Raw genomic sequence first — 71379 nt, 5'->3', positions numbered from 1 at the left:
GCAAGCATGATGGGCCAGGTACAGAAGGTCACCCGGCTAGAAAGTCCCGGGGTGCCTAGCAAAGGACAATTGTAGGGTGGGACCTCATCCCCAGGGTGACCTTTCCTCTCCTAGCATAGTGCTGGCTGACCCCTGACCCCCTGACCTTGCCTCGCTAGAGACCTCAGTTGTATTTCAGCTCCAGGCTCAGAAAAGCAGTAAAACCACCCAAGTGACCCCACGGCTGACCTCAGCATCAGCTGCATTGAATAATAACCCCCTCCCCTGGTGCCAACCTATCAATACACCTGGAAAGCTACTGAATGGGCTATTGAGATCTTCCCCTGGGGCCTCCCCTAATCTATCCACTCTTAAAACCCTTAGGAGAGAAGACCAGTGCACGCTCTCCCTCCCAGGAGCACGCACCCCCGCCCCCCGCCCCCTCAGGTGCGTCACCTTGACTGGTCTCGCTTCTAAGCTGCAAGGGCCCTTCTTTACCTCTATAACTTGTTTCCTAAGCCCGTTTCTTCTATGAATTACTTCTTCTACCTCTGTGAATATCCAAACAAATGTTCTTTTATAGTTTGAGTCTTGGCTCTGAATTCTTTCCTAGCCAGAACTCAAGTACCAAGGCTGCTGAACCCAGGTCGCGCTGTCTAACACCCACTGTGCTCAGTTCTCACCGCCCACAACAGAATGATTTGAGGATCTGAGGATTTGCTTTTGTAAATGAGGTCTCCCCCTGCTGGTGTAGCTCATTGGATTGAGCCTCGTCCCATGAACTGAGAGGTCCTGTTTGGATTCCTGATCAGGGCATGTGCCCCAGTTGTGGGCTGGGTCCCCAGTAGGGGGTGTGCAGGAGGCAGCTGATCAACGTTTCTCTCTCTCTCTCTCTTCCTTCCTCTCTCTCTAAAAAAATCAATAAAAACATTTTTTTAAAATAAAAAAAGAAGAGGTCTGATGGTGCTGAAGAAAAACAGGACTCTTAGTAATAGGAAGCCTTTGAACAGAGTGACTTTTATCCTCTGTGTTGTGGAGAAGCCCCCAGCCTAACACCCCCCACACTCCGGGAGCAGAGAACTTGAACTAGGAAGATACATCTGGTGGGGCAAGGGCAGGGGCAAGAGGAGAAATCACCGTTGTGTTTTCTCTGAAAGCAGAGCCTAGGAGAAGGGAGTTGACCCCGAAAAGATTAGGGTTTGTTACAAACATTTCCTGGAGTTATAAATCCTGGCTCATTTATCAGAGGGATTAAGTTGACTTTGAGAGGAGCCAAAAGAGAGGAGAAAGGCCACCCCCAGGGCAGAGTGTAAGAAGAGCTGAGGTCCAGCCTGGGGTGGGCCTAGCCGCTCACTCTGAGCCCAAGTTCTTTCTCTAGCATCCTGGACACAGCCCATCCTGTCCCTGCTTGAACCCTGTCGGTAACGGGGAGCTCACTCGTGCACGGAGGAGCCTGTTTCCAGATGTTCGCGTCTGAATGTTTAGAACGGCTTCTTGCCCTCAGCAGCTTCATCCAATAACTCAGCAGGTTGTCGCATAGAAACATACTTTTAATGTATTTCTTTTGTATCTAATAGAGATGCTACATGTTCCTGTTAAGTTAAATAAAATGGTGGGCGATTATTTTGAAGTTTTCTCTGTACATAATTATATCACCTTTGCTGACATAAGAAACCTGTAGAGAATTTTTATGAGTTTATGTGAGCCAAGACTGACGACAGTTGCCAGGCAGCAAGATCTCAAACGCTCGGGAGGGTAACAGCGTTGCAGCTTGTTTTTTCCTTTGGAGTTAAGGAGGGAACGTAAGGAAATCACCTGGAGGTGGGAGCAGGCCAGGCAAGGGCCGGATTGAGTGGTTGCTTCCCAGGGGTCTGAAAACAGAGAAGTACTCTGGCGTCTAAAAGGTGTTAATCTGGATGCACAAGAACAGAGGGACAGGCCCACACACCAACCAGCACTGCTATAAATCAACATTTTACATTTGGCCAAACTTTTTGGTAAAAAAATGCTCATTATTATGAGCATTTTTATTGTTGTAATATAAATAATTTTCATTAGTATTGTAATATAAATTTGTTTAGTTGTAAATACATTCAAATTATTTTTTTAATTCATGAAAATTATTTTATCTTACTCTCCGTACAATGTCTTTTTGTGGTAGGCACACACACGCGATTATTTTGAACAATTTGAGAGTTAGTTCTATGTTACTACAAAGTGTGTGTTTCCTAAGAATAAGGACATTCTCTTACATTACCACAGTATAATTATGAAAATTAGGAACTATAATATTGATACAATATCATTATTTAACCCATTGTCCATATTCAAAATGTCCCCAATTGTCCCACTAAATATTCTTTCAAACGACTTCCCATTCCCTAACCACAGAAGCCAACCCAGAGTCACACATTACAATGAGGTGTCATTTTAAAAAATTGTATTGAACTTTTCCAAAACCTTGCAATTTTGAAAAGTACAGGTCACTTATTTTGCAGAAAGTGCCTTATCTGGCTTTTTTTTCTGGTCTTTCCTCATGATTATATTTAGGTATACATTTCTTGAAAGGACTAAGAGATAAATAAGTGATGTGTTTTGTATCAGTCAGGATTCAATCAGAAAACAGACACCACACTAGTGATTAAAAAATAATAATAATATAAAGAATCGTATTATAGTAAAAAATAATCAGTTACGTAAAGGGGTAAAAGAGAACTCAAAGTCATATACAGCAGTACAACTACAAAATACAGCTATTGTCTCTGTGGTCGGCAGTGGGACAGACAAGAGCAGAGCAAGAACAATGGACCAGGTACAGGCACCGGGGTGGAAAGCCCCTGGTGCCGAGCAGAGGATAATTACAGGGCGGGACCTTGCCCCCAGGCTGACTTTTCCTCCCCTAGCATTTCACCATGCAGTTTGGACCCCTGCCTTTTACTCCCTAGAGATAGCATCTAGGTCTCAGTTGTATTTCAGCTCCAGGCCCAGAAAGGCCGAAAATCCAGGCAAGTGATCCTCTGGCTCACCTTAGAACCAGCTGCATTGGATAATGCCCTCCTGCCCTGGAGCCAACCCATCAATCAGTAGAGACCCCAACCCTGAAAGAACACACCTGGAAAACTGCTGAAGAGTCTATTGACATCTTACCCTGGGACCGCCCCTAAAATCTCCACCCTTAAAACCTACAGAACAGAGGACCTAGTGCTTGCTCTCCCTCCCGAAACTTTTCCTCCCCCCTCCAGCTGTTACCATTACCTCCCTCACTCCCAAGCTGCAAGGGCCCTTCCTTTACCTCTATAACTTGTTTCCTAAGCCCATTTCTTCTATGAATTACTTCTCTTATCTCTGTGATTTTCCAAATAAACGTTCTTTTATAGCCCTGGCTGGTTGCTCAGTGGTTACAGCTTTGGCTGGCCCTCAGACAAGAGGGTTGAATCCCCAGTCGAGGCACGCACCTGGGTTGCACTCTGTCTTTGGCCCTGGTTGGGGTAGTGTGGGAGGCAACCGATGGATGTGTCTCTCTCACATCAGTGTGTCTCTCGTGCGCTCTCCCTCCCTTCCATTCTATCTAAAAATCAATGGGAAAATATGCTCAGGGAAAGATGAACAACAAAAAGAAATATTCTCTTATGGTTTGAGTCTTGACTCTGAATTCTTTCCTAGCCGGAACCCAAGCACCAGGCTGCTGAACCCAGGTGGCTTGAGGAGACAGAGGCAGGTTAGGCAGTGAGGGACGGGACCAGGGAAGGGAAGGCTGAGACATGTGGGGAGATCTGAGAGGACTTGGAGCTCAGCACCCAGGCAGCGCACTTTAACCCGGTACCCAGTAGATCTTTAACCCAGTACCCAGTAGATCTTTAACCCAGTACCCAGTACCCAGCGCACTTCAACCCAGTACACAGGTTTATTCAGACTACAGATCTCAAAATAAAACTAAACGCAGCATGGGAAATTGTGCTTTCGAGGCTGGAAGCTCCCAGCCCCCATCAACACTCCTGATTTACAGAAATGAAAAGCTTATTTTGATTGCAAATTAGAAACTCCTGGAAGGAGCATAGGTCAATTACGTAACAAAACAAACAACAACAACAAAAAAAAACAGAAGTCTGGTTTCAGGCAACAGGGGAACAGCAATTGTATAGTTCCTTTTTCTGGGACCCTGATGGGTTTGCAAATAAATTTTATTGACTGTTAAAGAATATAGTGCTGGTGATTCTGTCCTATTCCAATTAATATACCTACTGGTTTCTGGGAGCAAGGCAACAGGATTGCTGAATGAGTTCTGCTGTGAAACTATAGAGTGTGTTTGTATTGCAGAAAGCCAGGTTACCTTAAGGATTATAGGAGCGCTGGCTGGTTTGGCTCAGCGATTACAGCATCAGCCCCCTGACCAGAAAGTCCCAGGTTCAGTTCCTGCTAAGGGCACATACCTTGGTTGCAGTTTGTCCCCGGCTCCAGTTGGGGTTGGGGTCGTGTGGGTGGCAACCACTCGATGTGTCTCTCTCACATTGCAGTTTCTCTCTCTCTCTTCCTCCCTTTCTCCCTCCCACTCTATCTGAAGATACATTCAATAAATAAAATAAAGAGGGTTTAATTAAAAAAAAAAAAAGGGGATTCTAGGAAACCAAAACTGGATTTAGAAAAGAAACCAAAAGCAAGCATAGGATTGTTCCAAGGGTGTTTCCCTTCCTCCTCACTAATAGTCTGTGAGAAGTTGAAATTACTACAAAAAGAGAAGCCACTATTTGTTCTTAACCACAACCAGCTAAGTTGTCTCTTCTCTGGGAGTAAAGCTTCGTTACAAATGTCAGAGATAGCTAATCAATGTCTGTTTTTAAATCAAAACCTGTCCACTTCCAACTAGGGAATGTTATGGGACAATGTATATCTTTGCTAGTCAAATCTGCCCCAATTTGCCTGATAAAACGAGCTTTTTAAAAAAAATCAGTCACACCTACATGTCCGATGGCCTGGGCACTGGCGCCAGGCAAAGTGCTCGACCATTGTCACCTTGCTCAGCCTTGTCTCCCACCCTGAACGGCCTGCCTCGAGCTTGTGGATTAACTCCCATCTTGCTCTTACCGATCCACATTCCAGAGGCTCCAAGCATAACCACCCCACCCCCCCCCCGGGCCAAACCCTAAGGGACAAATTCCAGCTACAACAGGCAGATATAAAAGACACGAGCCCCTACATTGAGCGCGGCTTCTAGGACTCGACCCCCGGAGTCTGTGAACCCGCCCGGAGTGCACCCAATAAAGCCTGATCCCGGTTTATTCGGCTGATTGGCTCTCCAGTCTCTTCTCTGTTTTATTCGGCGGCACCCCACCCCCGATTCCTTACACTACAAATGCTTTTTCCAGAAGGATAATATGAATTTAGAGCTAGATGACTTAGGGCTAAACCCAGTCAGGTGGGAAACGCAAGTTTTAAAATATATAGATGTTGCCAAGGCAGAATTCCTTGAAAGGACCTATCGGAGGCTAGCAAGGCATCTCTCTACCCCTAGACAAAGGAGCCTCACCAGCAACCCCTTGGGTCCCCTCCCCACTGCGGGTAGTCTGTCTGTTTTTCAGATAAAACTTTCCTTTCGCTTGCCCCTTTGTCTGTGAACTTATTCTTCAATTCTGTGAGACAATGAACCCAGACCCGAACACCTCCGCTTGGTTTCACGGTCTGACCCTACAGGTCTAACACCTTGTGCCGTCCGGGCCGCCCACCACATTTTCATATCCTTATGTCAAGGAATATGTATGATTATAAATATAAAGCTGTCATTAACCCTCTGTAAGGCATATGTGTTGAAAACTTCTACATTCCTGTTTTATCATCTTTGTGTTTATTGCCGTGTATTTAAATAACAATGTAGTCATCTTTCACTTTCTCACTTTGTTATGCCTTCTGAGTTCTTAACGCATTTTCTTGTAGTATTTTCATAAATCTTTGTGTATAAGAAGTAAGGTAAATTCGCTTTCATTTTTCTCCAGTTTTTGTGCCTCAGTTTGTTGATGCATTTCTTTCATTCATTTGAATTACAAGTCTCACTTTATGTTGGTTCCATCTTTACTGAAGTCTGTTTCTGGGCTTCCCATTTTGTTTTAAATAATGTATTCCTGAAATGTATTCCTGAAATGTTAATAGATTATTTTAACTGCAATTTTTTTACCTGGTGGAAGAGACCATGCTCTTGAATATTTCCACGTATTCTGTTTTTTGTATTTAACTTGTCATCAGTTTTAATAGTTAAAAATCAAATTTATCAATTAATTTATTAAGTGCTACTTTAAAAATATGAATATCTTATAGCTACGAATTAGATATTTTATACCATTCATTCAAATATTCTTTATCTGCATTAAGAGAATCTTAAAATAGGTTTCATATAAATTATAAATGTTTTTGGTTATTTGTATCTTTTTTCTTTTTATCCTCACCTGAGGACATTTTTCCATTTTTTGTTCAGATAGAGTGGGAGGGGGAGAGAGAGAGAGAGAGAAACATCGATGTGAAAGGGACACATCGAGTGGTTGCCACCCGCCTGACCCAACCAGGGCCGGGGACAAACTGCAACCGAGGTACGTGCCCCTAGCCGGAACCAAACCCGGGTCTCTCTGGACCGCAGGCCGATGCTCTAACCACTGAGCAAAACTGGCCAGGGCTTATTTGTATCTTTGTAACCAGCCAATATATTGATTTCTCCTCTTATAGCTCATTGCCTTTTCTCTGGACCGTAGGCCTAACCTCATGGCCTTTTAATTGTTTCTCTGGGGTATTTAAATAAATGATCGTAGTAATTTACAAATATATATCTATTTGCAATAGATATATATAAAGAACAATGGGCCAGGCTGGTGTGCTCAGTGGCTGAGCATCAACCCATGCACCAAGAGGTCGCTAGTTCGATTCCCAGCCAGAGCACATGCCCAGGTTGCAGGCTTGATCCCCAGTAAGGGGTAGGCAGGAGGTAGCCAATCGATGTTTCTCACTCATCAATGTTTCCATCTCTCTCTCTCTCCCTTCCTCTCTCTCTAAAAATCAATAAACACATTAAAATAAATAAATAAATAAATAACGCTAGGACAAGGGCTTGCTTAAGGCAAAGATAAATCTTTTACTGAAGAAGATACGGGCCTGGGGCATAAGTACTCACCATGAACTGCCCAGTTAGGAATTTATGATCAGATCACCCTGTGAGGTCACTTTCCATAGGACTCCTTTTTTGTCCACACCTTTGAAAGATGACTGCTTTATTTCTTCTCCAAATTTTACCTCTTATTTATTTTTCTTGCCTTACTGTACTGGTAAGACCTCCAGTAAAATGTTGAAAAAAATGAGTGCGATGGACATTCTTGACTTGTCTCTGATCTCAAAAGGAGACGTTTGTAACATTTTACCATTAATTATGTTAGCTGCAGACTTAATCTTTTTCAAATTACAGACATTGCCTCCTGTTCATAATTTTCCATGCTATTGTTTTAGTTTTAAAATCATAAATAAATATCAATATTTTATCAAATGGTCTTTTGCATGTTGTTTTTTTTAATCAGTTTATGTGCTGAATTACATGAATGGAGCTGTAGCAATCTTGAGAAAGAAGGACAAATTTGAGGGATTGCAATACCAGATACAAACTATACTACAAAGCCATTTTAAGCAAAACAGCCTGATACTGGCATAAGAACAGGTATATAGATCAACAGAACAGAGCAGAGAGCCCCGCCCTGGTTGGTTTGGCTTAGGAGTTAAAGACCAAAGGGTCTTGGCTTTGATTCCTAGTCAAGGGCACATACCTGGGTTGCAGGTTTGATCCCCAGCCCTAGTGGGGGTTATGCAGAAGGCAACCAATCAATGTGTCTCTCACATCGATTTTTCTCTCTCTCCCCCTAACCATCCCTCCCTTCCATTCTATTTAAAAATCAATGGAAAAGCCCTGGCCAGTTTGTCTTAGCAGTTAGAGTGTCAGCCCGAGGACCAAAGAGTCTCGGGTTCAATTCGGTCAAGGGCACATACATTGATTGTGGTTTGGTCCTTGGCTCTGGTTGGGGTTGTGTGGGAGTTAACCAATTGATGTGTCTCTCTCACATCAATGTTTCTCTTTCTCGCTCTCTCTCTCCCTCCCACTCTATCTGAAAATCAATGGAAAAATATCCTTGGGTAAGGATTTAAAAAATAAAATAAATAAAAACCAATAGGAAAATATCCTCAGGTGCAGATTAACCAAAAACAACAACAACAACAAACAGAGAGCCCAGAAATCAACCCAAGACACTATGCTCAATTAATATTTGACAGGGGAGGCAACAGCATACAATGAAGTAAAGACAGTCTCTTCAATAAATGGTGCTGGGAAAATTGGATAGCTACATGCAAAAAACATGAAACTAGACCACCATCTTACACCATACACAAGAATAAACTCAATATGAATAAAATACTTAAATGTAAGTTTTAAAACCTAAAAATCCTAGAAGACATAGGCAGTAAAATCTCAGGTAGCTCTCATAGCAGTGTTTTTGCTGATACATCCCCTGGGCAAGGGAAACAAAGTAAAAAATAAACAAATGGGACTACATCAAACTAAAAACTTCTGCACAGCAAAAGAAATTACCAACAAAATGAAAAGAAAAACCCCTGTATGGGAGAATATACTTGCCAATGATACATCTGATAAGGGATTAATTTCCAAAATATATAAAGAACCTATATAACTCAACACCAGGAATACAAACAATCCAATTAAAAAATGGGCAAAGGGCCTGAATAAACACTTCTCCAAAGATGATATACAAATAGCCAATAGACATATGAAAAAATGCTCAATGTCACAAATCATCAGAGAGATGCAAATTCAACTACAATGAGATATCACCTCACACCTGTCAGAATGGCTACCATCAATAAATCAACAAACAGTAAGTGCTGGAGAGGATGTGGAGAAAAGGGAATCCTAGTACACTGGTGGTGGGAATGTAGACCAGTGAAGCCAGTGTGGAAAAAACTATAGAATTTTCTCAAAAAAATTAAAAAATGAAACTGCCTTTGACCCAGCAATCCCACTTCTGGGAATATATCCTAAGAATCTCAAAACACCAGTTCGAAAGAATATATGCACCCCTATGTTCCTAGCCAAGATCTGGAAACAGCCCAAGTAACAACCATGGGTAGATGAGTGGACTAAAAAGCTGTGGTACATTTACACAATGGAATACTATGCAGCTATAAAAAGGAAGGAATTCTTGCCTTTTGTAACTGCATGCATGGATCTGGAGATTATTATGCTAAGTGAAATAAGCCAATCAGAGAAAGACAAATACCATATGATCTCACTTATATGTGGAATCTAATGAATAAAATAAACTGATGAACAAAATAGAACCAGAGGCATGGATACATGGAACAGACTGACATACTTCAAAGGGCAGGCGGGTAGAGGGGAACTGGATGAAAGGAGGTGAAGAGAGTAGACAAAGAACATATATGCAAAGGCCATGGACACAGACAACCGTGTGGTGAGGGCCAGAGGGAGGGGAGAGAGGGGCTTGGGTGGAGGTGGGCAAAAGGGGAAAAATGGGGGACATCTGTAACAACTTCAACAATAAAAATAAAATATAATTTAAAAAAATCAACCTTGGGTTTGTGGGATTATCCCAGTTTTGACATATTGATGGATTTTTGTGGTTAACACTTTATTAAGAATATTTCATTTAAGTTTCCAAGAAAATTTGGCCTGCAATTTTTTTCTTTCCTTTTTTGTTCTTCTGTATCTTTGTCCTATTTTGGTATGCAAGTTATGTTAACCTTATAAAAAGAATTGAGGATTATTCCCTCGTTTTCTATTCTCTGGAAGAGATTGTCAAAGACTACATTGTGTCTCTGAATGTTGAAACTTGCCAGTGAAGCCATCTGGAGTTGAAGTTTTCTTTATAGGAAGGCTATTTCAATGTTCATTGTTAAAGGATTATTTAGTTTTGCTGTTTTTGTCTTGACTCAAAATTAGTATATTATACCTTTCTAGGATGTTGTTCATTTTATTTAAATTTTCAAATGTATCAACTCAAAATTGTTCAAATATCCTTTGTTTTCCTGCAACATTGACAGCATCTGTAGTGACATTCAGTGGTTTGTCAATTTCACTGTCTTTTTCACAGAACTGACTTTTGGCTTCGTTGGATCAGCTCTGTTTTAATTTTTGTTTTCTTATTTTATTCATTTCTGTTCTTGCTTTTATTACTTACTTTTTCTTACTTTTATCAGATTTGTTCTGACATTTTTTTCCAGTTTTTTGAGGTAGATGTTTATTTGATCAATTTCAGCTTCCTCATGCATTTAAGACTAGAAATTTCCTTCTACATACTGATTTACCTACACCTACAAATCTTGATATGAATTTTCTTTGTTATCAATTGATTAAAAATATTTTCTGGCTTCCTTTATGAGTTCTTCTTTAACCCATGGGTTATTTAAAAGTGTATTTTTAAATTCCCTAGCATATGGAAACTTTTTAATTATCTCATTATTGATGTATACTTTAGTTGGAATAGCTATTTAAGTAACATGCTCTATGTGATTTGGGTTCTTTAAAATTTCATAAGACTGGCTTTTATAGCCAGGTTATAGTCAAATTTTGTAAATTGTCTTATATACTTGAAAAGAAGGTGTTGGATGCAGACCTATCTATACGTGTCCACTAGGTCAAGTTTATTCGTTGTTTTTTGAAACCCATTGAGTAGAGGCTGCAAATACTCACGCCTAACTGGTTCTTCTCACTTTTCTGGAGACATAGGCAAACTACTCTCTCAGTTTCTCTTTGGAAATAGGAGAAACCATGTGACCAGTCCTAGCTTAAGAGACATGAATGAGCCCTGGATGAATAGCTCAGTTGGTTAGAGCGTTGTCCCCATATGCCAAGGTTGTGGGTTTGATTCCCGGTCAGGACACATTTAGGAATGAACCAATGCATGCATAAATAAGTAGAACAACAGATTTCCGGTCAAGATGGCAGGTAGGTAAACGCGGTATCGCTCCTCCCACAACCACATCAAAGTTACAACTAAACTACAGAACAACCATCCTTCGGAACCTCCTGAAATCAAGCTGCATGGAAATCCTACAACTATGGAATTAAAGCAGCAGCTGCATCAAGACTGGCAGGAGGGGCGGAGGGGACGGGCTGGGCCCACACCCACATGTGGTGGATAAAAATCAGGAGGACACCTCGGCTGGGAAGGTCCTCCCTGAGGACTGAGGGGTCCCCGTCCCACACCAGGTGCCCCGCTCAGGGTTCCAGTGCCAGGAAGAGAATCCCCATCACTTCTGGCTGGAAAAACCAGTGGGAACTGAGGCTCAGGGAGGCTGAGATGGCTGGAGCCCCAGGCAGCTCCTTAAAGGGCCCGCGCACGGACTTATCGGACTCTCTCCCTCTAAGCTCGGAGGGGAGGCAGCTCGAGGGGCACCAGAGACATACAGGGAAGAACTGAGCTGTTTGGCACTGGAGCGAGGGCTGGAGAGGGGGCTTTCTCCTGGACAAACGTGCTGTCAGAGGCCTTTGTTCCTTTGTTCATATGGTAAGCCACCATATCTGGGACTCCAGCAACCTGGCTCACACTGGTAGCCCCGCCCTGGTGATTCCCTGAGGCCCCGCCCCACCCCACCCAACTTTCAGGCCCACCCAAGCTGTTGACAGTTGCTTTACCATAGGATTGGCCTGTCTTGGATCCTGCTTCAGGTTTTCCTAAATTCTTTCAAACAAGCAGCATCTGGTCTCAGATAGCCCCATACCTTTCGTTAAGTAATACACAGAAACAAACACAGGAGGCAGCCAAAATGAGGAGACAAAGAAACAAGTCCCAAATGAAAGAATAGAACAAAACCCCAAGAAAAGAACTAAGCGAAATGGAGATAAGCAACCTAACAGATGCTGAGTTCAAAATACTGCTCATAAGGATGCTCACTGAACTTAGTGAGGGCCTCAAGAGCATAAAAAAAAACACCAGTCAGAAATGATGGCTGCACAGTCAGAAATGAAGGAGGCATTAACTGAAATAAAGAATAATTTACACAGATTCAATAGTAGAGTACATAAATCCAAGAAGCAAACCATTGATCTGGAATATAAGGAAGCAAAAAACACCCAATCAGAATAGCAAAAAGAAAAAGAATCCAAAAAAATGAGGTTAGTGTAAGGAGCCTCTGGGACAACTTCAAGCATGCCAACATTTGCATTTTTGGGGGTGCCAGAAGGAGAAGAGCGAGAACAAGAAATCGAAAACCTGTTTGAAACAATAATGGCAGAAAACTTTCCTAACTTGGTGAAGGAAACAGACGTACAAGTCCAGGAAGCACAGAGAGTCCCAAACAAGATGAACCCCAAGAGGCCCACACCAAGACACATCATCATCAAAATGCAAAAGGTTCAAGACAAAGAGAGAATCTTAAAAGCAGCAAGAGAAAAGCAGTTAGTTACCTATAAGGGAGTTCCCATAAGGCTGTCAGCTGATTTCTCAAAAGAAACTTTGCAGGCCAGAAGGGAGTGGCAAGAAATATTCAACCAAGATTACTCTATCCTGCAAAGCTGTCATTTAGAACCAGTGGCCATATAAAGACTTTCTCAGACAAGAAAAAGTTAAAGGAGTTCATCACCACAAACCATTATTATATGAAATGATGAAGGGTCTTTTTGAAGAAAAAGATAAAATATATAAACAAACAAAATGGCAATGAATACATATCCATCGACAATGGAATCTACAAACAAAATGAACAGGTAGAACAGAAACATTCTCATAGATACAGAGAACATTTTGTTGGTTACCAGATGGAAGGGGGTTTGGGGGAATGGGTGAAAAAGGTGAGGGGATTAAGAAGTACAAATTCATTGCTTGACTGACAAACCTCAAAGGGAAAGGGTTTGGGGGGTGGGAAGAAATAATCCAAAGAATTTATATGCATAACCAATGGACATAGAGAATAGTGTGGGAAAAGGCAGGAGGGGGGCGGGAGTGGGGAGGAGGGGGTCATTGGGGGAAAAATGAGGAACATCTGTAATACATTCAACAATAAAGATTAAAAAAAAAAGTAGAACAACAGGTCGATGTCTCTCTCTGTCTGTCTCTCTCTCTAGATACACACACACAAACATATACATAGCCCATGGACACAGACAACAATGTATATACATATATACAGAGAAAGAAAGGTGAATGGAAGTGAGACGTGTGACTTCTGGGCCAAGGCATGTATAGCCCACGCTTTAATTAACCAGAATATATAATTTTCATACTTTCTCTTTTTGAGAAACATCTATGCAAACCACAGGATGAATTGGCAGAAACATGTGACGAGAGAGCCTGGATCCCTGGGTCACTGCCTGGAGGAGAACAGCCCTGGCAGTTGTCTGAGTCCAGGGGACTGTGTGAGTGACATATAAATTTGTGCTGCATTAAGCCTCCAGGACTTTGGATCTTTTTGTTATTGTAGTAGAACCTATCTCTATCTGGTAAATGCACCTTCCATATCACACTGACTTTTCGGCTTCATGTTCTGTCAAACACTGAGAGAGATGTGTTGAACCTCCCATGACTATTTGGATTTGTGCATTTCTCCTTAGAGCTCTATCAATTTTTGTTTTGCACATTTTGAACCTATGGCATTAAGTTACAGAAAATTAAAATACTTATATATTCTGGTAAATTAAAACATTTATTCTAGCCCGGCCAGTGTGGCTCAGTGTGGATTTAGCGTCATCCTATGGACTGAGAGGTCCTGGTTTGATTCCTGGGTCAGGGCACATGCCCGGGTTTCAGCTTCAATCCCCAATAGGGGGCATGCAGGAGGCAGCCTATCAATGTTTCTCTCTCATGTCAATGTTTCTATCTCTCTCCCTTCCTTTCTCTCTAAAAAATCAATAAAAACATAAAAAATAAAACATTTACTTTATACAGTGCCCTTTTTATTTCTAGCAATACTTTCAATGGTGTCCTTTGAAACACTCAAGTTTTCAATGTTTACGAAGTCCATTTATCAGTCTTCTCTTTCATCACTTGTGCTTTGGGTGTTGTATCAATTGTTGTGTTTTTTTACCTGGTACCATTCCCATAGGTGGGTTCAGTTTGTGGAAACACATCAGGCTGTTATACTCTGTGCACTTTTCTGCAAGTGCATGTAAGACTTCACAAAGCTTTTTAAGGGGATGATAGTAATTGAAGCTTCTTCCCCTGGGTCATTGTGAGGACTGAATGGGCGGCTGAATGCACGCACCGTGCTTAACACAGCGTCTGGCACCCCTTTGTGCTAATACCTGGCAGTTGCTATTGTGACTAGTGTTAAGATCTAGCTCTGCCCCTTATTGGGTGGGCGGTCTTGGTGCCAAGTCACTTCACCTCATCAGAGCTCACTCTCCTCATCTGTACAATGGGTTAGTACCATCCACTTCACTAGGGCCACCAGGCTTTCAATGACACAAGATACAACATCATCAAACTTAAAGTTGGCTCCAAGGAGGCCCTCCCAAAGGCTTGGGTCAATAAAATAGGAAAGAAAAAAAAACCAGAATCATGACTGAGAGAGACAAAATGTCAATGTTGTAAAGGTCTGGATGGCTGCCAAGATCTGGCTTTGATCTCCTTAGCGTTTCCGTGAGCAGGGCTGGCCAGCCCCGGGAAGGAATGAAGAGGGAGTCAGCCGAGAGAGAGCTGGCTTCCAGGTGGCGCCGGGCTTGGTGGTGCCAGGGTACCTGGATCACGGTGCTCATTGTGGAGTAATCGGAGACCTCACCTCCCTCCACCCTCCAGCTCCCCGACACTGGTTACCCCTACTCTATTCCAGCTCCCCATCTTTGCCCAAACAATCCTCTCCACCCTCCTCTACCTCCCCTGAGCCTGTCTTGTCCTTGAGAACCCACCAAGGAAAACTTCTCTGCACTTCCTCCTCACTGGGCCACACTGTAGCCACACCCAAGTCCGCACTTTCATCCTGGGGCTATCATTCCCTCCCTGGGGTGGCTCCTAAAGCATCAGGAGATCTTGTCACCTGCCACTGACAACCCTCCAGCAGAAGCCACTTCACAGGAATGAAATCAAATCCTGCTCTGATCCCAAGGGCAGGTCAGAGAGCACATAAGGATCTTGCTGCTCAGTGTATGTCCAGTCCAGCTCTTACACAATCTTCAAAAGGTGGGGGAAGGGGGCAGGTCAAGGTTTTCAGGGGTTTGACGCTTATACCGTTGGGGAGATTTTTATTAAAGTATAACAAGCATAAAGAAAAGGCACCCATCGTAAGTGTATCCTCTATAAGTTCTCCTAAACGGAACCTGCCCGAGTAAACCAGCACCCAACTCAAGAATCAGACCATTACCAGCCCCCCAAATGCTCCCCTACTTCCCCTTCCAGTTGCTGCCCAACCCCTAGAGGTGACCACTGCCTGACTTCTAATATCATAGATGAGTTTTGCCTGGCGTTGAACTTCACATGAATAAAGCCGATCGGTGTGTACCTGTGCATGGCATCTTTTGCTTAACGTGTTTGTGAGATTCAAGTAATTGTTGCACGTAGCTGTGGTTTGTCCTTTCTCCTTCTTATACTATTACTTTAAAGGGCTCTTCTGCAGTGTATGTATCCACCCTACCGGTGCTGGACTTTCAGGCTGTTTTCAACTTTGGGATATTATGGAAAAAAAAAAAGCTGCCATGAACATCCTTACAAGTGTCTTCTGAGGACACACGGACTCAGCACTTCTGTTGGGCGGACGTCCGAGAGAGGAACCGCTGCCTCACAGGGATTCCCCAACGTTCCCGCCACTTCAGAAGATGCCGCGGATCGTTTTCCAAGGTGGTCCCACAATTTTCACTCCTCTCCCCGCCGCATACAAACGTGCTCTTGCTCCATCCTCACGAAAACTTTGTATAGGGGTGCGGGACGGGCGGATGCTGTGTATTTTATCCATTCTGGTGAGTAGGCTGTGATAAAACACCATGGTTTTCATTGTCATTTGGGGGCACCATCTTGAAGAAAAAGAATATAAAATGATGACTATAAAATTGGGCACAAAAGTGAATGTTTATTAAGAAGGTGAAAAGACATCACAGCAGATTGCTGGAGATTGTCAAGCTTCAGACTCCTTTCTTCTGAGTCTTCCCGGAAATGCCTCCAAGGAAATGCTCCCTGATAGTAACCTGGTCCCCGTCCTGCCTGGAACACACATCAGCCGCCTTCCATCTTCCTGCTGGAGCAAGGCCCGTGCGAGGAGGCTCCCAGAGCTCCATGTCATCAGCCTCCCGGGACATGGCCTCTGCCTGGCCCTCACCACCTCTGCCCCCCGCCGCCCCACCTTTCCTGGTCTGACTCTTCCTTAGGGGATCAGCTTCCACATTAGCCTCTCAGAGAGGCCTTCTCTGACTTCCTTGTTGAAGAGGACCTGTAATTTCATGCATCCCCGTCATGGGACAGATGACAACAGAGCTGGAGGTTAGGAGCACACGCTGTGGGCCCAGCCTGCCTGGTTGGTGTGTCCTGGCTCCGCTATTTTCTCACTGTGTGACCTTGGATGTGTCATGTAACCTCGCTGGGCCTCAGTTTCTTTTTCTTTTTATTCCTCGCCTGAGGATATTTTTCTACTTATTATCAGATACAGTGGGAGGGAGGGAGAGAGAGAGACAGAGAGAAACATCGATAGGATAGAGTCACATCGACTGGTTGCCTCCCACACGACCCGACCAAGGCCGGGGACAAACCGCAACCGAGGTATGTGCCCTTGACCGGAATCGAACCCGCGACTCATTGGTCCGCAGGCCGACGCTCTTAACCGCTGAGCCAAACCGGCCAGGGCTGGGCCTCAGTTTCTTCACCCGTGGCGGGGAGAAGGCAATGCTAGCCCCTGACTCGCGGTCTGTTTCGGGGAGCAGGATCTCAGGTTCATTTCCTCTGTCTGTAAAATGGGCTTTTCTCCTTCCTTCGTCCTTGGCTAGTGGGCTCCCAGGGGTGGAGCAGGCTTAGGGGCTGGTCCAGCTTTGGCAGACCTGCCCTTTACGGGGTGGCAGTCAGGCCGGCGACCAGAGTTGGGGTCCTGAGTCCACTTGGTGGCCCCCGCAGCGGTGTGTGCCCTGATTCTGTCCTCGGGGTGCCCCCCAGTTCAGGGCAGGCACGCACACAGCTGTCTCTAACTCAGGCTGCTGTGCGCTGAGGGGGACCAGAGCGTGAAGCAGTTGGCTGCAGTCCAGGAAGGCGACACAGAGCAGCAGGGTTTTGAAGGCTGAGTAAGAGTTCCCGAGGTGGAGAGGATGGTAAGGGCGTTCTTAGCCGAGGAAGCGGCAATGCAAATCAGCCTCCCCCACCCCCGATTGCCTAGCCGTCTGTTTTCAGGGGGCTGGACTGAAAATAAAATTTTCCAGAGCCCCCTGCCAGCTGGTTTGTGACTAGGGTCTGGCAGTGGGGAGAAGGCAGGAGGACGAGAGATGCCAGCCTGCCCGTGCCTCCTGCCACGGGCGACTTCCGCAGGCTTTGCAGATCCCAGCCGCCGTCGCTTCCAGGGCGGCAGTGACAGCACCTCCAGCAGCGTGCGGTGCCAGCAGGCTCCTGGGCCCCTGACCCTCAGGGAGGCAGCTCCTTCCCGGTTCCTGGTAACGTACCTCCCTCTGCTCTTCTCATCTTTCAGATGCCTTTGGAATCAATTTCCCTCATGGACTCGCTCTCTGCCCGAAATAGCCAGCGGTGTCTGTTTTCCAGTAGGTTACTAATTGATAAAACGTTTGGGCAATCCAGGCCAGAACCAGGGTGTGTGTTCACAGGACAGGATGCAGCACCCAGGTAATGCAATATGTTTATTTTATTTATTTATTTTTATTTTTTATATTTTTATCCTCAGCCGAGGACGATTTTCCCATTTATTCAGATAGAGTGGGAGGGAGAGAGGGAGGAAGAGAGAGAGAGGAACATCGACGTGAGAGAGACACATTGAATGGTTGCCACCCACACAACCTCAACCCGGGGCCAGGGACAAACTGCAACTGAGGTATGTGCCCTTAGCAGGAACCGAACCCAGGACTCTCTGGTCTGTGGGCCGACACTCTAACCGCTGAGCAAAACCAGCCAGGGCTTATTTTATTTTTTCGGTGCATGTCAATATGAGTTCTCTGAGGCCTGGAGACTATCTTCTATCATCCAGTCAATCAACAAATACTATCAGTGCCACGTTGGTGGGAATGAGGTGAATGACCTCCCACTCCTGGAATCACAGTCAAGACATGGCACCAGTGGGGACAGCAGCCCCCGGCAGCCTTGAAATGCAGCGAGTCCGAAAAGAGAGGGCTGTCAGTGTGAAATATACACCACATTTCAAAGACCTAGTGTGAAAATAAGAAGTTAAAGAGCCCTGGCTGGGTAGCTCAGTTGGAACATCATCCTGTACACCGAAAGGTAGCGGGTTCAATTCCTGGTCAGGGTACATAGCTAGGTTGTGGGTTTGATCCCCAGTCAGAGTGGGTATGGGAGGAAACTGATTGATGTTTCTTTCTCACATCAATGTTTCTCTCTTTCTCTAAAAATCAATGGAAAAATAGCCTTGGGTGAGGATTTTTTAAAAAGAGAAAAACTTGGTCCTCGCCCTTGAGGACTTCAGATAGGATGGCGAGGGGGACAGATATACCAACATGAAACTAAAATTCACTGTTAAATGTTTGAGTTGGTCCATGTTTCAGGGCTCTGGGCACCTGAGAAGAAATCTGGGAAGACTTCACGGAAGAGGTGACTTTACTGTTAAGCACTATAGGATGAGTACGAGTTCACAAGATGGGTGAGGGAGAGAAAGGGCACTCTAGGTTCAGGGAACTACACATGCAAAAGCTAAGAAGTTGGCAAGTGCACGAGTGTTTGGAGAGATACAGGAAATTCACTGTGGCCCAAACACGTTTCGTTTGAGAAAGAGTCTGGAGAGGAAACCAGACTGTGCAGAGCCTTGAATGCCAGTCAAGTTTAGACCTGGTTGGTCCCAATGTGAATGAGCTCACTCACCCACCCTCCTCAAAAGCATGAAAAGGACCAGACCTTGTTTGAATGTGCAAAATAAACTTTTATTTCAGTGCTCGCTCCCTGTGGCTCAAAAGCCTATCTACTGCCTGACTGGAACCCAAGAGCATTTATAAAACCATACAGAAACAGCAATGTTTACAGAGAACAGATTTGCCAGCTCACTTTGTGATTCTTCCCTGTACAAAGCAGCAAGTTCTAAGTGCATCAGCGTGACTTTCCCCAAAGCCCTCTCTGGGCTTTTGGGAGCCCTGGAGGCTCTGACTCCAATCCAGATGGAAAATGCCCCCCCTTTCCCTCGTCCAGCCTTAGGGAGGCCTGGTCAGGGGGAGAGGCGAGTAAGCCAGAGATGACAGCTCATAAGCTCTCTGGGCTGTGTTCCAGGGCCTGCAAAGAGGGGATGGCTGAGGTGCTGGCCCTGTTGGCTGGTGAGCAGCACAGGCAGCTAAGGCTGTTGTGAAGTCTAGGCATGGCGGTGTGTAGGCTCGTGGGTAGGACAGGGGCCTCCGGGGCTCTTTTCCCTTGGAACTGGGGTCTGATGGAAGGTGCCTGGGCACAGGGGTGGGGCCTGGATAGGGCTGGGGGAAGAACAGTGGTCCTGGTCATGGTTTCACGCTTCGAAATACCCTGGGCATGTGGCCTGAGGCTCTGTGGAGCCAGCCAGTAGGACTTGCTGTTGTTCACAAGGCTGGGCCAGGCAGGGCATCAGGAGTGCAGAGCCGAGAGGGCTTTGGAGACCAGCTGGTTCAGCCACGCCACTGACCAGCGAGGACACCAAGGCTCAGAGACGAGGCAGTGGCTGGCCAGACCTGGGCTCTGCCCTCTTCCAATCCTTTCCCACTTCCTCGCCGCAGCTGGGTCCTTTTTGATCAGGTCCCAGATGGCCCCTGACATTCTCAGGCCAGGCTGGTGTCATGAACAGGGCTGGACTCGGAGTCGGAAGGCCTGTGCTCTGTTTCCATGCCTTTACCTTACCCGACCTTTTGAAGAGCCACAAGCCCACCTGTGCAGAGGGGGCCACCTCCCTTCTCTGAGACTCAGTCTCCGCACTGAGAAAGCAGCTCCCACACTGCACAGTTCTTGCGGCGATGACACGGGCTGGTGGCTCTGGGACTACCGGCAAGTACGGGAGGACCTGGCACACAGTAGGTGCTTCACAAAAGTGAGGAGCGTGGGGACTGGGGCCAGAGCTTCTGGGATGTGGGAGGAGCTCAAGCCTGGCCTATACCTGGGCCCCTCCCCATCCATCCCCACCCACGCTGGCTACCCCAAGGCCCCCGGGACCTGGGCATAGTCTGGGGAAGGGGCACGGGACACATCAGGGTGCTGAGTTCCTTGATCCGGCCAATGGGCACACTGTGTCTTTTTTGTTCCAAGGGACTATGGAATAGATCAAACAATATGGTGGGTGATGAGCTGCTTTCCAGATGGCATCTGGGCTGGAGGGGGAGGTGTGGGTCCCTTCTCCCCCATCACAAGCCCAGTCAACCGAGGTCAGGACTCCCACTGTGGAGGCACAGAGCATTGCTCACAGGTAAGGGGGTGGGAAACCAGGTGCAGGGACAAGATGGGTCTGGGGCCCAAGGAGGGTCAAGGTTTCCTCACTAGCTTGGGATAAAGACGGGGGTCCAGCTGGGGGCTCTCAGCTGCTGACGTGGAGATGGGCACGGCGCCCCTTAGGGAGGGCCGATGATGACGTTCCGGTAGCCCTTCACGGCCTTTAGCTTATTGCTCTCAAAGTTGACCACCAGCTTGTGGCGGCCCACGAGGACAGGCAGCAGGTTCACTCTGACCTTGACTTCCTCCCCCGACTCCACGGGGTCTGGGCTGTGGAGAAAGGCGAGGAGGTTGAGGAGACGCCCAGCCCTGGTCCCCATGCAGGCCACCATGGCACGTGACCACTGAGACCTTAGCACAAAGCCTCTGTATCCATGGACGAACAGCTTACTGCTGACAGTAATGACAGTAATACGTGGACCCACTCACTGCTCTCCGAGGCCTGGGTGATCCGCCCAGCTATGCGTAGAGGGGCGTGTGTGTGTGCGCGTGCACTCACGCACACGTGGACATGGACAGTGTGCTTGGGGTAAGGGTGGGTGTGCTCAGGTGACCACATGCATGAAAATGCATTGAGCTGTACATGCATGATTTGTGTTCTTTACTGTATGTAAGTTTCATTACAATAATAAAGCAAAAAAGAAGTGTATATGCTCGTATGTGTGTATGTACATAGACGTGTATCTGGGGATGCCTGTGTGTTGAGGGCCGGTGCTTAGTGACAAAATGTGTCATTGTTCCACATGCGTGGAACACAGCCAGCGGGGTGTGGGTGTTGAGGGGATGAGAGGGTAGGAACTCTGCCCTGAGGGTATTTAGGAGGGGACAAGGGTGTATCCGGCAGACGTGGGGGTGGGTGTGTGGGAGATGAGAGGAGGGTTATCGCCGGAGTGTGGTGCCCCCCATCAGCAGCTGCCCTTGGCTCTCAGGTCCCCAGCTGGAGTGCCCAACACTTACAGCTCCTCGGTCTTCTGTCCCTCGATCAGACCAGCACCCTCCACAGTGAAGCTGCAGCCTTCCAGGGGGACGGTCAGTGGGTTCTGCAGCGACACCTCAGCCACCAGCTTGCGGTTCTGCTTGGGTTCTCCCAGGATCTGCGACAGGGCACAGGGCAGACGTAAGGGGCAGCATCGAGGGAGGGGGCTGGGCCATCAAGGACAGGCAGGGTCCAGGCTGGGCCATCTCTGCATTTGCTGCAGTTTGGCCCAGTGTTTGTGAACACAGCCACGCCCACTCTGTGCCTCAGTTTCCTCATCTGGAAAACAGGTGATGATACCAGCCCAGGCCTCCTTCATGGAGCTGCAGGGAGGCTCCATGCGACCCAGAGGGGGTGTAGGGCCTCCCTTGTTCTAGGGTCCGGAGTGGGAAGATCACAGGCTTTGGAGCCAGCTGACCTCTGCCCCTTCCTCACTGCGTTACCCTCCAAAAGCCACCGCCCTCTCTGAGCCTTGGTTTCTTCACGGGAGAGAAATGCCTGGCCACAGAGCTCTCATGAGGGTTACCCAGCTAACAAGGGGCAAGCTCTGATGGGGTACCTGTGCCCAGTGCTCACTCCCACACCCTCTCGCATTCACTTGTAATTGCATTCGGGGTTCTGGGCTGTGGTTCCCCGAAGTGAATCACTATGATGACGACGATGGTGGTGACAACAGTCAGCTCTTATTGAGCCCTCATAAAGCGCTGGATATGGTCCATGTAACCCCTACAACACCCGCATTACAGACGGAGATGGATGAACCGAGGCACAGAGGAGCAAAGTGACATGCAGGGCCCCCCAGCCACAAAGCCGCAGTCAGACTTCAGAGTCTATGCCCTTGATTCTTCAACCCTCCCTGCTCGACCAGGGCCCCAGGCTCTGGGATCTAGCTTTAGTAGTTTAGCTTTAAGGGTCCATGACTCTGAGATCCCTAAATTCCATGACCGCAGCACACTGAGATTCTAGGATTCATTCCTAGAAGCTATGCGAGTCCCCAGTTCTTTCGGCTTCACGATGCTTTTCTTTGATGAAGCCAGAATTGGAAGATCCCTGAGGGGTCAAAGAGCTTAAGGGTTCAGGGGTGCAGATGCATTAGGCCTGCCCATTCCCAGCGCTGGGCCTGCCCTGGGACCCTGCCCTGCTCCCACCCCTGCGCAGCCAGCCCCTTACCCGGATCTTGATTTCGGGATTCTCCAGATAGATGTCCCTCTCGGCCAGCAGGTAGCTGTTGGCAGCTGGCTCGATGAGGAGGCCTCGCACCTTGATGAGGTTTGACTCCGTCAGGTAGTCACAGTACTTCTCGTAGAGGATAGGAAGGGGAATGCTCTGCTCTGCAGGGGTGCGGGGGGACACATTTAGTGAGGAGACCTCGCCCCCGCCTCTCCTTCCGCGTTTCACAGGCACAGAGAGGACAAGGGATGTGCTTGAGCTCACACAGCAGGTGGATGGCTGGGCAGATCCCAGGCCTTCCCCCACCTGCCCTGGCTCCAGGGTGCCCAGGGAGGAGTTGGGCAGGGAAGCAAAACAGCTGGTAGGGGACGCGCTGGAGCTCCAACAGGCCTGGGTTCTAATCCTGCCTCTGCCCTTTGCTCATGTGACGCTGAGAGAGTCACTCCACCTCTTCGGACCTCGTGAGGTTGGTTAGATTGTACCCATTTTCCAGATGAAGAAACACTTCTGCCAGCACGTGCTCAGATCAGGTGACCTGGCCCTGCTTGGCCATGGACTGGCTGTGTGAGCCTGGGAAGATGACCTCCCCTCTCTGTTTTTCCTGTTCTCTCTCGTTTCCCCAGACAACCGGCACCCTTAACTCTGGCAGAGCTAAGACCAGAGGTCATTTCAGAGCAAAAGCCACACAGTAATGGGAGTGTAAGAAAGAAGTCCGCAGGATCAACCTCTCCCACTGCAGAGAAACAAAGTGCGACTTTTAGCCCATTTTTCTGACCAGAACACTGAAGCCTGTAGGAGGCAAGAAAGAGCAGAGAGAAGAGCACAGGACTGAGAATCTGCAGCCCTGAGCCTGGCCCTGCTTGTTCCCTTGGTCACAGGCAACCTTGGACAGATCTGTTTCTCGGGCCTCTCCTGTCACCCAGGATCGCTAGAGGGACAGTCCCTGGGCTCCCTGGAGCCCAGCCAACCTCTCTCATCATCGTCCGAGTGCCATGACAGGAGACGCTGTTGCCTCTTTTCTGCCATCTGTCCGCCCCTCCCCCCACGAGACCAGCGTTCCCCAAACTCCAGCCATTCACATGACTTTTTTCACATATCCTAGTGTGTCCTAATTATTTCCTCGTTACTTTTTTTCAGTCGCTCACTTTATATTTTCTAGCCTTTTCTAACCAGGGACATTTTTTCGTCATTATTTGCCACAAACCAGTCTCATTTACCATAAATAGAAGGCAACTGGTAGAAAGAAAGACAAGCTAAGTCATGCTTATTCAATTCCGGTGAGACGGTTTTGTCTGCCGAGGTCTGTCAGTTGGAGACCCGAGCTTAGTGTTAAGAAGGAAATTAGCCCTGGCTGGTTTGGCTCAGCAGATAGAGTGTTGGCCTGTGGTCCAGAGAGACCTGGGTTCGGTTCCCGCTAAGGGCACACACCTCGGTTGCAGTTTGTCCCCGGCCCTGGTTGGGTCGTACGGGTGGCAACCACTCGATGTGTCCCTTCCACGTCGATGTTTCTCTCTCTCTCTTCCTCCCACTGAACAAAAAAATGGAAAAAAATGTCCTTGGGTGAGGATTAAAAAAAAAAAAAAAGGAGATTAGCCAGGGTTGGGATGCTAAGACCAATTAGCATCTGAAGGACTGTGAAGACCCAAGAGAGGGACTTTCTCACCGTGAGTCAAGGTCTGGACCTCGGCAGGCACGGACCCACACCCCGCCCTCTGGAAGCGGAAACGCTGCATGAGTGTGCCCAGCCCTCTGGCCATTCATTCTCGGGGTGGATCTGCCCCAACCTCTGATCAGATGACGTTAGGGGAAGAAAACCAAATCTGCCGCCAAAAGGGACAAAAAGGAATGAAAATTCCTGGTGGAGCAGAGTGGAAAGTCTGACCAGCTCTGCAGGAAAGAAAGGGAACATTGTCCTCCAGGAGCTTGGAGGACATGGACCCAAATGTTGACTTTTCCGGGAGGCTGACCCAGGGTGGGGCTGGATCTCTGAGAACTGCCTGCTGCCGGCCAGGGACCTCGGCCTCGGCCTTGGGCTAGATGCTGGCCGGGAGAAGGAAAGGTGTGTGGGAGTTTCAGTCACTCCTTGGGTGATTTGCCCTGTTCTGGAAGGTGCCATGGGCAGCGGGATCACCGAGGCCACATTGGCTGCTTTCCCAGTGACGCACCTGGAGGGGTGAGGGAGGAGGGAGAGAGAAAGGGAGGAGCGGAAGGGGAGAGGGAGAGAAGCAGCCGGGCAAGGAGGCAGGGCAGTGGGGGCGACTGGATTCTGTTCGGCTCTACCGGGCCTGGCTTCCTGTCCATTAGCACATGGAAATCCCCAGATCTTATCAGCAAAGAATAACATGCATGCAGCCAAAGTGAGGGGCCATCAAGGGTGAAAGAACCTATCTCAGGCTGAGCTTGGTATTGGACACCCCAATAGACACCTGGACTAGCTCTGCCTTGCAGCCCGAGGCCAGCACACAGGACCTCTGCCCTCCTCTGCCCTCCCCCTGCAGGCCGTGCCCTCTGGGGGCCGCTGATCCCTCGGTTGTGAACACATCCCAGGACGAGAAGAAACACGGACAGGCCTGGCTGAAGCCTCATGGAACAAGGCTCCATGGGCCCCATGGTTTCCGAGAGGCAACGTGGACTCAACAGAGGCCCAGGAGGAAATCATTCTGGCATCCCTGGTCCTGGCTGAAGGTCCCTTCTGGCCACACATTCTGGGAACACTTCCTCCCTTTGAAGAGGTTCTGAGCCCCGAAGGGAACGACGTGTATGCATTCTAACAAATGGGTGGGAAAGGCTCCTCAAAGATGAATCTGGGTTTGTGCAAACGAGGAACCTGAGGCCTGAGATGGAGAAGAGAAATACCCAGGAGCCTCAGCCCATCGGCAGAATTGCGGGAACTGGAACTTGGGCATCCTGACCTCCCCACACACCTGACACTTAGGGCCTGGATACTTAGGTCCACGCTGGGGCCCTTCCGTGCCATCAAGGTGAGCAGGGCCTCAGGCACCAGAGCCCAGCACTGAGCACAGCAGGTGACCAGGAAAGGCCCTTGGGCTTCTCTCCCGCCTCCCTGCCGGTCTGCATTTCTGCTCAGTGAGGAGTGAAGCTCCCCCGTACCCAGGCACCAGGTACACATCCCAGACTTGTTCTGAGCACACGCCTTCTCCTTCAGTCCTCACGGGGCCCTTAGGTGGGCATTCTGTTGCCCATTTAATGGATGAGTATGATTTGAGGCTCAGGGAGCATGGCCACCCTGCCCAAGGATGTACACTTAGAAGGTGGTAGCAGACACATTCAAAGCTAGTCTGACTGGCCTCAAAATACATCTTTCAACCTAGTAAGTGTTGGGGCCCCAGTCCCAGTGCCCAATGACTCTGTCCCTGAGAGCTTGGCTCCTGCTCAGGGACCCTGACCGAGCATCGCCCTGCGCTTGCGGCTCCAGGGGTGCCCATGTGGTTCCCAAGACAAAACCAGGAGGTGGCACTTTCAATCCCATAGGCCCCTGGCCCAAAACACAGACAGGCCTCCTTAGGAACCAGATGGCTGTGCCCCAAATGCCAGCCCATGGGGCCCAGGGCCAAGGCAGAGGTAATGAAGGAAAGGGAACATTCAGGCTGACAGGCAAGAGCAGAGGGGCGGGCACTAGTATTAGCACACTAGTTCCCAGGTATTAGGTGCCTACTGTGTGTCCAGCCTCTCCCCCCTGGACAGTCCCACACTGTTGGGTCATGACTCCCATGTGTCTGATGGGGACAATGAGTCACAAGCGAGGCGGCCGTTTGCCCAGGTGACACTGCGGGCAGGACCCTCAGAGGATGGCCAGTGGCTCACTGCACTGCTCCCGGGTCCTGTCCCAGCTCCACGACCCTCTGCCCCCTCTGCCTCGGGCTCCCCGTGCGCACACGGGATGGGGCTGCTGGGCAGCGGGAGGCGGGCACGGGTACCAAGTGACCTCGGCCGCAGCCCTCTCAGGGTCTGGACTTATTTTAAGGAAGATAACCAGGCATGGTGACAGAGCTGGGCACCGAAAGGAGATGACCATGCCAGCAGAGGCTCTGCCCAGGGCTGAGGGCTGGGTCATCTACTGACATTATTTCACCCCAACACGGGAGCCCCAGAGCCAAGGAGCAGAGGGAGAGCGGTGTGCCGCACAGGGAGGCCAGGCCAGGCACTAGGAGGATAACCCTCTCTCCGCAGGGGACTGGACAGTCTCCCGTCACTATTATAGCGACACCGTGCAATACGGCAGCTGCTGGCCACGTGCGGCTGTTTAAACTAAGTAGAACTGAAACTTTAGTTCCGAGGTTGCACCAGCCACATTTCAGTGCTCAACGCCACACGGAACCAGTCACCAGCGCTCCGTGCGGCACTGATGCAACTGCACCATCGCAGCGAGTTCTGTGGGTAGCACCCATCCGGAACCTCTCCCCGGACCTCCAGAGCAGAAGCTCCCGCCGTAGGGGTGAGCGTTGCTGGAGACAGAGAAGGGAATTAGCTGGGAGGAAGCCGCAGAGAATCTGAGAAAGCAGTCAGGCGTCCCGAGAACAGATGGAACGAAACAGTACAGTTGCTTCGAGTACAGGTTGAAGTGTCAGTCCCAACACATCCTAACTGTGTGGCCTTGGGAAAGTTGCTTAACCTCTCTGTGCTCAGTCTTCTCACCTGGAAAATGGGGACAATAAAAGACTCTGCCTCCCACTTTTTAAAAATAAAAATTAAATAGTTTGGGCTCTGGCCAGTGTGGGTAAGTTGTTTGGGTGTCGTCCTGTGGACCAAAAAGTTGCCAGTTCAATTCCCGGTCAGGGCACATGCCCAGGTTGCCGGCTTAATCCCCAGTAGGGTGAGCAGGAGGAAGCTGATCGATGTTTCACTCTTACATCGATGTTTCTTTCTCCCTCTCCATTCCTCTCTCTCCAAAAATCAATAAAAAAAAAAAAAAAAAGAATGAAATAGGTTGATATTTATCAAGGGCTCAGGAGAAGGCAATGCAAGCGTCTGAGAGGTAAACAGCACACGCTAAGGGCTCCCTACCGAGCACATCAGCCGGAAGTCAATAACTACCCAGGAACACAGGGCCTTACCGGAAGAGGGCTCCAGGGTAAGATCTAGCACTTCCTTGATGCCACACATGGGCCCTAGGATCCCGTTGTAGCTGACAGTGCGGGCACAGAGCAGGAGGCGGCAGGCATGGTCCTCGTCGGTGTTGTTGGTGATGTGGGCAAAGACGTCAAAGTCGCTGCCCATTTTCATACTCCGAGCCACACGAATCCGCATGGCCACCCCTGTCTCCTCTTTATCAGCCAGCTTGTTCAGGTGGTTGGCCCTCTGGAAGGCTTCCCTCTCCTGTGGGGACCCTGTGGGGATAGGCAAGAGAGCGTCTTCATGGCTGGAATATATTCCAATGAGAAGGAGGCTGGAGCAGAGCAAGCTGGCCTCTCAGAGTCCTGGTGACCCAGAGCAGCTCCAAGGAGCTGCTTCTCCACATTTCTCTGCCAGGAAGAGGAAAGAATGTTTTCTTCCTTTTCCAAAGTGAACTCCTATGCATCCCTCAAGACCCATTCCCAAATGACCCTTCTCTAGGAAGCCTTTTTTTTTAATCCTTACCCGAGGACATTTTTCCATTTTTTTGTTCAGCTAGAGTGGGAGGGAGAAAGAGAGAGAGAGAAACATCGAGTGGTTGCCACCCGCACGACCCAACCAGGGCCGGGGACAAACTGTAACGGAGGTACGTGCCCTTAGTGGGAACTGAACCCCGGTCTCCCCAGACCGCAGGCCGACACTCTAACTGCCAGGGCTCAAATCCAATGTTAAAAAATAAGCCAAATCCTTTTCCCCCTACTCATTTAACATTAGTAGCAGATAGAAGCCTCATCTTTGTGTCTGATTGAATCCATCTCAGCTTTAAATTTCTCTTGGTCCATTTCTCTTTCATTTGACCTCCCCCTACCCCAGCCCCCAACGACCTTTATGCTCACTTCCCCAGCTGTATGAGAAATACTGCAAAAATAAACATGACTAAGTTCCAGGAACTTCTCCTCGATGGCCCCGCTGGATTTCCAAGCCTCTCTAGTACAAACACATTGCAATGAAAAAAGGTGGAATTACCCGTCTACAGTTGTAGGTCCCATTACAGGTAAGTGCTGTTAGCACACAGCACGGGCATCATTTATTCTGTTATGATGTACGCCTCTCCTACACAGCAGCCAGCGCCTTCCGTTTTATTGAGTCAATCCAACCAAAATAAAGTGTGTTTGGTATGTTTGCACCTGTTTCTAAGGAGTTTTTTGGAATGGCTATAGGCTGTGGTTGTGTGCAGACTGCCAAAACACACACACGCGCGCTCACACACACGCGCCCACTGGGCTGGAAAAACGGGCAGCTTATCTGCAGGGCAGTATTGAAGGCTCTGGGCACTTACCCTCCGGGTACTTATAGGTGTGGGTGATGTCCTCCCGCTCGTCACGGCCCACACTCTTAGTGCTGATCTTCAGCCCCACGACCAGGGACTGGTTGACGGACTTATGCATGGACCCATCCTCCTGCCGGATCCATTCCACCACGTCAGCATTAACCTCAGCAAAGACAAAAGGCGCGTCGTACTTGGGGTTCAGGTCGCCCTCCTTGATGGCACGGACTGGAACTGGGCCACAGCAGTATGTCCCTGGTTGGGGGAAAGATGTGCCTGGGATAAGGGTAGGATGGCACCCTCCCGAGCCTTCCACAATTCAACCACACGTGGCGAAAAGTCTCGAGACCATAAAGCCCTTTGACTCAGGGACTCCACTACTAGGAAAGCAGCATAGGGTAAGAATTAAGGATGGAGACTCTGGAGCCCAGCTTTTAGGGTTCAAATCACAGCTCTTAGTAGCTGTGTGACGTTGCAGTAGTTACTTAACTTCTCTGAGCCTCGGTTTCATGTGGGGATGATATTTATACCTACCTAATGAGGATGTGCATTCTAGATGCTATGTAAGTGAAAGTAACATAGAAGGATATCCAAAGCACCCTAAGGAACTGAAGCAGGGCATCTGTCTGGTTTAACACCCAGGCCACTCTTTATCTCAGTGTGGTTTACAACTGCCTCAAACGGTCACACATTTGAAAGTTGAGGACGAGAGGCTGAGTAACTACATCACAGTGCATCCATTTGATGGAGCACGGTAACGTGAAATTCACTTTCAAATCACAGAACACCACCTGATAGAGAATGTCAGTGGCATGTGGAGAGTGACGATGCTAGCATACAAGGCCACGCACAGCCAGAGTCCCCAAGGTGCAGCAAATAGAATTCAGGGGTCCATGTGACAGCACTTCCTTCGACTGTGAAAGCAGACGAACCACACTCTTAGGTGCGCTATGACTCATCACCCGTAAAACCACAGATGTTTTCATATCACTTTTTAGTTGTCACAGATGTCTGGAGATATTGTTCAGGCTCATCTCTGCCACCAAGTTATCAAGTTGATTAATTCTACCACTAGAGCTTGTTATAGAAAGTCTATATGATTATCTTACAAATTTATTTTAAAAATGTTTTGATAACTATATTTCACTGTAATTGTTCTACTTTGTATACCCTAGGCATTATATTCTATGAATTTAAAAATACTGTTTTTGCCTGGCCAGTGTGGCTCAGTGGTTGAGCATTGACCCATGCACTAAGAGGTCGCCGGTTCGATTCCCGGTCAGGGCAGGTGCCCAGGTTCTGGGCCCAATCCCCAGTGGGGGCATGCAGGAGGTGGCCAGTAGATGTTCTCTCTCATCAATGTTTCTATCTTTCTCTCCCTCTCCCTTTCTCTCTCTCTAATATCAATAAAGAAAACAAATTTTTTTTTAATTTACAAAGACTGTTTTGAGAAAGGAGTCATTTGGCTTTACCGACTTTGCCTTGGTTCTCTCTCCCTCATCTACACACATATACAAACAAGCATATACTTGGAAATCGTGGAAACTGTGTGAATGTTCTCAATGCTTCTTTTGAAGGGAGAGGACAAAGTTGCTATTTGATATCTTCTTTATGCTTCTCCTTATCTTCTGTTTCCCACAGTGGGCACGAATGACTTTTCAGATGATGAAGAAGCATGTTATAAAATGGCAGTAAGCCCCACACACTCCACGGACCAGTCATTGACCTCTGGAGTCAGCAGTCCGGGGTTAGAGCCCGGCCCTGGCTCTCCAGCTGAGGGCTCTGGTGAGTGCGCTCCAAGCCTCCGTTTCCTCATCTAGATGATGGGGACACACCCACCCACCTTCACTCTTCTCCTGGGGCGTGGGGTCGAGGGCCTGCCACCCCTCGTACCCCGGCTGCAGGTCCGGCCTGGTCATCCATGACTCCACCCAGCAGTGGAAGTTCCTGTTGGGAAACAAAGCAGAACATTGCCCAGGACTCAAACTCAGACTTTGTCACATCCTCTCACAGTCCAGACTTGCCTTGTCCTAAGCTGAGCCCCACGTGGCCCCCTGATGCCCCTCTTTGCTCTTCCTCCGAGGGCCCCAGCCAGGTGCTCACTCCGGCACTGAGACTCGTTCTCAATGCCTCTTCCCACCTCCCCTCCTTTCAGTGGCTCCTCAAGCTCAGCTAAGGGGACCTCCTGATTTCTCGGCTCCGTCTCTTCTTTTCTGACCTCTGGAAACAGACTGCCTTTGTTCAGCCTCATCACAGCCGCCTGGACCACACCCCAGGTCACACTGCCGATCTCTGCCTCTACACCTGCTCCAAAGTCATCAGCATGTCCATCTCCCAGGTTGAAGCCTTTGGTGAGGTGACAACCGCTGCCTTCGGAAGCCCAGACCCCTGTCCTGCATTCCAGAATCCCTGCCATTCATTCACTGTGCACTGACTTTGCTGTTGGCCTTTGCTCATGCTGTTCCCCCTGCCAGGAGAGCCCTCCCCAAACCCTGCTCCCCCTTGTCCAAAACACCGTTCAACTTTTAAACCCAATCCAAATGTGACTTCCTCTGAGAAGTCCTCCCAGGTTTCCTCTCTAGGAGACCACTGGGCCCTCCCTTCAACCCTGGGCCCCACCTCACCAGATCATCTCGCTCTTGTTGGACTCGAACTCCCCAAACTCGTTACGGAAGTACTCGATGAGGAGGTTGCTGTTCTGGTCATGGGCCGAGTTATAGTTGGTCACGACGCGGGTGGGGATGCCCAGGCACCGCAGCACTGGGAGGGAGGACATGATGGAGAGAAGGGTTAGGGATTGGGCTGAGGATCTGAAGACATCTGCCCTGCTCTGGGCCTCAACATGCCCATCTGTACCCCAGTGAACACTGCACCCACTGTTTGACTGACGAAGATGTGTGCCATCCTTTTACCCGGACAATGGCACCACCTCGCTGGTCACCCCATGTCCACTCTGTCCCCCTCATCACAGCTAACAGAAGAAGACTCTAAAATGCATATCTGGCGTCAATGTCCCTCTGCTAAACTTTCAATGGCCCTCGAGGCCAGACTTCCAGCTTCGCTCTCTCCGCCTCCCCAATCCACCCGCAGTGGGATTCATGCCACCCTCCTTCTGGCTCCTGCGTTGATGGGAATGTATACAACAAGGTGCAAACTGCCATCTCTGGAGCCGTTTCTCAATCCACTGAGATTTTGCTTCCCGGCAATTGTCATCAGTTTGGCTCAGATTCATAAAAATGTTTACAGGCCTGGATATTTCTTAACTTGACACCTTAGACACGGTCTGTATAGGAATAACTCACACATTTGCAACTTCACCCCTAAATTTCAGACCCAGCTTTCCGATCACCTCCTTCACTCTTCTGGTCTTCCCACCCCCAATCCGGTCCTCCCCATTCTGCTCCTCTCAATGGATGGCAACGCTACCGTTCATTCCATCTGTTCAAGCCCCAGACCTCGGAGTCAACCCTGACTCTCTCCCTCTACCCCCACCCCCAACTCAATGTCCTGATGGCTCTGCCTTTAAAATATCTCCAGAATCTGGCCTGGCCGGTGTGGCTCAGTGGTTGAGCGTCGACCCATGCACCAAGAGGTCGCCGGTTTGATTCCCAGTCAGGGCAATCGATGTTCTCCCTCATCGATGTTTCTCTCTCTCGCTCCCTCTCCCTTCCTCTCTCTAAAAATCAATAAAGTATTGTGCTGAGTGAAAGAAGCCAATCAGAGAAAGACAAGTACCACATGATCTCACTTATTTATGAAATATCATGAATAAAATAAGCTGACGATCAAAATAGATCCAGAGACTTGGAAGTAGGGAACAGACTGACAAACCTCAGAGGGATGGGGGCTGGGGGCGGTGGGAAGAAACAAACCAAAGAACTTCTATGCGTGTATGCACAACCAGTGGACACAGACAATGGTGTGGGGAAGGCAGGAGGGGGGTGGGATCAGGGAGGAGGGGGACAATGGGGGAAAAAGGGGGAACATTTGTAATACTTTCAACAACAACAACAAAAAAAGAAAGTAAATATTTAAAAAAAGAAGCGAAACAAAAAGCCCTGCTAAATGTAGTCTATAGGACTTGTTTCACTTTTAGTTTTCTGTGCTTTTCTAAAGTATTTTCCCCCCACATACATATATTTTGTAAGTATAGTTTATTGATTTTTAGAGAAAGAAGAAGGGAGAGTGAGAGGCAACGTCGATATGAGAGTACAACATCGATCGGCTGCCTCCTGCAGGCCCCCTGTTGAGCCCGAAACCTGGACATGTGCCCTGACTGGAATCGAACCAACAACCTCCTGGTGCATGGACGACACCCAACCAACTGAGCCACGAGGGCCAGGACTCACTTTTAGTTTTGATTGAAGTTAAGTCACTGAGTCAGGGGAGGGGCAGGGATGTGACCTTTGCCCGCCATCAACCAGGGCAAGAGCCTCCCAGAAGGCCCTGGACTCTGGCCAGATGTGTGAGTGTGGGGAGGAGGGGCAGGGACAGCTGTGAGTAGCTGCTTCTTGCCTGGTTCCTGTGCCCTGAGGTCTGGACCGAGGCCAGCCTTGCCACTGCCCGCACGGAAAGCGTGTCCCAAGCCCAGGCCGTGCCCTGCCATACCACCAGACTCCGGTGCCCTCTGCCAAGGCGCAAGGCATCACTCCTGTCCCCAGGGATGGTGTCCTGCGAAGTCTCACCATCACAGCCTAAGGCAGGAGGCTTCCCCAGGTTCAAGTACACCTGGTTCCAAGCCAGCTGTGCCACTCACCAGCTGTGTGACCTGGGACAAGCCACTTCACCTTGCTGAGCCTCATTTCCTTCTCTAAGAGGAGCTAATAATAGCAGCCTGTCAGGATGTTGTGATGATTCAGAGGCACTGGGTGTGGGCAGTCTCTCCTGCCAGTGCCCAGGGTGGGCCAGCAACGTGTCACAGTGCCCATCTCTGCAAACTTCTGTCTTGTCAGTGTTGGCCAAGTCACTGAAAAATGCCCCGGGATCCAGACGAGGAATCACAGCTTCCCCTGCAAACCCCAACCCCAACTGAACCGGAGCCAGGACTGTGCAAAGGGGCATCTCTCCAGGTCCTACAATCAGGCCAGTCACCACTGTCTCCATTCCACAGGTGAGCAAACTGAGGCCAGGAGACACCCATTCCCTTGCCCAACTCTACCCAGGGGTTGGAGGTGGAGCTGGGATCAAACCAGACAGTCTGACGGGCGCCCATGGACCAATCCACCATTTGGCTTCCTGAAGAAATGCTGGGACTCAGAGTCAGACGGCCTCGTCTGCCCAAGCTGTCCTGGTCCGTTCCATACCGTGCCTGGGAGGCTGCAGGGACCCTGGCTCAGCCCTGGCCTCGGGGAGAGGTCAGCGGCCAGATCTGCAGTGAGCCTGCAGGCGGCCTCAGCCCGGGGAACGCGCGTCTGCAGGGCCACTTGGGGGCTCGGCCATGTGGTGGGATTTCTCCTGGAAACCCGTGGGGTTCTCCACGCAGGCGTGCTTTAGGCCTCTGGAGGGGAGGGTCTAGGACAGGGAAGTTTCCATGCGAAAGAGGAATTCAGAGGTCACAGGGGCAGACGGTCATGGTGAGGGGTGATGTGGAGGAACAGCAGAGCCAGCCTAGCTGGGAACCGGGGTCAGGCTGTCCCCACCCAGCCTGCGAATGTGGAGGAAAGTGCTGGGGCTCTGGGACCCTTTTCTGGGCCTGAGCACTGGTCTTAGAGTCAGAAAAGCTGGAAACCCAACATCAGCCTCTTAGATTTCCTGAGCCCAATAATAATAATAACAACAACAATAGTGATAATAGGCAGCAGCACTATGTATGTATTTGCCATCAAACATCTGAAATCGTTTTAAACATTTCACGTATGTTAGCTCATTTAATCTTTACAACCACCCAGGATAAAGGCGCTGTTATTATGCCCACTTATATCATAGAACCGAGGCTCAGAGGAGTTAAGTGATTTACCCAAGGACACACAGCTGGCAAGAAGCCAAGCTGGGGCTGGAATCAGGTCCAGATTCCAGGTTCCCGGCCAGACTGTGATGCTGACTTACTCTCAGAAGCACCATCCTCAGCTCGGGAACAATCCTCAACCCCTCTCTGGGCCCCGATTTTCAAAGCTTTTAGTGATTTTTTTGTTCGTTTGTTAAGTTGCATTTGAGAAAGTACTTTCTCTTTCTCGACTATGATGATATCGTCATGATCGGCTTATTGACAGGTCCTGCCTAGGAAGGCCGACACTGGGCCCCGCTCTGTGCCCAGCAGCTTTGGGTCACACCCACCTGGGAGGTAGGTCCTGCTGTCCCCCCTTTACAAATGAGGAAACTGAGGTTCAGAAACAAGTCATTGACTCAAGATCACAGAGCAAGTGAGTGGAAAAGCGGGGACTTTTAATTCGGGTGTGCCTGGCTCCAAAGTCCATATTCTCAGCCCTGAGCCCATGCTGCCCTCCAAACAGAATCCCTTGTTGTGGGGAAAAGGAACAGAGAGGGCAGCCACTGGCTCCAGGCTACACAGTACATTGGTGGCAGAGGCAGGAAGAGACCTGAGGTCTCTCTCTTTTTTAAAAATATGTTTTTATTGATTTTTTTAGAGAGGAAGGGAGAGAGAGAAACATCAATGTGAGAGAGAAACATTGATCGACTGCCTCCTGCATGCCCCCTCCCCACCCCTACTGGGGATCGAGCCCGAAACCTAGGCATGTGCCCTGACTGGGAATCGAACCAGGACCTCTCAATCCGTGGGTCGAAGATCGATCTACTGAGCCACACCAGCTGGATGAGACTGGGGTCTCTTTGCTCCCACTCCAGGGCTCCCTGTGCCCCCGTCTGGGGTTCGCGGACGAGGGAAGGTGCCGGCCCCCCCTCCCCGTGCAGCTCACCTGTGCAGGCCACAGCAGCGAAGACCCAGCACTGGCCGTACTTGACCTTCTGTAAGCCGTTCTTCCAGCGCCGCAGGATGTCCACACTGCCGATCCAGAACATGGGGCTGATGCCATCCGCGTAGTTGCTGTCCCAGCGCCCCAGCAACACACCCTGGTCATCATTGCAGTTGACCTGCAAGCAGCAGTGCATCAGGGGAACCGAGCCCGAGGAGAGGGTGGTGGCCGTGCCAGCTGGAGCCCAAGTTCAGCACGTAGTGAAAGGCAGGGAAGGGAGTTTCAGGATGAGGGGACAGCAGGTGACAGACTGTGTGGTACATCGGAGATGGTGGGGGCTGAAGCCCATGGTGCAGAAAAGAGAAGAGGGAGGGAGAGGTGGAGAGGGGTCAAGGTCAGGAAGGCGATGCTGGATGTGAATTTGTCTGCGGGGTAGCATGGGAATGACGTGGTGGGATCTGAGTGGCACAGAAACCAGTTCTGGCCCCCTGCCCAGATTGTGTCACTCCCGCAACTCCCGTTCCCTGGAGAATACACTCCAGGCTTCTGGCCTGCGCCACAGGTCAGACAAAGCCCGAGAGGTCCGCAGAGCCTGCGTGGTCTGGCCCCTGCGCACCTCTGCAGCCCCGCTTGTGCCCAGCTCCCCCTTGCTGCTCTGCTCCACCACACTGGCCTCCCTTCTGCTCTTCAAACCTGCCGAAGTTAGTACCTCCTCAGGGCCTTTGCACAGGCTGTACCCTCGGCCTGGGATGCTCTTCTCCTGATTAGCATATCATCTCAGGGATCATCACTTAGGGAGACTCCCCCGCCCCTCACTGAGGTTCGGCCCTGCGGTCAGACACTCACACATCTGGTTCCTTCAGTGCCTGCATCATTATTTATGACTGTGCACTCGTTCACACGACATTTTGGTTAATGTCTGTCTCCGCCCACCCTCCCACTAGAACACAAACTCTGTGAAGTTAGAGACCACACATGTCGTATACCCAGCGGTTTCCCCAGTGCCTGGGACACAGTGGCACTCGATAAATATTTGCTCAGTGAATGAATTGCTTTGAGGAATCACATGGCATTACCCTCATTTGGGTAAATCTTGTCTTTCTAAATACAAGCTCTCTCAGCTGAGACTTATTCATACCCCCACTGTGCCCTGTCATGGGTCCCTGGGGTGGGCCATGCTGGTCCCTTACCATGGCGCTCACCACCCGGCATACATAGACGGGGCGGCTGCGGCGGGAACAGTCACGGCCGCCGTTCTTCAGGAACTTGGGGTTGGCGTCCAGGAGCATCAGGCAGATGTCCAGGATCTCGTCTTCAAACTGTGTCAAAGGAAACAAGAGGAGCAGGAGGTGAGAAGTCACCTCCTCCAGGAAGCCCGCCTTGAAGCCCAGCAGCAGTAGGACCTCTCTGCTCTGTCACACAGGCTACGGTGCCAATTTCTCCTGGTCCAGGAGGAGAATGGAGGTGGGACACAGACGGAGTGAGAATGGGAAAGGAGGTGCGCCTACCTCCAGGGCCAGGCTGGGGGTCCTGGGAATCTGGAGTAGGGACCACAGTGCCCAGTGTCCCTGGGCTTCTCTACCCTCAGACTCACCTCAGGCCCTGCCAGTGTCCCTTTGCCCTCTCTACTCTGCTAAATCCCGCACTTCCCCTAAAGCCTGACTCACCCTGCAGAGCGGATGAGTGTCCCCCCCTCCCCCCACGCCTCCCACACATACTGCTCTGCTGGAACTGATGTGTATGAGAAAGATACACATCTAATCTCATCAGCTCTCTGTTTCCACCGCTCTCAGATTAAAATCTAGACTTTTCCCTGTAGCCTGCAAGGCCCTTCAGGATCTGTGTTTGGGGTACCCCTCTTTGATCTCATCTCTCACCACTCTCACCCAACACTCACCCTGCCCTCAGGGCCTTCGTACTTGCTATTTCCTTTGCTTGGAATGCTCTTCCTGCCACTCTCTGCGGCTCACATGTTTTCATCCTTGCACACTCCAATGTTATCTTTATCAAAAGTAGATAACTTTTGGGCCACCCTCTGTCATGTTCAAAGGCTCTTCTGTCTGCCCCCTGCTCCCCATCTCTGTGGTCTTCTCCCAAACCAGACCTCATCACAGGTCTCCCTCCATGGCTGGAATCCTTCTGTGGCTCTGTATTGCCACCAGCCTGACATTAAGGCCAGTTTATAACCTGAACACTGCTGACTTCTCCCACTTCATCTTCTGGGGGTCCTTCATAAATATGACGCTCTCCAAGCCACACTATACTTCTTAGGCATAACCGTTCTCATCGCCAAGTTTTTGCTCATGCAGTTCCCTTTGCCTAGCAGACCGTGCGCCTCCTCCAAAGCCCAGCTCCAATGGTGCCTATTTCAGGACCTGCCCTGACCCCTGTGGGCAGTTATTCCCTTCCTTCACACCAGGAGCTTGAGGGGCCAGGGGTGAGATGGTTGTTGCTTCATGACTTTTCTCAGCAATGTCTCAAGCATTTTTATGGGAGTCTGGATGGTAGAGGAAAACAGCATTGGTTTGGAGAACCAGCCCAGGCTGACCGGCTGGAGAATGAGGAACCGCATGGAACAGGGAGGAGCCATCCAGTTGAGGTCAGACAAGTCTGGCCTAGACAGCCATACCCTGGTAGACCCAGAGATGTATGATAAATAATAACTGATTGTTGTTTTAAGCTTTGGGCTTCAAGGTTTGGGCTCTAAGGTTTGGGGCTTGTTTGTTATTCAGCAGTAGCTAGCTGATACATCCAGACCAGTAGTTCCCAAAGTATGGACATTAAAGTAGAAGTATCAGCATCACCTGGGAACCTGTTATACATGCAGATACTCAGCCCACACCCAGATCTCCTGAATCAGAAACTTTTCCAGTGATTCTGATGTATTCAAGTTTGATGTCCACTGATCCCAATAATGGTTTAAAGACCCTGCTCAGCCCATGCTTAGCACATAGTAAATATTCTCCAAGTCCTGCCCATTATTTTGGTATATGACCTTGAATGTTCCCCATCCTCCTCCGGCCCACAACTCCTAAAGGCTCACCTAATTCTTTCCCACCTTGAATATCTGGGGCTGCTGCTCCCATGGCAGGTAGGGCAACCCTTTGCTGTGTGACCTCAGGCCTGGCCTGGGCTCTCTCTGAGCCTCTAACTATTTCAGGGACTTTGAATCTTGACAGCATGGGGTGGGTGGCTCTGAGACCCGACCACACCTTTGCAACGGGGCCACATCAGACCCCAGCCCGGCCAGCACACAGTGGGTCTGAGATGGTGGGAGGGGCAGGGTGTGGCCCTACCTGCCCAAAGTTCCAGGGTATACTCCTGATGAACTTGGCCGAGCCCTGGTAGATGAAGCCCTGCTGGGCGAGGACGTACTCCTGCCGCTCCTCCTCCGAGTCCAGGTACACAGCATCCGCTGCGGGCGGGAGGAAGGGGACTCAGCGCCGGGTCTGGCGAGGGCCAGGACTCCCACAGACATAGCAGCTGGGGTGCCAACTCCCCAGGGCCAGGTCTGCGTCTCAGAGGCCTTCTATTTTTTAATCTGAAAAACTAATCATTAATGAATAATTCCACATCAATGATCTAAGGTGTTATCAGTTAGTGACAACAACGGCGGCTGTCTTCCATCCAACATTTGTCAAGAGCCCGGGTCTGTGATAAGTGTGTGGCGTGTATTAACTTGCGTGTTCCCCACAAGAGCCCTATGTGGAAAGGATCCACGGAAGACCCATTTTTACCGACGCGAAAACTGAGGCTCAAGAATATTTTACCAACAGGAAAACGGATGCCAGAACAAGAGACAGAGGAGCCCTGGACAGGAGCTGGGGGGACCCTGTCTCTGATCCTTACTTGTTGTGTGACCCTGGGCAGGTCACTTCACCTCTCTGTGTTCCCTGTGAGTAAATGTGATGGCAGATCTGAAAGGTGCTTTGTAAGCTAGAGCCCTGGGCCAGCATGAGGAAGGAGCACCGTTCGGGGTGGAGAGAGAGCCAGGAAAGGGTGACTCCAAGGAAGGGGAGTCCTGTCCAGCTGGGGGTCAGCCACATGGAGCAGGTGGCATCTGACCTCTTGATGACTGGAAAGCAGGGCACTTAGTTCCCTGTGACTGTTCGGGACAGAAAAGGGGCTGAGGGGGTGGGGCCGGAGGGCAAGAGGTTGAATATCGAACTGGCCTGTACCATCTCCACATCACAGGTGAAGAAACAGGCTGGGAAGGGAAAATCCAGGGCCACATTATGCCTTTGGTGGGCCGTGGGCATTTTTGCTTCCATAAAAAAAAATTTTAAATATATTTTATGACTGCATTGGTACAATGATGGATAGATTAATATTATGTATAAAAACATATTCTCTGGCCTAATGTTTTCTTTTGATTTTTACAAGCAAGTGACATATTTTCATGGGCCCCTGAAGGAATGGTGGCCCCAGGCCCTGGGCCTGCTGAGGTCAGTCTGAAAAAGCACAGCCGGTGCTGGCAAAGCTGGGCCTAGCACGCAGCGGCCCGGGCCCCTCGCGCCCCTGGGCTCCATCGGCCCATCTGCAGTGACCAGCACCCCACTCACCGCATGGAGGAAGCAGGTGTAAAAATATCTGAGTGTCTTACGTATCCTGCTCGTTGGCTCCGGAAACTGTGTAATAAAAATTAGTTTTATGATAAGTGAACTATGGGGTTATAAATCAGTCAGCAGCGAGGGAGAAAGAATGAAAGAGAAAGAAACACCCTCGGTGCCTTCCCATCAGAGTGAGTGTCAAGCACGCTGGGACATCCCCCGCTCAGGTTTCCAGCTCGGGTAAGGGTGAGGGCACTGGGGACAGAAGCCTCAGATGTAACTGGCGCTCGATCCTGTCCAGGTTGGAGCTCAGGGACAGGAGGGCCCATTTCACAGGCAGGTCCTGCCCTCTGGCCCAGAGGGGAACACTGTCCTTGTCCAGCGCCCACCCCCGCAGAGCCCAGCTTCCTGCTTCCCGGTCACCAGCTCCACTGCTTCCTCCAGGCTCCCACCCTGGGATGTGGGTCACTGCAGTCACTGTGCTGCTTGGCTGACCGCCCCGCAACCCGCCGGGCAGGGAGAGCCCAGCGCAAGAGCAAGGAGGGCCCTGGCCGGTTTGGCTCAGTGGTTAGAGCATCGGCCCGCAGACCGAAGAGTCCCGGGTTTGATTCCGGTTGCGGTTCGTCCCCGGCCCCCATTGGGGTCCTGCGGGAGGCGACCAATCGATGTGTCTCTCTCATCGATATTTCTATCTCTCGCCCTCTCCCTTCCTCTCTCTCTAAAATCAATAAAAGAAAAGAAAAAAAGAGGAAGGAGGCCATCCCCCAGAACCTTGCTCCCCGTTCGCTGGACTCTGAAATCCCACGGTGTGGGTGGGAGGAAGAGGACCCTGGCATGTTCCTGCTCCACGCTGGAGGCCGACTAGCTGTACGCTCTGCAGATTTTCAAAACCCAAAACAACACACATGCGCTTCGGTGGCACGCACCCCGAAACAAGCGTGCAGCGGGCTCCAGCAAGGCCGATTCTGAGAAACCATCCCAGGCGGCCATGTGAGCAGGGGTACTCATCCAGACACGCTCCCCGTGATGAGTCACTGACGGGGGCACCGGATGAATGAACAAGGCACACGAGCAAGATGCGGACACTCCGGTGCTTCAAAAGAATGAGCTGATGTGTGCAGATGAGTGTGGAGAGATCCTCCAGACATATCGCAGAGAATAACCACCAGTAGATGGATGTATATGTGGGATCGTTTAAGAGAGACAGAGGGACTCATTCATGCAGCACTGTCTCCAGGCTCATGAGCCCAAATCTAAGATGAGCCTCCAAAGTGGTGAATAATGGTGGTCCCCAGGGTGGGGAGTCAAAGGGCCGCTGTCTCTCTTTAGTGCTTAAAGCTTTTATAAAAAGGATGCTCTCCTGTCTTACTGTTATAATGAAAAATAAAAGCCAACGTATGTAAAAGAGAAAGTAAAAAATCTTTCTGCTCAAATATGTTATAAAATGCCCTCAAGATGGAGAAGAAGATAAAGTAGTGGCGCTGTAAGAAGCTGGTTATGTGATGCTGGAGAGGCCAGACTGTCTACCCTGGGCCCACGCTTGGAGGGGGGACACCCCGTTCCTAGGCTGAGGTCCACCCACAAGGCCTCTCCCTCTGCCTTGCTGTGTAGGAGCAGGAGGGCAACAGAGCTGACGGCCGTGTTAGTCAGAGGGGGAAACTGAGGCCCAAGAAGTGTGTGGCAGCCCTGCCTCCTCCCATCGGCTCAGGTCAGCCTCAGTCCTTCCCAGCTCTCCCCTGACTCTAGTTTTTCCAGCATGGTCCACTTACTTACTGAAGGAGCTGCCAAAAGACACTTCACTTCTCTGAGCCTCAGTTTCCTGTCTGTGACAGGAGGGCGCGGGCCTCCCTCCGCGGATGGTTGAGAGGAACCGTTGCGAGCGTGATGAGGAGACACTTAGATAATAAAACTGCTCGTGCCCACCTCTCCTGGCTAAGCCCCCCTCCACCTCCCTCAGTTCCCCTCCCCAAGCCTGTCTGCTGAGATTTAGAGCAGAGCCCCATGAAAAAGTGCCAGGCGGGGAGCCATGGCCCTGGGCCTCCACGGGGCACCTCGCTTTTGAGTGGAGCTTCTGAACCCGGGGCACCTCCACATCCAGCTCACAGCACCATGGGAACATAGGGACCAGGACGTGGGGTCAGATCGCTTGGTCACTGAGGCTTTGGGCGTCATTGCACTTATGCCTTCTCCTCTCTGTGAATGGGAGTGAGAGGGGACCTCGCTTCGCAGGGTTTGGGGGGCTGAGCACAGAGCTGCCCAGAGGGGCTCTCACTCAGTCCCCTGGTATCGCTTCTGCCCCATCCCCCACCCTTGGTAGCCGCTATGAGTGGTTGTCGCCCTGCCCATCTCCCACCCGCGGATGGAGTTCGCCTCACCTGGGCACCAGGTGTTGAAGAGCAGGGTGAAGTGGCCCAGCATGAAGCTGGAGCCCTGGTAGCCAGTGGAGGTCTCCAGGCTGAGGCGGTACAGGCCGATGGGGGCATGAGCCGGGGCGCTGAGCTGCAGCGAGAGTGTGTTGTTCTGCTGGTCTACCACCGAGGCCATCCACGCGTCCTCCTCCACGGCGTCCGACAGTGGGAAGCGGGCCTTGGTCCCGGCCTCCTCGCTGGGGGCTGGGCCTGAGGAAAGAGAAACAGAGACCATGGGCCAGGGGTGGGCGGGGAGCAGTCAGGGCTGGTAGGGGACAGGCACATGCCAGGCGTCCTTGGGCCTGGATTCAAGATCTAGTTCTGCCACTAACCACTGAGAGAACTTGGGCAAGACCGCATCTCCCTGAGCCTCGGTTTGCCCATCTGTGAAGTGGGGATCCAACCCCAACCTTGCAGGGTGGTTTTGTGGGAAAGCTGCAGGCACATAGCAGGTCCTCGCCCAGACAGGTGCCTCCTGGGAGAGAGGACAGCGCAGCGGGGTCACACTGCTGGTTTGCCCATCTGGGCCGAGCCAGGAACTCCGTAGATGCTCCCCAGGGCCCTCCTTTCTGCCTCGTTCCTTCACCTGCTAACACCCTCTTCCCTTTCAGAAAAAGAAACCCAGTTGAAAGGGATGGGACCTAGGCCCTCTGACGTCCCCACAGAGCCTGAGGGGCCCGCACAGCCTCGTGTTTGTCTCCCCAGCGCCCCTCCAGCTCTTGGCCTCTGGTCTCCTCTGAGGAGCGGTCACAGCGTTGCTCACCTCCCTGTAGCCTTTTGAACTCTACGAAATCCCTGGGGCCCCTGGGGTGGGAAACCGAGACTGAGAGAGAAGGGTCTCCCAGGGATATCCCAGGGGTCTGCGGCCAAGTCAGCACCTGAGCCCAGGCTCTAGGCTCTGGGCTGTCCCCACGGCACCTCCCACCCCCAGAGGCTGCTCCCTAGGGGGAGTGTCGAGGCTCAGGGAGGTAGAGAGCCTCAAATAACTGCTTTTTCAGGTGGAGGGGAGGGCCTGGCCCAGGCAGGCAGGTCTGAGTCATGGGGAGGGCGAGGGCGGGCTGGTCACCCTTTCTGGACTTGGATGGCGGAAAGGAGAAACAGAACCTTCTCTGCTCGACTGGGCAGCTGCCCAGGAAGGTTTATTTTTAATCGTCCACCTCCCTCCCTGCAGCTCTGCCCACCGCTGCTGACAGTACAGGGGCCTGCTCACTTAGGGGCTCCCTCCCAGCACCCAGCACCCTTCTCCCATCCACACCCAGGCCCAAATATAATCATGAACTAACAGGCATGACACAGGCCTCTGGGGTCCTGTCTGGGAGCCAGGAGCCAGCTGTGAGCCTTGAAATGCTCCCAGTCTTCCAGAGTCAGCATGTGAGGGAGGAGTCCGGCAGTACTGGGCCCCGAGAGCCCGTCTTGTTCTGGCTCCGCTACTTAGGCCCCGAGCGCTGTGTGACCTGAGCTAAGTCACCAGGCTTCTCTGATCTGCCATTTTCTCATCAAAGAAGAAAATAGGTTTAGACCCCATGCCTGGAAGGGTCTGATTCCAGGTGTGAATCTGGCTCTGTGACCTCAGACAGCTATTTAGCTTCTCTGTGCCTCAGTTTCCTCGCCTGTAAAATGGAGCCAATTGCAGTAACTTGTCACAAGGTCAGTGTGATGCTCAGAGAAGGTGAGGCATGTAAAGCATCTCACAAGGTGCCTGGCACATAGTAAGTGCTCAATAAGTAAAGGTTACTGTGTATTGTCACGGCCACTTCCTAACACTGTTTAGACAGTGCACAGACGACATTTAAAACAGACTAGGAAAGGTAATTCTACAGTCCATGTGAGCTATCCTCGTACCATAAGAAGGAACAGTTAAAAATCAGCATTCTCTTGTCCGGCCAGTGTGGCTCCGTGGTTGAGCATCGACCCGTGCACCAAGAGATCGCTGGTTCGATTCCCGGGTAGGACACATGCCCAGGTTGTGGGCCTGATCCCCCGTGCGGGGCATGCAGGAGGTCGCCAATCAATGTTATCTCTCATCAATGTTTCTATCTCTCTCTCCCTTCCTCTCTCTATAAAATCAAAAAAGGAAAAAATAAATCAGCATTCTCAAGCCAAATACCATTTTGAGGACTGGGGTGAAATGCAAACTGAGGCTGAGGGGTAAAGTTGGGGTGACCCTATGTCCCAGTTTGTGCTTGTGGTCCAAATATAATTATGAACGGCATCCCTTTCTTTCTCAGAAATGTCCCTGTTTAAAAGATCAATGATCTGGTCCATGCTTATAGCCTGGGCCAGGTCCCATAACCACTGTCACTATGGACAGCCCCAGGGAAAGGTCAGGAAACACACTCCTCTTTCTCTTCGTCTCAGGACAGCGAAGGACCTGCACACGCACGGTCCTTTCTTCCAAGGGGCCCGGAGGGTGGGATGAAGACGGGCTGTCCCCCCCCTCACCGCTGCTCATGTTGGAAAGTTCCTGGGCTGCGGTTCCCATGGTACTCTTTGTGGGGCCAGAGACACTGCAGGGACCCCTCTGGGACTAAATGGGACCTGAGGGGTCCTGGTTGCTATCCCAGACCATGGTGGCAGGAGGCCAGGTGTGGTGGATGAGGAGAACCGTTCAGAGCAAAGCCTTTTATTAGCCTCATAAGAGTCCTTTTCAGCCCTGGCTGGTTTCGCTCAGTGAGTTGCAGGTTCGATTCTGATCAAGGGTTCATACCTTGGTTACGGTTTGTCCCTGGCTCTGGTTGGGTCATGCAGGAGGCAACCAGTCAATGTGTCTCTCTCATGTCGATATTTCTCTCTCTCTCTCTCTCTCACCTGGGATATTTTTACATTTATATTTTTATGTTTATCTTCAGACAGAGTGGGAAGAAGAGAGAGAGAGTGAGAGAGAGAGAGAGAGAGAAACATCAATGTGAGAGAGACATATCGATTGGTTGCCACCCGCATGATGTCAACCGGGACCGGGAGGAACCACAACCAACACTGGTGCCCTTGGTCAGACTCGAACCCAGGACTCCCTGGTCCTCAGGCCGATGCTCTAATCGCTAAGCCAAACTGGACAGGGCTGTTTGTTTCTCTCTCCCCACCCCCCTTGCTTCCCTCCCTCCCACTCTATCTGATGATAAATAGAAAAAAATATATCCTCAGGTGAAGATAAAAAAAAAAAGAGTTCTTTTCACTCCCTCAGGCTGACCTCACCCACCCCACTCACCCCAAGCCCCAGCTCTCCTTTGGAGGGGAGCGTAGCGTTGATCCTGCCTACTGTGGTCTGTACCCAATAGCAGAGCCTGGCAGGTCTCGAACTGCCTGGGCGGAATGCGCAGCCCTTGGGTATGTGTAGGGTCAGGCCACACACTCCATTCGCTGAGTGACCTTGGCCAGTGATCTCCCCTCTCTGGGTTTCGGTTTCCCTGAAGAGGTAGGACAGGACCATCACAGGCTAGAATATTTCAACATTCCAGGGTGCCCAAGCCTGGCCCACAGACCAAGCCTTGAAGCCAGAGGCCTGGCTTCCTGCTATTGTCCCGGCTTCCCCAGCCCCGGGGAGGATCTCAGTTGCTCAGACAGGGAAGCTGTGTGCATGCTATGGCGACCTCTGTCCCTGCTGCCCACAGGGCTGTGGAAGTGACCGGGGCAGTTGGCTACAGTTTGAGATAACTGGAGAAGACTGCAGAATAGAGATAGTCCCTAGAGTGGGAAGGAGTTGCCTCCACAACCCTTAACTTGGAACCCTAATTACCTAACACCAAGCTGCCTAGATAATCGAGAAGGAGAAAGAAAATTAAAGAAGAAAATAAATAGACAGTGGGGAATCACAGGCTGCCCAAGCTGGTGGTCCTCTACCGTTCCATCCCACAGAGGGATAAACTGAGGCCTGGCAGGCCCTTCAAGGTGCCTGCTGTGGAGTCAAAAAAACTTCAACTCTAGGGTCAAGTTCGAATTTTGCTTTTCTCCTACTCACTGTGTGACCTGAGCAAGTAACCTGACCTTTCTGAGCCTCAGTGTTTCCATCTGTAAAATGGGGGCTTCTCATGCTTCCAAGATGGGGGGATGTAGAACAAGCACGCAAATAGTGGGTACTCCGTAGACGTGATTTCCATCATCCTCAACTTGACTCTTCTCAGATCACCACTGTCATGTACTCCAACCTGCCACTTTCCAGAAGGGACACTGAGGTCAGAGACTAGCTGGTGGCCCCTTTCTTGGAAAGGGCCCCATAGGTGCTGGTTGTGTGTGGGTGTGGGTGCCTTTGGGTAGTGGGTGTGTCCTTGCCCGGAGGGGAGGGGGGGGGAGGGATGGAGGGGATATCCGAGCCAGTCTGCAGGCTCTGTGATAAGCTTTATCTAACGGCGTCCCAGGTAAACAAGACCTCAGCCAGGTGGGTACAGTTAGTTCCTGCTTGCTGCTCTCTCTGCCCTCAGACCTCAGAAAAAGCTGGCCTTTCCTGCCCTTGGGCCAGAGTCCCCACCAGGTGGCCCCTTGCTGACCTCAAGGGAGTGGCTCCCACGGGAAACCAAAGCAACTGATTCAGCATTCACAGCACTTTCCCAGGATTCGGCACTAGGCATCTGGGGATGGGGTGGCTGGGGCCTCGATGTCCCTTTGCCCAGGGCTGGAGTCCCTGGAGCAACAACCCTTCACCATGACTGCTTTTCACGTGATAAAACTCAGGCTCAGAGAGGCTAAGCAACTTGCCCCAGGTCACACAGTAGGTAGGCAGCCCAGTCTGCACCAGAACCCAGGTCTTTCTGGGCAGCCTTCCGAGGGCTGGAGCCAGCTGGGTTCCCACCACCACTCAGACCTCATCGGGGCCTGATCCCAGAGGCCTGGTCAGATGGGTGGGCTTGGGGAAGCTGCTATTGCTGAGTTGGAAAGTTGTTTGATGTGGGAAAGAGCATGATTGATCTTGCAACCCTGGTGATAACAGGTTTTTAGGAACTCAGCTGTCCAGGACACAGACTTGTTTACAAAGCCGAGTGGCCTGGCGTGACATCTCTCAGCTCTGTACCTCCTGTCCCTTATCTGTGAAATAGGGCTAGTGACTTCTGGGAACGGAGTCACCTATTCCATGGTCTGCCGGGAGACCATGGAATCACAGACCAGGACAAGGGCAGGGGCAGGGGGTGTGGAGGACTCACCAGTCGCGACAGTGAAGGTGAGGCGGTCCACACTGGCCTCGTAGCTCCTGCTCTCGAAGTGCAGCGTTAGCCGGAAGGGCTGGCCCCGCCGCACCACCAGCCTCCCCCGGCACAGGTCAGCCGTGTGGTGGTCACGGCCATTGGCCTCCAGCTCCAGGTCCCATCTCTCCAGAGACAGTTCTAGGGAGACAGTGAGGGGCATGAGCCTGGGTGACATCCCTCGGCCTGCTGTGACCCCTCCCACACGCCTTCGCTGAGCACAGTGCCCGGTGCATGATCAATGATTAGTAAACTCGGGCTATTCCATCGCCACTGGGGGTTCTCTTGGTTAAAGCAAAGGCAGTAGTTGGTATAGGTTAGTTATACAGGCTTTGCCTTCTAGGCTTAATTTCCAATTTACAGGCAATATGGAGGACCAAGGAACATTTTATTTTATTTTATTTATTTTTTATCCTCACCCGAGGATATTTTTCCATATTTTGTACAGATAGAGTGGGAGGGAGAGAGAGGAAGGGAGAGAGAGAGAGAAACATCGACGTGAAGGGACACATCGAGTGGCTGCCACCCGCACGACCAACCAGGGCTGGGGACAAACTGCAACCGAAGTACGTGCCCTTAGCGGGAACCGAACCCGGGTCTCTCTGGACCACAGGCCGACGCTCTAACCGCTGAGCCAAACCGGCCAGGGCCCAAGGAACATTTTAAACAAAGAACCGGGACACAATCAACAAAACTCATAATCGGGGAAACAAAGGTAAGGTATTTGGTTTCTTTAACCACTAAATTGCAAGAGAAATAAAATGGGGAGGGGGATTTGAAGCGAGAACCTATAGATTATGAGGAATTTAAGAGACATTCCAACCCATTGTGCGGTGCAGGCCTTATTTAGATTTTTTTTAAAATAACTATTTTAAAACATTTATTACATGTATGAGACAACTGGATGTTTGAATACTGATGGAATAATGGTGATATTAGAAATTTTTTGTTAATTTGTTTATGTCTAAAAAGCGTCCTTATCCTTTAGAGATATATATTGAAATATTGATGGATGAAATGATGCTTCCAAATAATGGGGAGGTGGTCAGACGGGGGTGTGGGAGGCAGCAGTAACCTCAGGTAAATGGTGGTTGAGACTGATGAGAACATGTGCATTCATTATGCCGTTCTCTCTACTTTTGGGTATGTTCAATATGCTCCATGATAAAATGTTTTTAAAATGATAGGGATCGCCCTGGCCGGTTTGGCTCAGCGGTTAGAGCCTCGGCCTGTGGACCAGAGACACCCGGGTTCGATTCCCGCTAAGGGCACATACCTTGTTTGCAGTTTGTCCCCGGCCCTGGTTGGGGTCGTGTGGGTAGCAACCACTCGATGTGTCTCTCTCACATCTATGTTTCTCTCTCTCTCTACCTCCCGCTTTATCTGAAGACAAATGCAAAAATGTCCTCGGGTGAGGATAAAAAATAAAATAAAATAAATAAATAAAATGACAGGGATTTTGGAGTCTTCTGGGCCTACGTTTCAGTTCTGCTGTGCTGCTGTCTGGACCTGGACAGGTGTCCCTCCCTCTCTGTGCCTCCTTCGCGGAAGCCTCAAAGGGCTGCTCTGAGTTCTAGCGGAGGAGATGGGGACACCTTTCCCCAGGGAAAGTTCTATTTGTAGTTTCAGAGGGAGCTGAAGATCAGGGCAGGGGTGGGGGTGATGGAGAAGGTGGGGGTCTGAGGGAAGCACAAACCTCATAAATCTTGGCAAGCTCAAGGTCAAGGCTGGGAAGCCTGTAGGGTGGGGACATGGGGCAAGGCATGGGGACATGTGGGGCCCTCAGGGAGTATGTGGTCCAAATGAGGCCCAAGGGTGGAAATTTGCCCAAAGTCACCCCACAACTCAACCCTTCCACTGGGGCATCAGTTCAGGTCTCCCGCCTTCTGCCATGGAATATTCCCAAAGGGAGGTGCCAGTGCCCAGTGACTGCAGAGCCAGACATTGTGTGGCCCGAGGCCCCGCGGCAAACGGCAGCATTGGGATGCGAATCCTGGGCTGTAGATGTTGGAGCCTGAATGAGTAACCACCTCACTCACAGTTCGAGTTTGTTCTTCATCTTCCGTCCTCACCCCCCTCCCCCACCATGTCCTGTGTTGTTCCCAGCCAGGGAGGGGACATCAGGAAGCTGACCCCCTACAGTCACAGACGGAGAAGACTCCACAGGAAGAAAGGACTTCTGCTGTCTGCCTGAGCACGAAACAGCGCCGCTGTCCCCCGGGGAGACCTCAGAGATGGGCCGTCCCCGCTCTCAGGCCACTGTCTGAAGAAGGATTTCTAAAAGGCATGCCCAGCTCCAGAGGCGCAGACGCACTGGGGTCTGACATCACAGGATTTCTGCACTGAGGCAGGACCCGAGGTCTTCCAGTCTGGGGACGCCTGTGGGAAGTGGCCTCTCTGGCAATGGGGCAGGGGGCTCGTCATAACCGCATCTCCAAGTCCTCTCAGTGCCACTCAGTGGGACAGGGATAAGAAGCTGCACTGGAGACTAGTGGCCACCTTGGTGACGTGCCACACAGCCAGCCGTGAGTTGCTTTTTGATCCTACCCATTGGGAGCTGGGTCCCAGAGAGGGACAAAGGTGGCCTGAGATCACACAGTAGGTCAGGCAGGTTCATGGTTCCTCCCACTCATCCCTGCTCCCATGTCCCTCTCTCCACAGCTCCTTCCTGGGACCACAGAGATGCAGAGGGCATCTGCAAATGCATTGGACCCAAGTGCCTGCTGGGATGCTCAGTCCGGCAGCATTACCATAGGGACTTCACTGTAGAAATTCTCTCCCCCGGCATGGCAGTACTGCCTGTGTGTGTGTGTGTGGGGGGGGGGGGGTCAGGTGGGAAATTAACTGAACCCCCTTTCCACTCCTCTCAGCCCTCACAAATGCACCAAGGGCTGGCATTCTCGTCCACGTTCTACAGAAGGGAGCCCTGGCGGGGTATCCAGTTGGTTAGAGCATCGTCTTCATATGCCTAGGTTGCGGATTTGATCCCCGGACAGGGCACATACAAGAATCAAGCAATGAAGGCATAAATAAGTGGACAACTTCTTTTCTCCCTCTCTCTTTCTCTCTCTCTCAGTAAAAAACAAAAAGAATACGTTTTACAGAAGGGGAAACAGACTCAACAAGTGGCCAAGGACTAGGGTTGCAGAACTTGAGAGCCGGAAGGATCTAGGAGAACATGCCTGCTCTCGGCCCACTGCCCCACAGGATGCTGGGACCTGCGCTCCTTGGTACCCCGGGACCCAAGGGGTCAGCCAGGGCTGGCTTGCACCCACAGGGACAGCGGGCACGCCTCCTTACAGCTGGCAGGGGCTAACCAAGTCTGTTCTGAGGCTGGGCCAGCAACCCCTGCACAGCTTTATGCCACTTAACACACAGCGGGGACTCGGCCCAACTGCCTGAGGACGGGGACAATGGTCCACGACCACAGTACTTTACAGTTTCCAACACGCCTTCAGGTTCCTTTGCCTCATCTGATCCAGGGAGGCAGGGGTTAATGGTTATGCCCTGGGGGTGGGGAAACTGAGGCCCCAAGCCCAACCAGGACTGGGAGCCAGGCACCTCTCACCCAGCCGAGACCACATGTTGCTCGCCAAGCTTTGAGCCCCAGCCTGTCTGGACCCCGCCGTACTGGCCCACCACTGAGCCGAAGGAGGGACAGCCAGGCACAGGGGTTCCTGAGTGGCAGTAGCCCTGACCTTAATACTCACCCTCAACCATGGTCAGGTGGTGGCAGTGTCTCCTCTGTCTCCTCGGACTGGTGGCAGAACCCTCCAAGTGCAGACCACTGGCAGCCGGCACTGTGGTGGAGGAGGCCGAGAGCACAGAACTTATAGCCCGCTTAGGGGCGGGCCGGGGCGGGGCTGGAAGAGGAGGCGGGACCTGGTGAGGCTGCTCTTACCCAGCCTGGGCCCAGCTTGTGCTGGCCGGCTAGGGCAGGAGCCCCAAGGAGGGAAGGAGGGAGTGGTGGCCAGGCAAGGGCTCCCCCTGGGGGGAGCCGACTGAGTGCAGGGCTGGGACAGGAAGGACAGGGACACACAATTAGATCAGGACACACAGACACACCTAGAGCCACAGTGTCAATCAGGCCTTGGGTAGCAGAAAATATGCACATGCGGACAGACACACGTGGAGCAGACCCAGACCCAGACACACTTCCACACAGACAGACCTGGACGTACAGTGACATGGACACAAAGTCACATGAAAACCACAGAGATGCCAGGACATAGACACAGGCAGACACAGAGGTACCCCCAAGAGCCACACACAGATGCGCAGGCGTCCAGATGTCCCCAGCTCACACACACACACACACACACACACACACACAGACCTGACAGACACCAATGTGCCCTCAGACATGGGCACAAACCAGACTGGGCGCCCACAGACACGCGAAGATGCACACAGATGAGTACAGATGGGACACACCCACAAAGACAGGCACACCCACACCTCTTCTTGGAGCGAAATCGAGATATCTGCCCATCTCATCCATCCCTCAGACTATCTGTCCATCCACCTGCCCACCTACCCACCCATAACCCCTTCCTTTACTCACCCCTGTCTGCTCCCTATCCTGTCTCCCTCCTGCTCACGACCTTCCTTGCAGGCCCACTGTGTGCCAGAAGGAAACAAAGCCAACTTTCCAGGGCCTCAGTCCCTGACCCTCCCACCTCGCACCCTGGGGACAAGGGTGACATCACCCCTTCTGGGCCCTCTGGGCCCCCAGACATGGGCTACTGACCCACCATGAGGCCTGAGCAAGGAGGGTCTCCGGAGAGACAAGGGCCTATGGGCCTCCCCAGCCCTTTTTCTGGAATAAGTTCTATATCTGTTGATGGATTTGGGCTACAGAACTGGCCCGTTTCCATTCCTGGGTGACACAGCGCAGGGAACAAAACTGTGTTGCTTTAGTGAACGTTTTGTCCCTGGGTCAGATGGGCCCTGCCTGGGGTCTTAGTGAACATACTCATGACACAGTGTTGGGTCCTGCTGACCTGGAAAACAGACCCCTGGTTCAACCTTGTAACTGCCGCGTTTGACAGATACTGTTGCAGAAATTGTCCCCTGCAGCTGGTGAGAACTCAGGGGAAGGAAAAGGTGTCCCACTCTGTCCCTGACCAGCTGTGTGGCCAGGGGCTGGTATTCCGGCTCTCCGGGCGTCAGTTTCCCCCTCTGCAAAATAGGGGCAAGAATTCGTCGCACACAGGCCTGGAGTAAGGCTCAATCAAAATGACTGATGCCCTGTCTGGTTTGACTCAGTAGTTAAAGCCTTGGCCCATGAACTGAAGTGTCTTGAGTTCAATTCCTGGGTTGCAAGTTCAATCCCCAGCCCTGGTTGGGGCCGTGCAGGAGGAAACCAATCAATGTGTCTCTCTCACATCAATGTTTCTCTCTCTCTCTCTCTCTTTCTCTCCCTCCCTCCCTTCCATTCTATCTAAAAATCAATGGAAAAATATCCTCAGGTGAGGACTAACAACAACAACAAAATGACTGAGGTCAGGCGCCTATTATACAGTGATTACATGATAACTGGGGTCTCCGAGTTTTGGAGCAAAGTTTCCAAGTGTCCCAGAATGTGGCCCTGAGGGACAACAAAGGCTCCTATGATCAGGGGGCCCTTGCCCTACTCTGGGCCTCAGTTTTCCCATCTTTTCAAGGGGACTGGGAAGCCATGCCTTGTCCTACCTCACTGTGCAAGTAAAGATTCAAAACTGTTTTACTGAGGGGAAAACTGAGGCCCAGAGAGGGTGGTCATGAGTTCCCCTAAGGTACAGACAGGGGACCTTCATCATTCTGTACCAGGGAAGTGCTGTGCAATGGTTAGAGCAGGCAGTATCTGAGGTCACTCTTGGATGTGTGACCCTGGGCAAGTTACTAGACCTCTCTAAGTCTCAGTTTCCTCTTCTATGAAATGGGTATAATAAGAGTCCCTACCTCCGGGGGTTAGAAACAATGTCTGTTCAGGGCTGAGCACACGGTAGGTGCTCAATAAATGGTAACTAAAACATTTTTATGAGGATGTAAGAGTCAGAATTCCCTTTCCTCACAAAAGTGAGGTTCCTACGTGTAGGTGAAGCAGGTGGCTAACAATGTAAAATATTTGGGGGGTGCTCAGAAGAACTCCCTGCCTCCCAAATAAGTCTTGTATCCAGGGTCACTGGTGCCTGGACCCCACCATTAGAGAGCTCAGTCATCTACTTTCTTTTAAAAAAATATGTTTGTTTGTTTTTTATTTTAGAGGGAGAGAAAGAGAAAGAAACATCGACGAGAGAGAAACATTGGTCAGCTGCATGCCCCCTACTGGGGGTCAAGCCCGCCACGTGGGCACGTGCCCTGACTGGGAATCGAACTGGTGACCTCTCAGGGTACATGGGCTCTGTGTATGTGACAATGCTCAACCAACTAAGTCTCGCCGGCCACAGCACTCCTTCGCTTTTGGAAAGATTTTCAGGCCTTGAAGTAGAGACAAAAGTGAATTTTTAGAACATTTGAATAACCCATTACCAGCCAAATGTCCCATTTAAATCTCACAGTATGATTTTTGTCAGTTGTTAAATGAGGAAACAGAGGCTCAGAGAGGTGAAATGACTTGCCCAGGGTCACACAGTCAAGAAGTGGGGCATAGAGTCTAGCCTTGGTTCAAAAGCCTGCACTCACTCTTCCATGTTTCAGGGGCCAGTCCTATACCCTGCCACCCCCCACCCTGCTTCTGATCCATGGTGTCTGGTGGACACAGTGGACAGTTAATATGTTTGTGGCATGAGAGAGAGAGGGATGATTCAGAGAGAGTTGAAGGAGAACAGAAGGAAGAAAAGGAAAAAGATTAAGGTTCAGAGAGGTTAGGGAAACTGCCTGAGGTCACACAGCACAACTGGGCTCCCAGGCCCTGGCTCAGCTGAGCCATTCCCCAAGGACAAAGGGCCCAAAGGCAAGAGAGGGCCCTGGATGGATGAACTAAGAGGAGAGGAAGGACGGAACAGTAGTGGGTGGGACGGTGATGGGACATTTGAAGTCCTCCGCTTTTCTACCAGCTGGTGACTAATGGCAAATGAGCAGCGTCTGGCATGAGCAAGTCCAGGAAGGGAAGGACCAGACTCCCATGAGGTGGGATGGGCTGAGGTAGGGGTGAGAACAGGAGACTTGGAGAAAAGGTCAAGAGGTAGGTGTGACCCCTTTGAGAGGGAGTGTGGCTGATGGCCTGTCGGAGGCAGGATCTATGCGCCCCAGGTTGTGGGGAGCAGAGAACATTGCACTTGATTGGGGTGGCCCTCCCAGTGTGTTCATTTTACAGATGGAAAAACTGACCTCCTTCTGGTGTCCTCAGCTCCACCATCACAGTGCATCCTTCTCCCACTGCCCCTATCCGTCCCCTGTGTACGATCTCAGCCCCAACTACGCCATTTAAGCTCTGTGGGCCATGAGCGGTTAGTTCACCCCACTGAGACTTCAGTTTCCATTTCTGTGAAAGCAGAATCACACCCCAGACCTCACAGGCTGGTGTAAGGAGGACTGGGAGCCTCAGATATGCAGTCTGAGCTCGTCCCTCCCCCACTGAAACCCCCTGGGGGGATACTTGAGCTCCGGGGCCTGGAATCCAGGCCCTGCAGGTCTGGCCCAGCTCACCCTCCCATCCGTCCAGCGATCCGTCTCCCACATTTGTACCATCCAGCCTCATCAGACACTCTACTAGCCCCCAAGGCAGGCTGCAGTTTCACCCACCTCCAGTTGTTTTCTCAAGCTGTGCCATCACCTGTGCCCACCCCTCTTCATCTATCAACATTCCACTTGGGCTTTAAGCCCCAGCCAAAAGGCACCTGCTCCCAGAGCCCACCCACAGCAAGACTTTCCTCTTGCCCCGGACCCCAGGACACAGCCCTGGCCTGCCTCGTCTAACCAAGGACCGGTGTGTGTCTCTGTCTTCCTCCACCCGCCTGGCTTCAGTGGCTGTTCAATAAATGTCTGTTGAGTAAACAAGTCACCTGTGCCAGAGAGAGAGAAAGAGAGAGAGACTTGTCCAACCCTGGGCCAAGCTCTGGGGGTTAGCCCAGCTCAGAGCCTTGGTTGGCAAGATCTGTGGTGCCAGGGCCCATGGCAGGACCAGGAGCTGGGTGCAGTGCTGGGGCCTCTAACAAGCCTTGTTGCCGCCATCAGAGATGAGGGGTCTGAGCCCAACTTACTCTCCAGTCACATCTACAATCCCAGGACTAGGGAGACCCACTGGGAGCCCAGAGACCTCGAGCAAACACTTTCCCTGGTTGCACATCAAATTAGGGCAGAATCAGGGTGCTCCAAACACCACAGAAAGTAATTGCTGACCCTGTACCTCTACCCTCAGGTTTGAACACTGAGAAAGCTGCTTTTATTGCATTAGCAAGCGTGATGAGGAGTGGGACGGAACGTGAGGTTCGCATGGTGTCACCGGGGCGAGATGGGGCGGCAAGGGCCGACAGGTCTGAGAGCTCCTGGCTCCACCCCTGGACCACCTCTCATTGGCTGTGTGGCCTCAAATCTCAGTCTCAAAAACAAAACACAAAGGACTCAAAACTCCTAGCCCATCTGGCTCAGGGAAAGATCCTGAAAGGAAGTGGAAGACCCTCCAAGGAGAACAAGTCGATGCTAGGATTGCTGTCGCCGTTAAGTGCTTCCATTTCTTAACCATCCAGACACCCCAGGGAACGGGTGGTGTGAGGATTTGGGGACAGGGGAGTCCTGCCTATTTCAGGCAGCAAAATTTGCTTTACTCATAAGAAAACCCAGTCACAACCAATTATCACTTACTTGGCATACAATTTTAATCGAAAGGTCACATCCTAGCCTGATATAACAGCCCCCAAAGATTAGAAGTTAAGACATTAGGATTGGAGAGAAGAAACACCAGAGGTGGCAGGTGCCCAGAGACAGAGATGTCAGGAAACACCGCACGAGGGCCCAGGCCCTCTGACGCTGGTAGTATCTGGGGCCCTGGGGAGTTGGGTAAATTGCCCTGCACACTCTGCCCAGGCTCACAGGGCGGTTATCAGCAATCATGACAGTGATCTAGAAGCATCCTATGAATAAAGACTTTGTAATGAGTACACTGAGCCCATGAGACACTTTTCACTCCCTGCTTCTTCTAACAGCAACGTGACTCAGCTACAAAGACACAGGCTTCGGAGCTTCACCAACCTGGGTTCAAGTTCAGCTCTGCCAGCCCCTTTCCTGTTTAATTATGGGTAAGTCAACAGCACCTCTCCAAGCCCCCGTTTCCTCATCTGTGAAAGGGGGCCATTATAGTGCCTACTTCCCAGGCTTTGGGTGAGAACTAACACCATGCCTGATAGAGAGTAAGCACTCAAAAAATGGTGGTTAGTTATTTGCCGAGAAAAAGAAATAAATACTGATCCATGCTATAACAGGTGGGAACTTCAGAAACACTATAATCAGTGAAAGAAGCCAGTCACAGAAGACCACGTATTTGTGACTCCATTTATTTAGGCAAATCCGTAGAGACAGAAAGCAGATGAATGGATGTCAGGAACTACAAGGAGGGGGCACGAGGATGACTGCTTATGGCAGTGGGGTTCCTTTTGGGGGTGAAGAAAATGTTCTAAAATGAGATTGTGGGGATGGTTGCACAAATCTGTGAATATACTAAAAACCACTGAATTGTACACTTTCAACAAATGCGTTTGATGGGGTATGAATAACATCTTAATAATATGGTTTTGTTAAATAGTGGTTGGAAAAAAAGGCAACATAAAACTCTGGAAGCCTTTACAAATATTGTCCCTTTCTCTGATCAAAAACCTAAGGGAGCCCTGGCCGGTTTAGCTCAGCAGAGTGTCGACTCGCGGACCAATGAGTCTCGGGTTCGATTCCGGTCAAAGGCACGTACCTCGGTTGCAGTTCGTCCCCGGCCCTGGTCGGGTCGTGCAGGAGGCAACCACTCGATGTGTCCCTCTCACATCGCTGTTTCTCTCTCTCTCTCTCTCTCTCTCTCTCTCTCTCTCTCTCTCTCTCTCTCCTTTCCACTCTATATGAACAAAAATGGAAAAAACAAAACAAAACTAAGGGAGACACTTGTGCATGTGCCCAAGGGATGTGTACAGTGGGGAGTCTACAGCATTATTTGTTAGGGCAAATATTGGCCGCAACCTGAGTACCCAGCAAAGGGGAATGGATAAATAAGTCATGCCTAGAAATATTATGCCCCTGTTAAAAAACAAAAGACCAGTCCTCTGTGTATGGACATGGGAAAAATTCCAAGTCATAATTTTGAGCAAAAAAAGCAAATGGGGGGACATGATGGGAGAGATGATTCCACAAGATCATTTATTTTCTACGAGAACAAAAACGCAAATATATATAAGATATGTAAATGTAAATATACAGAAGAAGGGTTGGAAAAACCACTCCAAATTGCTGACAGAGGTGGGAGAGGTGTTAGGGGTCATGACTGAGGGCCAGTGGTGGTGATCAAAGCTGGTTTCAGTATTCCCTGGAAGGAGAGAAACATTTTAAGTGGGCCACTATTTTCATGTACCACTTTGGTAATTAAAGATCAATTTTCAAAAGAAAAGAATAACCTAGTTTCCATTTAGAATTGAGCTTTCATGAAAGTGGAAATACTCCAAAATAAAGAAGATCTGGCAAAGTAAGTAGAAAAACTATAGAGAGGGATAAAAGAGTAAAGTAATGTGTCCAAAAAAAAAAAATTTCTTCATCAGCCCATTGAAAAAACTTTGTCAATATTGGCACAGTCTTACAAAATCAAACCCACAAGCACAGCACACGAATAAAGAGGAAATTCATCATTCCTCTTTGCTGATGAAACTTCCCACATTTGAGGTTCAGAATTTCGCAGACTGTACACTGAATTTCGGCTTACTTCACAACCCTATTTATATCTTAGTGTGCGTTTGGAGTACTTCTTCACACATACACACACACATGCACTTAAGATAGAAGAAAGTCTCTTAGCCATTTGTATGTCCTGTTTGGAGAGGTGTCTATTTAGTTCCTCTGCCCATTTTTAATTGGGTTCTTTGTCTTCCTTTTTTTGAGTTGTATGAGTACTCTATATATATTGGAAATTAACGCCTTATCTGATGTATCATTGGCAATTATGCTCTCCCATACAGTGGGTGGCCTTTCCCTTTTGATGATTGTATCTTTCGCTGTGCAGAAGCTTTTCAGTTTGATGTAGTCCCATGTGTTCATTTTCTCCTTTGTTTCTATTGCCTTAGGTGATGTATCAGTGAAAATTCTGCTGCGTATGATGTCTGAAATTTTGTTGCCTACAGTTTCTTCTAGGATTTTTATGGATTCATGAGTCACATTTAAGTCTTTTATCCATTTTGAGTTTATTCTTGTGTAGGGTGTAGGTTGATGGTCTAGTTTCATTTTTTTGCATGTAGCTATCCAATCTTCCCAACACCGTTTATTAAAGAGGCTGTCCTTACTCCACTGTGTGCTCTTGCCACTTTTGTCAAATATTAATTGAGCATATTGCCTTGAGTCCATTTCTGGGTTCTCTGTTCTGTTCTATATGCCTGTTCTTGTGCCAGTACCAGGCTGTTTTGATTACAGTGGCTTTGTAGTATAACATCACTATTCATCAGAGAGGTGCAAATTAAAACAACACTGAGGTATCACCTCACACCTGTCAGGATGGCCGCCATCAACAAATCATCAAACAACAAGTGTTGGTGAGGGCGTGAAGAAAAGGGGACTGTAGTACACTGCTGGTGGGAATGCAGACTGGTGCAGCCACTATGGAAACAATATGGTGTTACCTCAAAAAATTAAAAATTGAACTTCCATTTGACTCAGTGATCCCACTTCTAGGAATATACCCTAAGAAGCCTGAAACACCAATCAGAAAGAATATATGTACCCCCATGTTTGTAACAGCACTATTTACAATAGCTAAGATCTGGAAACAGCCCAAGTGTCCATCAGTAGACAAATGGATAAAAAAGCAGTGGTACATATACACAATGGAGTACTATGCAGCTGTAAGAAAGAAAGATCTCTTATCCTTTGGGACCTGGAAAGTATTATCCTAAGTGAAACAAGCCAAACAGAGAAAGACAAGTATCATATGATCTCACTTATTTGTGGAATATAATGAACATAACAGTCTGAGAATGGGGTAGTCCCAGAGACGTGGAAGTGAGGTGCAGACTGACAATCCCCAGAAGAGGGGGTGGTTGGGGAGACATAAACCACAGAATTTATATGCATGTATGCATGAACAATGAACATGGACAACAAAGCTGGGGACAGGGCAGGGAGGGAGGGGAAGGGGGCAATCACTGGGGGAAAAAGGAGAAACATCTGTAACGAAAATAAATTAATTAATTAAAAAAAAATAGAAGAAAGTGCTTGAAGAATCTGTTACTTTGTTCAAAGGAGAGTCAGAGGGGTAGATGACTTGCCCAAGGTCACACAGCTTGAAAGGGGTAGAGTGTGTGCTCAGAAGTCTGCACTGATAACAGATACTGCTAGAATGTGCTAGAATGTCGCCGCACAAGAGTACTTGAGCCTTGGGGCAAGTGCCTGGCTGAGTTGCCCTGGCCATTCCAGACTGCCGAAGGGAGACAGGAGGGATGAACCATGGACTGTGCCGCCTTCTCCTTCCTCCCCCACCTCAGGCTGAGTCACTGGTTGTGTCTGCCCGACACACCCATTTCAGTCAATTAGAGGAAACACACTTTCTTTCATGGAAATAAATGACGCTCTAGGCAGTGGCTGAACACATATTGAGATGAACTGACCACTTGTATCTCCTGCCTGTTTGATGCAGTGACAATCTGCCTGAACGGAGTGCTGGTAAGTCTGAAGCCACACTCAGCTCGACCCAGTTCATCTGAAACCTGACTTTCACATCTGAGGGGGACCTGCGGTCACCATGTCCCAACGTCACAGAGATGGGAAGTTGGGCCTCTTTCTTGGAAGGGCCATTATAAAAACCCCAACGCCTACAGGTCTCTTTGTAGAATCAGCCCCTCCCCCACTCCGCTTCTGGACAAAGACCCTTTTCTACCGGCTTGGTGGGGTTAATCAATCACACAGCCCTGCACAGCTCCAGTTAGAGGCGAGCCTGGGACTGGAGCTCAGCCAATCTGATTCTCTCCTGGGACTTTAAATCTTACAGCTGCGACACAAATTCTCAATAGAGGCATACTTCGTTTTATTGTGCTTCGCTTTGGCGTGGCAGATATTGCATTTTTTACAAATAGGTTTGTGGCAACCCTGCATCCAGCGAGTCTATCGGCGCCATTTTTCCAACAGGCTCAAATGATGGTTACCCTTTCTTAGCAATAAAGTATTTTAAATTAAGGGACATACATTTTTTTTTAGACACAATACTATTGCACACTTAATGGACTACAGTGTAGTGTAAACATAACTTTTATATGCCCTGGGAAACCCCAAGATTGGGGTGACTCATTTTATTGTGATGTTCACTTTATTACAGTGGTCTGGAACCAAACCTGCAATATCTCTGAGGTCTGCCTGTAATGCTTCAAGTTCACTGGTTCATTCCTAGAACTCTTTCATTCCTCGTCTTCTGTGAAGCTAGTCTTGTTAGCTTTTTGTTTGATTTTTTTTCAAGTTGGATTTATTGACTTGCAATTTACATACAATTCACCCTTTTCAGCCCTGGCCGGTTTGGCTCAGCGGTTAGAGCGTCGGCCTGAGAGACCCGGGTTCGGTTCCCGCTAAGGGCACGTACCTCGGTTGCAGTTTGTCCCCGGCCCTGGTTGGGTTGTGCGGGTGGCAGCCACTCTATGTGTTCCTTTCACATCGATGTTTCTCTCTCTCTCTCTGTTCCTCTCTCTCCCTCCCACTCTACCTGAACAAAAAATGGAAAAATGTCCTCGGGTGAGGATAAAAAACAAAACAAAACAAAACAATTCACCCTTTTCAGGTGTATAGCTCAACGAGTTAATAAACATACCCAATCAAGTTATTCCTTCAAAACCAAATTTTCCTCCTGCGTTTTTTGTAGGTGATTATCTCCCGACCTCCCTCTGTCTCTAGCAACCACAGATCTGGTTACTGTTCTTATTGTTTTGTCTTTTCCAGAATGTCATAAAAATGATATCCTACAGTGTATATCCCTTTGAGTCTGACTTTCTTTAATTGTACAATGCATTTGATATTCATCCATGTTGTTGTATATCAGCAGTTTGTTCCTTTTATGGCTGAGTAGTATTCCACTGAATGAATGTGCCACTGTTTATGCATTAACCAGTTGAAGGACATCTGAGTTGTTCTGGGCAATTAGAATAGAGCTGTTGTAAACGTACAGGTACAGCTCTTTGTGTAGACATGTTTTTGGATAAATACATGTGAGCCCTTGTCCTTCCAATTGATCTTTTTCGGATGTTGTTAAGCTGCCTTGAGTCTGTGTCTGTTCATACAACCAAAGAGCAGAACAGAGACCTTTACATTTCCCTGATTTAACTTCCCCAAGAACTATGGAGTTTCTGGTTATTCTCCTCATTTTACAGAGGAAACCGAGGCTCAGAGAACCTAAATAACCTTTCCTAGACCACACAATGGGAACTGAAATCTAAATTAACATCATAAAGGTTGCCCAGTTGTCTTTCTAAACTCTTGGTCACCTTGGGAGGAGGTGAGCAGCTTCCTCTTGTGGTTTCTAACCAACGTTTCTTGATTGACAGTTGATCAAATAAGCTCTTCATTCCTTTTCTCTGGGCCTCAGTTTGCCCACTTGAGGAATGACAAGGTAAAACCCAATAATGAAAGTCTGATGCCCTGTGATTTCGACTTGCTAGGACTATAAGAGAGGAGTGAGCGAAGCCCCATCTTCTGATAAACAATCACAGGACATGGAGGGAGTGGGGTCGGGAGCCCATCCCTCCCTCCGCTGCTCCCCCACAGATGACTTCCTGAGCTTGCACCCCAGCTGGTTGACCCCCAGAAGAGCAATTTTCAGTCTCTGCCTTTTTGGCCTAAGAAAAAAATCTCCTTGTCACATTGGATTAGCATCACCCTTTTTGCTGCGAATCTTCTCAGGGATACAGCTCCCCTTCTCCGTCAATATTTTCAGAATGTTCAGGTTTCCAAATGAGACCTGACAGGTGAGATTCTTCTTCTTTTTAAAACCTTTTAAAAAATAAAATGAATCACCCTATGCACGTCCTGGAAGTTCAAATTAGATTAACTCTGTCCTTTCCTTGGCTTACTGGGAGTGGAGAGGTAGGAAGAGGGATATGACTGATACTTAGTCTCGGGACAAGTCCCACATCAGGACCCACCTTCTTCTCAAGTCACCACCCTCTCTGGGTGCTCAAGGTGGTCTCCAGGCTTATCAGGAAGCCTGGGGGCAGGGTTGATGGAGGGCTTCAGGGGCAACAGCTCTTAGCGGCATGACCTGATGCAAACACCACGTCTCTGCACCCCTCTTTTCTCACCCAAATAATGGGGATAATGAGAGTGCTGAGCTCCCAGATTCAAAAACAAGTGAATTATTGCAAAGCAGAGCATTGGGCATAGGCAAAGGCTGCACAAATGTTGGCTCTTTGTTTTTACTCTTATTATCTCCAAGGGCTTCAAGACCCTGGTTCCCATTTGCTCCCTTGTGTGGGCTCTGGGGCGTGGGTGAGAGGGGATGCCAGGGCCATCGTGCACCTACTGTGTGCCAGCTCGGTGTGAGAGATGTATGCTTATCATAGCTTTTTCTTGTTTTTTTTTTTTTTTTCCCAGCCTCATCTGGCCCCACAAGACACTAGTTGTCATTCTCCCTGGTTCTCTGTCTGCATGATGAATGGTTCTGTCATCCAGTTTCCAGACGAGAAGAGCGAGGTTCAGAGAGAGCAGGAGCTTGTCTGGGGTCCCTGGGGGCCACTCTGGAGCTGGGGTGGGCCCTGGGTTAAGGCGGGTTCATGCTTGTCTGTCCCTTCCCTGAGAGTCCCAGTCCCATGTCCCACCAGCTGAACCCAACTGGCCTGCCACCCCTTCTTGACGGCCATCAAGTAGCCCTGGGAAAAGTGCACCTCTCTAGACCAGCAGCTCCAAGACATCCACAGGATTGCCTTGCTGGAGCTCAGATAGGACATCCGCTGGGGCACCCCCAGGGGCAGAGGCCAGCAGGACTCTGGCCTTCATTAATTGCCCGCCCCAGGTTCAGAGGGGGCAGCAAACCCCAGCTCAGTCGCCTCCAGTGGCTTTTGTGAAAGCCTTTTACAGGTGAGGACACTGACACGCCCGCCTAGAGCCAGGCCTGCCCAGCTCCAAAGCCATGCCTACTGCAACCGCCTTTCTCCTGCAAGGGGCCGTGGTTACAGGGGTGGGAGAACCAGCAAGGGGAGAGCAGAGAGGAGCTGGTGTCAGTGTCCCAGCGGGAATGGATGGCGGCTGGGGCGAGGGAGCGGTTCACACCTCTGTGCCCTGCTGTTCCTTGTGCTTCTGTCTATTCTTCACAGTTTAACCCCAGAATCACGTGTTCAGGGACAGCCGCCACATCGACAGCTGCGTCATTATCATTCACTAAGCACCTACTGTGTGCAGGGACCTGTGTTTTCCATCCATCCTCTCCTTCCACCCCCACACCAATCCCAGGAGCAGCTCAGCCAGCCTTGTGACCTTTGTGGACGAAAAGGGGCCACCGACGAAACCTGACAAGCAGCTCTGGGGAGGCCTGCGTGGCGGCCTTAGAAACTCAGAAACTGAAAGTAACCACATGGGATGGTCTGAAACTACAACTTTCTAACTAAAAGCAGCTCGTGGCGGGTAGTCACATCCGAGGCAGGTATCTCTCTGACGAAGGTCAGTCTTTACTGGAACTGAGCCAGTCGACTGTCTTTCCGCATCTCACAGAGCGCACCTTTGGAATGCCTGAGTGATCCCCTTCCCAGCCCCTCGGGGCACAATCTCCCGCCGGAGTGTAAGATCGCCGACCCCTCAGTGTCATCTCGTTCCCCCCGCACCGTCTCTGTGCTGTTCGTGCTCACGGGCAACTAGCCTGTGCCTCCGATGTACAAGAAGTATCTGTCTCTGCGTTTTACTCTGTACCCAGAGCCCGAGGTTGCCCCGCTTCGCTTTCTCCGCCTCCCCAATCCACCCGCAGTGGGATTCATGCCACCCTCCTTCTGGCTCCTGCTTTGATGGGAATGTATACAACAAGGTGCAAACTGCCATCTCTGGAGCCGTTTCTCAATCCACTGAGATTTTGCTTCCCGGCAATTGTCATCAGTTTGGCTCCAATTCATAAAAATGTTTACAGGCCTGGATATTTCTTAACTTGACACCTTAGACACGGTCTGTATAGGAATAACTCACACATTTGCAACTTCACCCCTAAATTTCAGACCCAGCTTTCCAATCACCTCCTTCACTCTTCTGGTCTTCCCACCCCCAATCCGGTCCTCCCCATTCTGCCCCTCTTAATGGATGGCAACACTACTGTTCATTCCATCTGTTCAAGCCCCAGACCTCGGAGTCAACCCTGACTCTCTCCCTCTACCCCCACCCCCAACTCAATGTCCTGATGGCTCTGCCTTTAAAATATCTCCAGAATCTGGCCCGGCCGGTGTGGCTCAGTGGTTGAGCGTCGACCCATGCACCAAGAGGTCACTGGTTTGATTCCTGGTCAGGGCACATGCCCAGGCTGTGGGCCTGATCCCCTGTGGGAGGTATGCAGGAGGTGGCCAATCAATGTTCTCTCTCATCGATCTTTCTATCTCTCTCTCCTTCTTCTTTCTTCTCTCTCTAAAACCAATAAAGAAAAAAATAAAATATCTCCAGGCTCTAACTCTTTCTCACAGCCTTTACTGCCACCTCTCTAGTCCCAGCCACTGGTGACTTTCCATTGATACAGGTGTCCCTGCTTCTTCCCTTGCCCCTCCCCTCCACCCCCATCCACACAGCAGCCAGAGGGATCCCTTTAAAATGTAAGTCAGATCATGCCACTACTTTGCTCAAGAACTTTCAGTGGCTCCCCATTGCACTCTGACTGAAGCCCCAGTCCTCATCAGGTCCCTAGTGATACTATGGTCTGACCCTGCTGTTCTGTGACCTCCTCCCTGCTCACTCAGCTCCCACCATTCTGGCCTCCTTGCCACCCCCTCAGTACGCCAGCGGTTCTCCTGGCTTAGAGCTTTGGCGCTGGCTGTTCCCTCTGCCTGAGAGGCTCTTCCCTGATGAGGGGACCTGGCACAGTGTGGGCACCCGAGAAGTGTGTGATCTCAAAGGAAATTCAACAATGATGGGTGAAGATTTGGCTCACACATATTAGACGCTGTAGAGATTGCTCAACTTTTCTGTGTCTCAATGTCCTCTTTTGTTGCTCTAGCTTTTAAGTAAGCTGACAGTATCACTGGGGGCTCGTTTTGTCACAGCTTGTGGGCAGAGAGAGGTCATGCCCTCAGACCCAACCAGTTCAGCCTAGGGACACTAAGGCCCAGAGAGGGCTCACATTGTCTAGAGACCCCTAAAGAGTTAGAGACCGACTGTGAGTGTGTTTTTTTGAGAGATTACTTATTGGATAATTTATTTTTATTTATTTATTTATTTTTAATCCTCACCCGAGGACATTTTTTTTTGCATTTTTTGTTCAGGTAGAGTGGGAGGGAGAGAGAGGAAGAGAGAGAGAGAGAAACATCGATGTGAAGGGACACATCGAGTGGCTGCCACCCGCACGACCAACCAGGGCCGGGGACAAACTGCAACCGAGGTACGTGCCCTTAGCAAGAACCGAACCCGGGTCTCTCCGGACCGCAGGCCGACGCTCTAACCGCTGAGCCAAACCGGCCAGGGCGGATAATTTATTTATTGAAAATTTATTGAGCACCTTCTGTGGGCTGAGTCATGAATAAGACAGAGTTCCTACTGTCAAGAAAGTCTCAGGTCAGTGGGGGAAACAGACAGGTTACAAGGTGCTCACTACGTATACAGTAATTCCCGTAAATGGTGTTCAGGCTTGTGTTGGAGAAAAGCTTGGGGCCTGAGGAAACCAGAGGGAAGAGAAATTCTGTGTGGCAGATCAGGGCAGGCTTCACGGAGAAGGTGACACTGAATCTGGATTTTACAGTACGAATACGAGTTAGCCAGGCAGCTAAGGCGAGGAGGAGCATTTGCTGCAATGGGACCTATCTGCAAGAAGGGGCCAAGTCTCAGAGGTAAGGAAGAGTGTGGAGAATTTATAAGAAGGGGGTATCAAAGAGTGTAGCTGGAGTTTAGGGATGCTTACAAGAAACTAAATCTGGGGATCTTAGTGGGGCCCCGACCACAAAGAACCTTGTATGCCAGGCTCCAGGTTCAGGTTAGGCCAGAGGAGTCATGAGAAAGCTTTTAAATGAGGGAATGACATGGTTAGGAATGAATTTGGGGAAGATAATGATGTAATCATTAACCAGGGAATTTTAGAGCTTGAATTGAGTGATTATCATAATTGCTGGGCCCTGTTTTAAAGACAAGCAAATTGAGGTCAAAGAGGCAGATGGTGCTCAGCTGGTCAGGGGTGGAAGCCTTTTCTCACATAGTCGCTTGAGGTGGACTGAGCCTGAGGCTGGGGTACGTTTGCGGCTCTTGTGAGGGAAGCTGTTCCCAGTAGGACCGGTTCCCGTCCCTCTGCGACGTCCTTCTCTCTGCTTCTCCCTTCTGGTCCTGTCCTGGAGTCTCTGAAGGACATGTTGATCTGGGAGTCCTCTCCTTACACGTCCCTGTTCTGGGTGTGACCCTGACCGTGCCCCTTCCCCTCTGGAACCTCGGTTTTCCCATCTGGCTAATGGGTGTGATCAGTGAAGTGATGGCTAGTGCTGACCATGTACATTCCGGAGCCTCACCAAGGCCCCAAAGGGGACAAAGGCTAGCTATCACCGGTCGCCTGTGCACGGGCAGAAAGTGAGTTAGAAGCTGGCTCTTGGTGAGATGGGGAAACCAAGGTTGATGTCTACCTGAGCGACGTTCAGCCTTTTTCATCTCATGCCACACCTACACTAATGACTAAAATTCTGCAGCACACCCAAAAATCTCTTTTTTGTCAATCTGACCAAAAAAAAAAATTAGGTATAATTTTGATTCCTTCACACCAGGCAACTATTGTTGTGTTGGCTGTTGTCATTTTTTAATTTGACAATCTAAGGAAAAAGAGGTCAGTGCCCCTGACTAAAGAGTCAGGTATTACGTGTTTTACAAATTCTTGTGGCACACCGAAGTTCCTGCCACGCACACGCTGTGAGCCCTGCTGGGACTCTGGGTGGCACTGGGGTCTCACTTTTCTCCTCCTGGTCTCTACGTTCCTCTCAATGTGACCTAAGACCTCCATAGCTGTGTAAGTGAAAGTGGTAAAAACCATCCACTGAGGGACTCCCCACAATACTGAGGGACAACCCTAGACAAAGACAGACACCTCCCACCCCGGTCCCCACAGAGCCCGTGCCTGGCTGAGCCCAGTTGGTAGCTGTGATGTCGGGCCTGCTTGCTGGCTTGGCAGCCAAAGCAGCAATGGCCCCAGGGCCTGACGGTTATACGGGAGGAGCTGAATCATCCTTCTACTCTTCAAGATTCTTGAGCATGACCTCGCCCTGTCGCAGCCCATGCAGACACTGGAGACTGGTCCTTGGAAAAGATCACATGGCTTTGGCGCTTGGCCAGTTTTCTGTGGCAGAAGCACCACTGTGTTAGAGTCAGGACTACCTTCGAAGTTTAATTCCACCCTCAGACTCCTTGAGAGTGACCCAGAAATCCCTCAGGTAGCACGTGGAGATGCACTCCCTGGGTCACCAAGCACAAACTGAGGCCCACTCTGGGTTCAGCCCACGTCAGGACCTGTGGGAGACAGAGAAATGAGGCAAGTGTGTTTTCCTTCTGTGCCTTTAACAGAACATCTGTGGTTTTTCCCTAATTGATTTTAATGCATGTCCACTGTTCGAAATGTGTCAAATACAGAAGAGCCAAAAGAGTAAAGTAAGTCACTACAAATATCACCACCAGAGAGAACAACTGTTAACGTTTTGTTGTATTTCTTTCGGTGTTTGTTGTATCATATTTAAATGATGTATATATATAAATGGTTTTTTATTGAGTGTATTGGGGTAACATTGGTTAATAAGATCATATAGGCCTCAGGTGTACAATTCTAGAACACATCATTTGTATATTGTATTGTGTGTTCTTCACCACCCAGATCAAGTCTTTTTCTATCACCATTTACCCCTTTTACCCTCTTTTACCTCCCCCACCCCCTTTCCCTCTGGTTGTAAACGATTTCAATTTCTAAAACTGAAATCACTTTCCACCATCCAACGAACGTTTACTGAGCATCTGCTCTGTCAACCATGTGCCAGGCAGTGGGACACACAGGGGGACAGGACAGAAGGGGTTTCTGCTCTCATGAAAGTTTCCTCTAAGTACTATTTCTTCACTTGCCTTTTTTCAGAGTGTGTCTAACATTTTCAAGTCACAACATGTATTTCTACAAAACACATTTATTCATCGTCTAGGATTTCATTAAAAAGACGAAGCCTAATTTATCAAACACCTTCTGTTGCTCAGTGTCCGTTGCAAACACCTTCTATTGCAAACAGTGGTCATCCTTGCAGCCACTGGTTATGGTGGGTTGGCTCATTCAACATTCACTTCAACCTCTTTCTATGTACCTTCCTGTACCGCAGGGGCTAGACGGGTGAAGATTGCATTTCCCAGACTCCTTTGCAGCTAGGGTTTAGAAACCAGTTAGTTCAGGACCATTAAGTGCACAAGTGTGAGATATGCAGGTTTAGCTGTTTCCTGCTGGTTTTGAAGGCATTGAGATTTCTACAGCCGTGACCTCAATGTTCAGTCACCAGCTCATGGTCAGAGTGTATGTATGAGGCAAGGGGTTGAGGAGAGAACCAGCAGCATCTGATCCCTGAAAGCTAAAATGACAAATTCCTGAACACAACAGTTCCCAAGCTTTTGGGTTGTGGAAGAGACAGCAGCTCCCATGGGTAGGCAGTATAGTAATGATGTTCTGAGTCATTCCTAGAGACCAGCCCACTCTCAAGATTTTTCAATAATTTTGCAAGAACTCAACTTCCTGTATTACATTTTTTTCTGTTTAAAGTAGTAAATGCGGTAAATTGCTAACCATGAAATCAAGGATTTACCCTTTGTTTGTTTAAATAGTTTCTTTGAAATATAAATAACATACCATAAACTTTATCCATTTCAAGTACACAATGTAATGGTTTTTAATATATACAGAGTTGTGGTTTCATCACCACAATATAATAGTAGAACATTTCTTTCACCACAAAGAGAACTCTATACCCATGAAAAGCCACTCTCCACCTCCTCCTCCATCCTCAGCAACCACTAATCTATTTTCTGTCTCTGTGAATTTGCCCATTCTGGAAATTTCATGTAAATAGAATCATACAATATGTGGTTTTCTGTGACTGTCTTTTTTTCACTTTTCATAATGCTTTCAAGATTTGTCCCTGTTGTAGCATATATCAGAAATCCATTCCTTTTTATTGCCAGATAAAATTTCATTATATAGATATACCACATTTTATTCATCCATTCATCAGTTAATGGACAATTGGGTAGTATCTACTTTTAAGCTATTGTGAGTAATGCAACTCTGAACATTTGTGTACATGTTTTTGTGTGAACGTATGTTTTAATTTCTTTTGGGTATATACCTAGAAGTAGAATTGCTGGATTATATGGTAACTCTATATTAACTTCTTGAGACACTGACAAACTGTTTTCCAAATCTGTACTATTTTACATTTGCATTAACAATGTACAAATTTCTATTTTCTCCACATCCTCTAAAACATTTAATACTGTCTCTCTTTGCTATTATAGCCATTCTGGTGAGTATGAAGAGGTATACTATTATGGATTAGATTTACACTTCCCTAATGACTAACGATGCTAAACAGCTAGTCAAGTGCTTATTGGCCACTTGTACAGCTTCTGTGGAGACATGTCTCTTCAGATCCTTAGCCCATTTTAAAACTGAGTTGTCTTTTTATTATTCATATGAGTTGTATGGGTTTGTTATATATTCTGGACACAAATCTCTTATAAGATATGTGATTTGCAAATATTTTCTCCCATTCTGTGGGTTGTCTTTTCACTTTCTTGATGGAACAAAAGTTTTTAACTGTGGTGAAGTCCAATTTATCTATTTTTTTCTTTTGCTGTTTGTTTTTTTGGTGTTATAGCTAGGAAAGCTTTGCCTAACCCAAGATTGCAAAGGCTGACTCCTATGCTTTCTTCTAAGAGTTTTATAGTTTTAACACATATTTAGATCCATAATCCATT

The 71379-nt window shown here is 49.7% G+C and overlaps 1 protein-coding gene across 1 annotated transcript; it reads right to left on the bottom strand.

Annotated features, from left to right (window-relative positions):
- Nucleotides 1-19030: 19030 nt before the first annotated feature.
- Nucleotides 19031-51902, bottom strand: TGM2 (transglutaminase 2). The gene is made up of 13 exons (XM_036245389.1): nt 51807-51902; nt 48058-48237; nt 42893-43135; nt 39264-39382; nt 37158-37286; nt 35971-36145; nt 31723-31858; nt 30942-31045; nt 29111-29353; nt 27774-28046; nt 22699-22859; nt 21510-21646; nt 19031-20822 (listed from the first exon to the last, which is right to left on the bottom strand). Exons 1-13 carry the CDS (start codon nt 51814-51816, stop codon nt 20672-20674), a joined length of 2061 nt encoding a protein of 686 aa, XP_036101282.1. The 5' UTR covers nt 51817-51902; the 3' UTR covers nt 19031-20671.
- Between the last annotated feature and the right edge of the window lie 19477 nt (nt 51903-71379).

This window comes from Molossus molossus, unplaced genomic scaffold (assembly GCF_014108415.1).
Source record: "Molossus molossus isolate mMolMol1 unplaced genomic scaffold, mMolMol1.p scaffold_m16_p_6, whole genome shotgun sequence".
Classification (NCBI taxonomy): Eukaryota; Metazoa; Chordata; class Mammalia; order Chiroptera; family Molossidae; genus Molossus; species Molossus molossus.
This window is presented reverse-complemented; position numbering and strand designations above follow the sequence as displayed.

Excerpts from the sequence above, each read along its gene's own strand:
- TGM2 (XM_036245389.1), bottom strand. Across the intron at positions 31,046-31,722 it reads AACAAGAGCGAGATGATCTG|GAACTTCCACTGCTGGGTGG; the intron begins GTGAGGTGGGGC and ends GTTTCCCAACAG. Across the intron at positions 21,647-22,698 it reads ATCCCGAAATCAAGATCCGG|ATCCTGGGAGAACCCAAGCA; the intron begins GTAAGGGGCTGG and ends GCCCTGTCGCAG.